Here is a 72,089-nt window from a genome sequence, read left to right as displayed (position 1 = left end):
TTTTTTCTATTGTCACGATCATGTATTTCACTCCCACCTCTGCTGCAATGATCTTCCAGCCCAGACTAACCTGTCATGATTAGATATTTAGCGACCCCATCTACCACAATGTTTTCCTGTCCCAAGCTGATTAGATATTTAATGTCTTTTTTTCTGCTACAAGGGTTTCAAGCAGACTGACTCTACTAACTATCAATTAAATACTTAAAGTCAAGTCCTAAAGATTTATTGTCACGAATTGTCCCAACCTGCAATGATGATATTTAGCTGGCAAGGCTGACGGTAATAATTGCTGTTATCTCAGCCTGTCACAGTAACCATTCACCCCCAGTCTGACTCTGCTCATTGGTGGAGGAGCTTTCCACTATGCTTATCCCATCCAGCCACAGTGGCCCCATCCTCCCTCCGTGACCTTTTGACTCATGTCGCATTCCACAGACCCCTTGTTACAGATCGACAGTCGTCTCTATGCTTTTACCCTTCCCAGGCTGTCATGCTCGGTATTTGCCGTACGGTGTTCGGATCTTTGATCAGATATCTGTTTGTCTTCGCCCCACTTTCCAGGACCTGGTCCTTATCCATGTGTGCTCCAGCTTCTCAAGTATTCGGCTAAATACTCTTGAAGTGTTTTGATTACTCAAAGCTTTACGACACGTTCAAACAGTGAGTTCCAATTATACAACACTCTCAGAATGACAATGTTCTTCCTATATCTCCTCTGATTATCCTCCCCCTTGCGTTTAACGTAGATCTATGGTTGTAAACACTTCTCTTAAGAAATTTATTCCTATAACACATATCTATCCCCTTATTGTACACCTTAAACTCTTCCCCACTCATTCTTCTCCGCTCTCAGATAAAGAGCCTGAGCTGAACTAATTTATTTTCGCCATGACGAGGTTGTCGTGCTGGAAAAGTACAGCCGATCAGGCAGCATCCGAGGAGCAGGAGGACCGACGCTTCTGGCATAAGCCTTTCATCACGGATGAGACGCATGGATGGGGCCGGAGAGATATATGAGCGGCAGTTGGGGTTGGGTGGAAGGGAGCTGGAAAAATGCTAATTGGTTGGAGGCGGGGGAGAAAGTGATAAGTCAGAGGGGGAAAGATTAATAGGTCCGAAGGTGGTGCCGAGTTGGATGCTTCGGACTGTGATAATGTGGGGGCAGGAGAATTGAGGGAGATGTTGAAATCCAATTTATCCCGTATAGGTGCAGGGTCCCAAGGCAGAATATGAGGCCTTCCTCTTCCAGGTAGCGAGTGGTAACGGTTTGGCTGTGGCTAATGCCCGAAAAGTCGATTGTCCTGTTCTGCAAACCACATTTCAGGGAGATGTTGAAATACCAAAGACTAAAAAAAGGACAAAAACTTTTAGAATCAGAGTTAATAGGATTAGACACAAAGCAGACAGAAACCATTTGGCCAATTGAGTCTCCTCTGTGCCGCCGAAGAGATTCACACTCCCTCACACTATTTTTCTAACCCCGCATTATTTATCCACCTACAAAAATAGAAATGAGTTCAAAAGCTCAGCAGGTCAGGTAGCATCGGTGGAGAGAAATCAGAGTTTAACATTGCAAATCAAAAACTGTTCCAATAAATGATCTGTTGTTCCCAAATGGTTATTCTGTTTTCCCTGAGCTGCAATTCCTACTTTTGTCTTTGATTTTGTCTTTGATTATACAGTCTATTCAGATTTTGTTTGCAATCTACCTGAAGTGCACATCTTTGGACAGTGAGAAGGAATCGGAGCAGCCAGAGGAAACCCACAAGGAAGAGAGAGAAAAGGAGCGTGCCAATTCCACACAGTCAGTCACATACGTCTGGAATTGAATGCGGGTTTCTGGCCTCTTAGCCCTCCCAAGCTGCAAGCGCCCGTCCACATTGCTAATTGAACCCAATCACTCGCAGTGCTAGGCAGTGGTATTGCCCTGGAGTTCAATGCAAAAAGAAGCCTATGTATCAGTACTGGAAATCAATAATCGATTAACTATCCAAACTCTTTTTTTTTAAATCACTTGACCGATAGCCTTGTAAGTCTTGTCATCAAAAATTCACATCTGAATACTTCTGAAAGTCATGAGGATTTCTGCCTCTCCAACCTTTGCATGCACTGAGTTCCAGATTTCAACCACCCGCCATTTCAAAACGTTTGTCTGCGCATTCACTCAAGTGTTTCCTCCTCTGTTCTTAAATCTATTACCCCGTGAGCAATCTCTCCGTTATAGGGAAACGTTTATTTCAGCCCTACGCCATTCGTATCCCTGATTATTTTGTATATCTCAATCATGTCTCCTCTCGATCTCTTCTGCTCTAAGTCTATCCAGACTATCAAATATCTCTTCATAACAGAAACTCTTCCACCCAGACAATATCCTGGTAAATCACCCCTCCATCATTTCCAGTGCTAATGTGATTGCAGAACTGCACACAATGGTGTAGATGGAGCCGAATGAGCAAGTGAAATAAATTATGTGGAAGTCTGCAGAAAGAGGTCTTTTTGAAAAAAAAAGTTCCTTTTCCTCAGTGCTGCCCTGTGTTCTTTTTCTGAGCCTGAAGTTCGAATAATATCTGATCCATGTCATTAAAAGCTGCTTTTGACCATTGATCTCAAAACCATAGTATCGAAATGGATTGACTGGTCTGAAGGTCGCAATGGTATGATTGCGGCACCTTCACCCAGCAACAGTGTGCGCAGCAGCACAGACTGAACAGGGTTCAATGTGAAAATGATTGTAAGGGAAATGGCAGGGGGAACTTAGAGGAGGTCAGTGATTGTGGGAGGGAGAGAAGTCTCCAAGAATGGGTGAGTCTGAATTCTGTTATTTATCTCACAGAGATGTGTGAGAGAGGGGTTTGATGAAAAAAATCATAATGTCAGAGAAAGTTTTCATGTAAAATCAATTAATTCATTTCTGTGGTTCGTTGGCATGTACCACAAGGAGTTAAAAAAGGAGAGAACATTACATTCCGTAACTCGGATTCAAACGAGGTTACTGCGGCCACAACGCACAACACTGAACATTATACGATCCCTGGGCCATGCAGAGATACGAGTTTGAAAAGAGCAGTAACTACAGTGTCATAGGACATGTTAGGAAGAATGCAGAGACACAACAGGACTATTTGGCGAGCAATAATACACATGTGGGAACTCAGAATTGGCTGTATATTCTAATTGGATGTTTCATGAGGCTGAGGAAGTTCCATCGAGTACGGCATGAAGACTGAAGGTGATAGATTTTTACAAAACATCAAATTCTCAAGGGATCCTGAAGGATATTGTTGAAATGTATGTTTCAACAGCAATGTGGTTTCACATTTGTTGCCTCACGAGCTTCCAGACACAAGTAAGTATCCATTTCTGCAGTGGATCACATAATCCCAGTTCCCATAATCAATGGTGCAGTTGCAAAGGTCAAACTGGAATTTGGGACGGAAATGAGCACGTGACGCTACTTTGTCGCACCAGTGGTGCGATCGCTGAGCACATGGTCCTTCCTCGGATTTTACAGAGTGCATGAAATTCCGAGGCTGGGAGTTCTGCTGGTCAAATGCGGGGAGGAAGGGCATATTTGTCTCCAGTTATTAGATTATTAAGGTACAACTGCAACATTAACCCGGACTGCAGATTGGCTCAGTGGAAGCGTGCTGCAGCCTTAAGGGAGAGGTCGATGTATTGCAAGCATTCAGTGCAATTTTACTTAACAATACACTGTTTTGTTATTTTGACAGTAAGAACTGTTTATAGACCACATCATCCTCTTGCGCCCAGCAAACACTCCAGTACACCGTACATCAGGTTCATTCCAACACAGCCACCTGTCATATTCTCACTCCCTCTGAGATGTCTGGAATTGGCAATGTCATTCTCTGAGATGGAGCAACGTAGGATTGAGATGGTAGTGTAGTGAACAAAGAAGAACAAAGAACACAGAACAGTTATAGCCCAGGAACAGGCCCTATGGACCTCCAAGCCTGGGCTGAACCAAATCAACTCTCTAAACCTATCACCCAATTCCTCAGCATCTGTTTCCATCTGCTCCCCACTTACTAACGCATCTATCAAGGCGCACCTTAAATGAAACGACGGTGCCTGCCTCTACTACCTCTGCTAGCAACGTGTTCCAGGCACCTACCACCCTCTGTGCAAAATACTTTCTACATCTAACCTCTTTCAACGTTTCACCTCTCAACATTAATGCATGACCTCTCATTATTGAATCCCTCACCTGGGGAAAAAAAAACATCTCTATACACCCGGTCTGTACCCTTCAAGATTTTGTAGACCTCAATCAAGACCCCTCAATCTCGTTTTTGCTACTGAAAACAATCATAAACTTCTTAAACTCTCCTCACAGCAAGAATGAACTCCATCTGCCACTTTTCCGCTCAACTCTCCTGTCTATCTATATTCTTCTTCATTCTTTCAGTGATCCCTATGATTTCTGCTACTCACCAACCTTCGTGACAAATGCAAATGTAGTCGTGATATACTGGGCTAGCAACCCTTGGAGATTGGAACATGGCAGCTGCTGGTATTTAAATCGATGAATAAAATCTGGAATATTAATCCCGATCAGAGGAACAGAGGCAAAATGTTTTAATTTGCTGAAAACCGTTTCATTCTTGTCCCTTTGAAAGGGGAGTTTGCCATCCTTAACGAGACCTGATAACATATGACTCCAGACTTCCAACAGTGCGGATCACCCACAGAATCCCTCTGACTCAGTTCAAGGTGAATTAAGAATGAACAAAAAATAAAGCTCAGACCATAGCTGTCACACTCCATGGAGAATAAAGAAGAATTTTAAAAAAGCATGGATGACGGGGAAAATTGGGACTCTGCGTGGACTCAAATTCAACTGATTATCCAAGCTAAATAGACACATGGATACACACACCGCTAAGAAGTCAGGTCCATAGGGCGACTTCAGGAAAGGATTCAATTACCCGCTGAAGTGTAAACCTACGTACCCAGGCACAATGTGGACAGGGCATTCACCACTCCCACAGATGAGAAGGGATCACTCATAAGGCCAACTGGCAGAGTCACCAGCATGTTTACAAATGACATCAAGGGTCAGATTGTGCTGTTATTGCAGGTGTTCATCACATCCAGCAATGAACCATGTTTGGATGCCTGTTTCCAGTGGAGTTCTACTGTTTCCTGATTCAACGATTCAGACTTAATTGTAGGACCATGATTTAGAAGTTTGCAGAGGATGCAACAATTGGTCGTGTATTTGACTATGATGAATAATGTCAGGGCCTGCAGAGATGTATCAGTCAGGTGGAAAATAAAAACGGTGAATGGAATTGAATCCAGACAAATAAGTGGCAACGAATTTGGGGAGTTGAAACAATAACAGTGAAGATTCTGAGTGTGAACAGAATAAACAGGAACCAAGAGATCTTGGAGTGGATATTCACAGATCACTGAAGATTTGTGGACAGGGAGCTCAGTTGGTCGACAGTATTTTTGGATATTTTCTGTTGTTGTCCTCAGCCTGTGGATGATATTCGATCTTTAGCAACCGCCAGTTTAGGAAACAACTAAAAGAATGAGCACAAGTCTGGTCCATGCAATAATCAACATTTTTTAAAAATTGTAAGATAAAGGATGGAAGGCTGATGTATACCACTTTAACCATCAAGACCGCTTCATCACGCAATGAATTTACTACTGATACATGTCCAAGTCATGCCGGTATGTGCCTTGGAGGATAACTTGCAAATGGTAGCGCTTCAGTGCATGTTCAACTTTGTCCTCATAGTCGGTACAGATTTTGAGCTTTGAATGTTCTGTCAACACAGCCTGGATGACTTACTCCACCGCATCTTGTAGGTGGTGCACTCTACTGCAATTGTGCATTAGCAGTGAGGGTAATAAACATTCAGGTATTGACCGTGGTACAGTTAAGTGACTGCATTGTCTTGGAGTATGCCCAGTTCCTTGAGTGGTATTGGAGCTACACGCAACAAGGCAAATGGAGAGAGTTGTGTTACACATCAAATTTGTGCCTTACAGATGATGCAGGCTTCACGGAGACATGAGTTGTGTTAATTATCAAACAAAGTCGACTGACGGACATTTTGTTTGTAGTCAACTTCTTTGTATGGGCCGTCAGGTTCCATTTCTCCTAAATATTAGCTCCGAGGACGATTACACGGAGGACTTCAGTGACAACGAAGCCATTGATTGTCAATAGAATAAGATTAGATTCTCATTTGTTAAAGTTGTCATTACTGCATTTGGTCCATGTGTAGACTAATCCGATTCCAATCGCTATCTGATTTGAAGTTCCAGTTCCCGTGCTGTAAGGGACAGCAGAGATTTACGAGGATGTTGTCAACTTTGGATGAAATGGAGCTTCGTGGAATGATTGGTCAGGCTTGGATTGTTCTTCTTGAAACAAAATCGTGGGATCTTGATAGGGTAGATATAGGCAGGTGGTTTGGCCTATTCTCTGATGAGAGCACAAGAGGACATAATCTCAGAATGAGATATCGCCCATTTAATTCAGAAATGAAGAGTAATTTCCACGCTCAGGGAATCTGTGGCTTTTTCTTTTTGGCAACCGAAGTAGAGGCGAAGTTGTTGGGTATTTTCAAACGGTGTCAGGTATTTAATCAGAAAGATGATGAAGTTTGTCGAGGTAAGTGAGCAGAATGGAGTTGAAGATTATCAGATCAACCATGAGTTGGTTGTATGGTGGGGCAGACTCGATGGGCTAAATGGCATGCATCCATTTTGTTAACATTTGATCTAACGCCAAATTTTATTCCTAAGTTGAGAATTGTGAGTGGATGGGATGAAGTGATAGAAAAGGTTTATCAAACAGATCAGGAACGAAGCTCATAAGCTCATGAAGAAGAAATGTGCTGTGACCTGGGGGCAACAAATGACACTCTGCACAGCACAGGTGGATGTTTACAGAAGCTGTGATTGCTGAAGAAAATTGGTCGACCTTGTACAGTTAGCAAGTCAGTCATCACGCTGCATGTGAAAGAATGCAAGGTTAGTTTCATTGGAGCAGTTTGTTGCGGTTCCAATTCCGAGTGACTGCTGAAATACTGATCAAATCATTGTGTGGACTGTTCGTTTAAATAATCATGAGCAATCCCATTGGATAAACTTGTGCTCCCGATCACTTGTTAGTTATTTCTCTTCCTGTCGATGTAAATTCATAGAAAGACAAGATGGAAAGAGGGGCATAAAGAAAAAAATGTGTTCCTTCTAATTACACCAATCTAATTTACAACCGAATAGAACATCTGGTCTCATTTTTTATTTCAACTTTAATGTGGTGTTGATTATTCGTGAATCTCCCGTGCAGTGAAGCGGAAGAACAAAATTCTCGATCCAGTGTATACCAGAGGTGTGAGATGCAATGTAAAATTGCAGCAGTGGTTTGTGGAATTAGCAACCAAAATGTGACTCGAACCGTGAATGTGGAGCACGGTGGTATAATAATCCATCACCGTAATCTCTCGGTCTCCTCAGCACGTTTTGGAAATGGGTGACATGTGACCTCATCAAGGTAACATGTGGTGAAAGTCGTGGTTGAGAAATGTCTTGAGCTAAATTGATTCCAAACCATTGTGTTTCTGCTTTCACCAGAATTACAATAACAGCAAAATCCAAGAAATAGCCATGCTCAGAATGAAACAGTGAACAATAATTCCCCGTCATATTCACACCCACATTTTGCATTCACTCATAATTTCTTCAGTGACGTTCTCTCTCACAGGAAGACGTAGCTATGGCGAGTGATATAAATGCGATGTTGTGTTTCAATAGCCGTTCTCAGATGGCAATACTGAATTACGTTAAACCACAAGAAAAGCTTTATTGTTCGTTTCATTTTATTAAGTGAACTGAAAGTCACACTGTTCATAGTAATAATCGGAAGTGCAATAGATTTATCTCATTGAAACGATTAATGATATAAGCAAATTTGTTCCGAATTTATTTCAGCTGAAAGAAAATACTGCCATTTATGCTGATCAACTCCAACAGTTTGTTAAAATGCTGTTTCGATCCCCGCTATATTGATGTTTAAAACAAAACTGCGGTGTGGGAATGTGCTGAATATTTAAAGTGTCTGTCCTGTCATGATCATGTTCTCCTCCCGCGCAGAAAATCGCAAGCAGCTCGAATGTTGCTTTGTTTTCCAGGCAAGCTGATTTTTTACTGGAACGGAATGGAGACTTTTATTTCATCGCAGTTGTGAAACAAAGTCCTGCGGTGACTCGATTCGTCGTTGTTTGGTTTTCTGGCCAATGGGAAAATCGTTCCCAAGAATTTCGATGTCATATGTTATTGCGTTTCTCCCATTTTCTTCATTTCCGTCCAGGAGACATGGGAAGGTAAAGGTAATCTAATCGAGACTGTGATTGGTGAAATTCACTTTTTATGGCCCATTCTTATTATGTTCTTTCTTTCTCTCTTTTCAGCTTTGTCTGGGAAGTGGTGGTGCACTAAGGCTGCAGTATGTTTGAAATAGTAGTTTGTAATTGCCCTCCTGTTCGTTGTGAGATTACTTTATGCCTCATGCCCTCGGCATTTCTCACATTTAACATTCATGCTTCGCTGTGTCTGAACATGCATTTGGTTTGCCAGTTTTGTTTGTGTTCCTTGTTAAATGTTTTCTGTTTTGCGATTCGCTCAGTATATTACGAATTAACAGGCTTTCTGAAGTAATTTCCAGCTGCCAAAATCTTCAATTGAGGATCTGGAAAAATTTCACGGAATATTGCCAGTCAGAGCAAAAGTAAGAAAGTCGTTCGTTTCGGCAGTGTTTCACAATCCTACCTTTCCCGTGAGCAGTCGAACAGACTGAAAGATTGTGCCATAGTCTGCGATGCTAAAAAGTGATCCTTTAAAGCAGGTGTAATAAGCAACACAACGTTATTGGTTTACACCGCGTGGGAACAGATACTTCAGTTGTATCACGTCCATGCTCACCACAGAACCAAAATTAAACACGTCCCATTCTCCAGCATTTGGCCTAAATCCCTCTAAACCCATTCTATCCAGAAACTCCTCCGGTTACCTTTGCAATTTTCTGAGCGTAATAGCCTCGTCCACATCCGCGGGTAGCTCAATCCATACACGCACAACCTTCTGTGTGGGAAATGTGCCTCAGGTACTTTGTCAATTTCAGCCAAATCACCTTAAACCAATGCTCTCGAGTTTTCAACTCGCCCCAGCTGAGGGAAAACACGAATGTACTCAGTTTACAACCCTTCCATCAGATCATGTCGCAGCCGTTACGCTGCAGGGAAACTTGTCCCAGCCTATTCCACCTCGCCCAACGGTCCAAGCATTAACGACATCCTTGTCTTTATTTTGACATCAATTTCTCGTGTCTTTTTTAAAAGTTTTCAAAATGTCAATTACGCTGGACAACAACGAGCTGTTGGAAACTGAAAGATAAAACGTAGAATGGCTTCAACTTTTAGTGCCGGACCCACTGAGCTGCTGCATGGGTGGCCGCGGCTTGTTTCTGTGGTGTAATGGTCATCACATTTCCCTTACACGCGGAAGGTCTCCTGTTCGAAACTGGGCAGAAACTAATTTGTTCTTCAATTGCAGCACTTTACATGGACAAAAATGGAGCTTTCTTGCTTGCTTTCCCATCAACAAACCTGCCTTCGAATTTGTTTTAACAAATCTGCTCTCGTAGTGAAATGTAATGGAACACAATTCCATTTAATTACTGCGCAAAGCATTGTAAAGTTTCTCTCCAACCTGGTTCTGATCATAAGTCATTCTGTTTGAGAGTATAGTTACCGCGTTCTGATCCTTGCAGTACCGCATTTGCATTCCTTGCGTAGGTGACCGTTTCAAAGACAGGGAAGAAGCTGATGCGCTGGTGTCACAGTGCACCACGGATTCCTGAACTAGTCTGTCTGTCAAATGTAGCCCAAAGTCGTCTCTGAAAGATCTCATTTGGAAGCTTCTGACGTTATACCATGTGCGAGAATTGGCACCAGAGATCCTGAATCATGGTTTGAATCAGTTCGCACGTTAGTGGCTCATTCAATCAGCAACAGCAATGAAAGAAATTATACTCTCCGAGGAACCTCTTGGACCTGTGCTTTCATAGTACCGCTAGTATTAAGGTGAGACACGAGATCTAAGCCATGTTGGGGCTGAAACGACAGAGAGGATGCAGAATGACATCGCACTCATTCGGTTTTCTTTAAATCACTGATGAGCAGGAAAATGTAAACGGGGAGTGCGAGTGGGAAAGTGAGGCAGTTGCAGCTCTGGTGAAATTCCTTCTTTGTGAGTCACTCAGCAAGAAGAGACGTGAAGGTGACTCAGCCGTGAGAGCTCTTCACATCGAGAACAAAAGGCACTCAAGGGCAGTTAGCACCTCTCCCGGAGTGGGGGTGTGGTGAGGTGCTAACAGAACCTCTTGACTTCTGTACCTCCGGTTTTAGCGTGGTGAACATTCTTTGGGACTATTATTCTGAGAAACAGACACAGTGACTGAAACTATGCTGCACGGTATGATGTGGAACACGGCCTGCTCAGCTTTGTGCATTTTCCCTGTAGTCCCGTGTGTTTCATGTTCCGTGTAAACGTGAAAGTTGTCCTGTTTCGAGCAATGGGTGAAAACATTTGGCAAAGTAAGATTCGAAATTGCAGTAATGTCAAGCAGCTCATGATTATTTGAACAATCCTTAACCTAACATATGCTCACACACTCACAGATGCATTTGTAGCGGAAAGAGTCTGAGAAGATACACTAAGGTTACCATTGATTTCTTTTTTTCTGGATTGATGGGCTATCATTATCTGCTGCGAAATTGATATTGTGGCTGGACACATGCCAGTAGCTGTGCGAGTCGGAGAGGGATCATGGAACCCTTTTCATGTGACTTTGCATCTGTTGGTTTGAATCCCGCCACTGCCATTTATGCCCATCAACTCCAACAGCTTGTTAAAATGCTGTTTCGATCCCCGCTATATTGATGTTCAAAACAAAACTGCGGTGTGGGAATGTGCTGAATATTTAAAGTGTCTGTCCTGTCATGATCATGTTCTCCTCCCGCGCAGAAAATCGCAAGCAGCTCGAATGTTGCTTTGTTTTCCAGGCAAGTTGAGTTTTACTGTAACGGAATGGAGACTTTTATTTCATCGCTGTTGTGAAACAAAGTCCTGCGGTGACTCGATTCGTCGTTGTTTGGTTTTCTGGCCAATGGGAAAATCGTTCCCAAGAATTTCGATGTCATATGTTATTGCGTTTCTCCCATTTCCTTCATTTCCGTCCAGGAGACATGGGAAGGTAAAGGTAATCTAATCGAGACTGTGATTGGTGAAATTCACTTTTTATGGCCCATTTTTATTATGTTCTTTCTTTCTCTCTTTTCAGCTTTGTCTGGGAAGTGGTGGTGCACTAAGGCTGCAGGATGTTTGAAATAGTAGTTTGTAATTGCCCTCCTGTTCGTTGTGAGATTACTTTATGCCTCTTGACTTCGGACTCTCTCACATTTAACATTCATGCTTCGCTGTGTCTGAACATGCATTTGGTTTGCCCGTTTTGTTTGTGTTCCTTGTTAAATGTTTTCTGTTTTGCGATTCGCTCAGTATATTACGAATTAACAGGCTTTCTGAAGTAATTTCCAGCTGCCAAAATCTTCAATTGAGGATCTGGAAAAATTTCACGGAATATTGCCAGTCAGAGCAAAAGTAAGAAAGTCGTTCATTTCGGCAGTGTTTCACAATCCTACCTTTCCCGTGAGCAGTCGAACAGACTGAAAGATTGTGCCACAGTCTACGATGCTACAAAGTGATTCTTTAAAACAGGTGTAATAAGCAACACAACGTTATTGGGTTACACCGCGTGGGAACAGATACTTCAGTTGTATCACGTCCATGCTCACCACAGAACCAAAATTAAACACGTCCCATTCTCCAGCATTTGGCCTAAATCCCTCTAAACCCATTCTATCCAGAAACTCATCCAGTTACTTTTGCAATTTTCTGAGCGTAATAGCCTCATCCACATCCGCGGGTAGCTCATTCCATACACGCACAACCTTCTGTGTGGGAAATGTGCCTCAGGTACATAGAACATAGAACATAGAAAGATACAGCGCAGTACAGGCCCTTCGGCCCTCGATGTTGCGCCGACCGAATCCTACCTAACCTACACTAGCCCAATAACTTCCAAATGCCTATCCAATGCCCGCTTAAATGACCATGAAGAAGGAGAGTTCACCACTGCTACTGGCAGGGCATTCCATGAACTCACAACCCGCTGTGTAAAGAATCTACCCCTAACATCTGTCCTATACCTACCACCCCTTAATTTAAAGCTGTGTCCCCTAGTAACACCTGACTCCATTAGCGGTAAAATGTTCTCAGTGTCGACCCTATCTAAACCCCTAATCATCTTATACACCTCTATCAAATCTCCCCTAAACCTTCTCTTCTCCAATGAGAACAGCCCCAAGTGCCTCAGCCTTTCCTCATAAGATTTTCCTACCATTCCAGGCAACATCCTGGTAAACCTCCTCTGCACTCGTTCCAATGCCTCCACATCCTTCCTATAGTATGGCGACCAAAACTGCACACAATACTCCAGATGAGGCCGCACCAGAGTCTTATACAGTTGCAACATGACCTCAGGACTCCGGAACTCAATTCCTCTACCAATAAAGCCCAGTACACCATATGCCTTCCTCACAGCACTATTTACCTGGGTGGCAACTTTCAGAGATCTGTGTACATGGACACCAAGATCCCTCTGCTCATCCACACTACCAAGTAGCCTACCATTTGCCCAGTAATCCATCATCTTGTTATTCCTACCAAAGTGAATGACTTCACACTTAGCTACATTGAATTCCATTTGCCACATTTCTGCCCAGCTCTGCAACTTATCTATATCCCGCTGTAACCTACCACTTCCTTCCTCACTATCCACAACTCCACCGACTTTTGTGTCATCCGCAAACTTGCTTACCCAGCTTTCAAGTCCTTCCTCTAGGTACTTTGTCAATTTCAGCCAAATCACCTTAAACCAATGCTCTCGAGTTTTCAACTCGCCCCAGCTGAGGGAAAACACGAATGTACTCAGTTTACAACCCTTCCATCAGATCATGTCGCAGCCGTTACGCTGCAGGGAAACTTGTCCCAGCCTATTCCAACTCGCCCAACGGTCCAAGCATTAACGACATCCTTGTCTTTACTTTGACATCAATTTCTCGTGTCTTTTTAAAAAGTTTTCAAAATGTCAATTACGCTGGACAACAACGAGCTGTTGGAAACTGAAAGATAAAACGTAGAATGGCTTCAACTTTTAGTGCTGGACCCGCTGAGTCGTTGCAGGGGTGGCCGCGGTTTGTTTCTGTGGTGTAGTGGTCGTCGCATTCCCCTTACACGCGAAGGGTCCCCAGTTCGAAACTAGGCAGAAACAACTTTGTTCTTCAATTGCAGCACTTTACATGGACAAAAATGGAGCTTTCTTGCTTGCTTTCCCATCAACAAACCTGCCTTCGAATTTGTTTTAACAAATCTGCTCTCGTATGAAATGTAATGGAACACAATTCCATTTAATTACTGCGCAAAGCATTGTAAAGTTTCTCTCCAACCTGGTTCTGATCATAAGTCATTCTGTTTGAGAGTATAGTTACCGCGTTCTGATCCTTGCTGTACCGCATTTGCATTCCTTGCGTAGGTGACCGTTTCAAAGACAGGGAAGAAGCTGATGCGCTGGTGTCACAGTGCACCACGGATTCCTGAACTAGTCTGTCTGTCAAATGTAGCCCAAAGTCGTCTATGAAAGATCTCATTTGGAAGCTTCTGACGTTATACAATGTGCGAGAATTGGCACCAGAGATCCTGAATCATGGTTTAAACCAGTTCGCACGTTAGTGGCTCATTCAATCAGCAACAGCAATGAAAGAAATTATACTCTCCGAGGAACCTCTTGGATCTGTGCTTTCATAGTACCGCTAGTATTAAGGTGAGACACGAGATCTGAGCCATGCTGGGGCTGAAACGACAGAGAGGATGCAGAATGACATCGCACTCATTTGGTTTTCTTTAAATCACTGATGAGCAGGAAAATGTAAACGGGGAGTGCGAGTGGGAAAGTGAGGCAGTTGCAGCTCTGGTGAAATTCCTTCTTTGTGAGTCACTCAGCAAGAAGAGACGTGAAGGTGACTCAGCCGTGAGAGCTCTTCACATCGAGAACAAAAGGCACTCAAGGGCAGTTAGTACCTCTCCCGGAGTGGGGGTGTGGTGAGGTGCTAACAGAACCTCTTGACTTCTGTACCTCCGGTTTTAGCGTGGTGAACATTCTTTGGGACTATTATTCTGAGAAACAGACACAGTGACTGAAACTATGCTGCACGGTATGATGTGGAACACGGCCTGCTCAGCTTTGTGCATTTTCCCTGTAGTCCCGTGTGTTTCATGTTCCGTGTAAACGTGAAAGTTGTCCTGTTTCGAGCAATGGGTGAAAACATTTGGCAAAGTAAGATTCGAAATTGCAGTAATGTCAAGCAGCTCATGATTATTTGAACAATCCTTAACCTAACATATGCTCACACACTCACAGATACATTTGTAGCGGAAAGAGTCTGAGAAGATACACTAAGGTTACCATTGATTTCTTTTTTTCTGGATTGATGGGCTATCATTATCTGCTGCGAAATTGATATTGTGGCTGGGCACATGCCAGTAGCTGTGCGAGTCGGAGAGGGATCATGGAACCCTTTTCATGTGACTTTGCATCTGTTGGTTTGAATCCCGCCACTGCCATTTATGCCGATCAACTCCAACAGCTTGTTAAATTGCTGTTTCGATCCCCGCTATATTGATGTTCAAAACAAAACTGCGGTGTGGGAATGTGCTGAATATTTAAAGTGTCTGTGCTGTCATGATCATGTTCTCCTCCCGCGCAGATAATCGCAAGCAGCTCGAATGTTGCTTTGTTTTCCAGGCAAGTTGAGTTTTTACTGTAACGGAATGGAGACTTTTATTTCATCGCTGTTGTGAAACAAAGTCCTGTGGTGACTCGATTCGTCGTTGTTTGGTTTTCTGGCCAATGGGAAAATCGTTCCCAAGAATTTCGATGTCATATGTTATTGCATTTCTCCCATTTCCTTCATTTCCGTCCAAGAGACATCGGAAGGTAAACGTAATCTAATCGAGACTGTGATTGGTGAAATTCACTTTTTATGACAATTCTTATTATGTTCTTTCATTCTCTCTTTTCAGCATTGTCTGGGTAGTGGTGGTGCACTAAGGCTGCAGTATGTTTGAAAGAGTAGTTTGGAATTGCCCTCTTGTTAGTTGTGAGATTACTTTATGCCTCATGCCCTCGGACTGTCTCACATTTAGCATTCATGCTTCGCTGTGTCTGAACATGCATTTGGTTTGCCAGTTTTGTTTGTGTTCCTTGTTAAATGTTTTCTGTTTTGCGATTCGCTCAGTATATTACGAATTAACAGGCTTTCTGAAGTAATTTCCAGTTGCCAAAATCTTAAATTGAGGATCTGGAAAAATTTCACGGAATATTGCCAGTCAGAGCAAAAGTAAGAAAGTCGGTCGTTTCGGCAGTGTTTCACAATCCTACCTTTCCCGTGAGCAGTCGAGCAGACTGAAAGATTGTGCCATAGTCTGCGATGCTAAAAAGTGATCCTTTAAAGCAGGTGTAATAAGCAACACAACGTTATTGGGTTACACCGCGTGGGAACAGATACTTCAGTGTATCACGTCCATGCTCACCACAGAACCAAAATTAAACACGTCCCATTCTCCAGCATTTGGCCTAAATCCCTCTAAACCCATTCTATCCAGAAACTCATCCGGTTACCTTTGCAATTTTCTGAGCGTAATAGCCTCGTCCACATCCGCGGGTAGCTCATTCCATACACGCACAACCTTCTCTGTGCGAAATGCGTTTCAGGTGCTTTGTCAATTTCAGCCAAATCACCTTAAACCAATGCTCTCGAGTTTTCAACTCGCCCCAGCTGAGGGAAAACACGAATGTACTCAGTTTACAAACCTTCCATCAGATCATGTCGCACCCGTTACGCTGCAGGGAAACTTGTCTCAGCCTATTCCACCTCGCCCAACGGTCCAAGCATTAACGACATCCTTGTCTTTATTTTGTCATCAATTTCTTATGTCTTTTTTTAAAGGTTTCAAAATGTCAGTAACGCTGGACAAGAACGAGCTGTTGGAAACTGAAAGATAAAACGTAGAATGGCTTCAACTTTCAGTGCAGGACACCACGGAGCCTCTGCACGCCCGGCCGCGGCTTGTTTCTGTGGTGTAGTGGACATCACATTCCCCTTACATACGAAAGGTCCCCTGTTCGAAACTGAGCAGAAACTACTTTGTTCTTCAATTGCAGCACTTTACATGGACAAAAATGGAGCTTTCTTGCTTGCTTTCCCATCAACAAACCTGCCTTCGAATTGGTTTTAACAAATCTGCTCTCGTAGTGAAATGTAATGTAACACAATTCCATTTAATTACTGCGCAAAGCATTGTAAAGTTTTTCTCCAACCTGGTTCTGATCATAAGTCATTCTGTTTGAGAGTGTAGTTTCTGCGTTCTGATCCATCCATAAAAAGCAGTACCGCATTTGCATTCCTTGCGCAAGCGACCGGTTCAAAGACAGGGAAGAAGCTGATGTGCTGGTGTCACAGTGCACCACGGATTCCTGAACTAGTCTGTCTGTCAAATGTAGCCCAAAGTCGTCTCTTAAAGATCTCATTTGGAAGCTTCTGACGTTATACAAAGTGGGAGAATTGGCACCAGAGATCCTGAATCATGGTTTGGAGCAGTTCGCACGATAGTGGCTCATTCAATCAGCAACAGCAATGAAAGAAATTATACTCTCCGTGGAACCACTGGACCTGTGCTTTCATAGCACCGCTAGTATTAAGGTGAGACCCCAGATCTAAGCCATGTTGGAACTGAAACGGCGGAAACGACAGAGAGGATGCAGAATGACATCGCACTCATTTGGTTTTCTTTAAATCACTGATGAGCAGGAAAATATAAACGGGGAGAGCGAGTGGGAAAGTGAGGCAGTTGCAGCTCTGGTGAAAGTCCTTCTTTGTGAGTCACACAGCAACGAGAGACTTGAAGGTGACTCAGCCGTGAGAGCTCTTCACATCGAGAACAAAAGGCACTCAAGGGCAGTTAGCACCTCTCCCGGAGTGGGGGTGTGGTGAGGTGCTAACAGAATCTTTTGACTTCTGTACCTCCGGTTTTAGCGTGGAGAACGTTCTTTGGGACTATTATTCTGAGAAACAGACACAGTGACTGAAACTATGCTGCACGATAAGATGTGGAAAATGTCCTGCTCAGCTTTGTGCATTTTCCCTGTAGTCCCGTGTGTTTCATATTCCATGTAAACGTGACAGTTGTCCTGTTTCGAGCAATGGGTGAAAACATTTAGCAAAGCAAGATTCGAAATTGAAGTAAAGTCAAGCAGCTCATGGTTATTTAAACAATCCTTAACCTAACATATACTGACGCACTCACAGATACATTTGTAGCAGAAAGAGTCTGAGAAGATACACTAAAGTTACCATTGATTTTTTTGTCTGGATTGATGGGCTATCATTATCTGCTGCGAAATTGATATTGTAGCCATGCACATGCCAGAAGCTGTGCGAGTCGGAGAGGGGCCATGGAACCCTTTTCATGTGACTTTGCATCTGTTGGTTTGAATTCCGCCACTGCCATTTATGCCCAACAACTCCAACAGTTTGTTAAAATGCTGTTTCGATCCCCGCTATATTGATGTTCAAAAGAAAACTGCGGTGTGGGAATGTGCTGAATATTTAAAGTGTCTGTGCTGTCATGATCATGTTCTCCTCCCGGGCAGATAATCGCAAGCAGCTCGAATGTTGCTTTGTTTTCCAGGCAAGTTGTGTTTTCACTGGAACGGAATGGAGACTTTTATTTCATCGCTGTTTTGAAACAAAGTCCCGCGGTGACTCGATTCGTCGTTGTTTGGTTTTCTGGCCAATGGGAAAATCGTTCCCAAGAATTTCGATGTCATATGTTATTGCATTTCTCCCATTTCCTTCATTTCCGTCCAGGAGACATCGGAAGGTAAACGTAATCTAATCGAGACTGTGATTGATGAAATTCACTTTTTATGGCCCATTCTTATTATGTTCTTTCTTTCTCTCTTTTCAGCATTTTCTGGGAAGTGGTGGTGCACTAAGGCTGCAGGATGTTTGAAAGAGTAGTTTGGAATTGCCCTCTTGTTAGTTGTGAGATTACTTTATGCCTCTTGACTTCGGACTCTCTCACATTTAGCATTCATGCTTCGCTGTGTCTGAACATGCATTCGGTATGCCATTTTTGATTGTGTTCCGTGTTAAATGCTTTCTGTTTGCGATTGGCTCAATACGTTACGAGTTAACAGGAGTTCTGAGGTAACTTCCAGAGGCAAAAATCCTCAACTGAGGATCTGGGAAAATTTCACCAAGTATGGTCAGTCGGAGCAAAAGTAAGGAAGTCGTTCGTTTCTGCAGTGTTTTCAAGATGTCAATTACCCTGGATAACAACGAGCTATTGGAAAAAGAAAGGTGAAACGTAGAATGGCTTCAACTTTCAGTGCTGGGTGCCACAGAGCCACCGAGATGACAGATGCGGCTTGTTTCTGTAGTGTAGTGGTCATCACGTTCGCCTAACACGCGAATGGTCCCCAGTTCAGAACTGTGCAGAAACTGCTTCGGTCTTCACGCGCAGCCTTTGACACGTTCAAGAACGGAGCTTTCTTGCTTGCTTTCCCATCTGCAAACCTGCCTTCGAAATTGCACGAATAAATCTGTGTGAAAAATAATGCAATTCCATTTAATTAGTGTGCACAGCATTGTAAAGGTTTTCTCCAACCTGGTTCTGATCATATGCCATTCTGTTTGAGAGTGCATTTACCGTGTTCTGATCCCTTCCACGAAAAACAGTACCGTATTTGCATTCCATGCGCATGCGAACCGGTTCCAAGACAGGGAAGAAGCTGATGCGCTGGGGTCACAACGCACCACGGAGTCCTGAAATAGTCTGTCTGTCAAATGTACCCCAATGTCGTCTCTGCAAGGCCTCAATTGGAAGCTGTCTGTCGATATTCAACGTTCGAGAATTGGCAGCAGAGGTGCTGAATCATGGTTTGGATCAGTTCGCACGTTAGTGGCTCATTCACTCAGCAACAGCAATGAAAGAAATCCCCCCCACCCCCCCCACCCCCCCACCAGAGGAACTTCTGGACTTGTGCTTTCATAGCGTCGCTCGTATTAAGGTAAGCCCCGAGATCTAAGCCATGTTGGGACTGAAACGGAGGAATTCACAGAGAGGCTACAGAATGACATCGCATTCTTTGGGTTTTCTTTAATTCACTGACGAGCAGGAAAATGTAAACGGGGAAGGCGAGTGGGAAAGTGAGGCAGTTGCAACTCTGGTGAAACTCCTTCTTTGTGAGTCACACAGCAACAAGAGACGTGAAGGTGACTCATGCCTGAGAGCTCTTCACATCGAGAACAAAAAGCAGTTAGCACCTCTTTCGGAGTGGGGGTTGAGTGAATAGTAACTTCTGTTACTATGTTCAGAAACTGCCTTTAAATTGACGTGAACAGAAACTGCATTTCTAATAAGCAACATGGAACTTAGCAAAATTTATTGAGTCGCTTCTCGTCGATTCGCACACAGGTTTCCTACTCAGTTGGTATCCATGTGGATCATGTCCAGTTATGAACATCTCTGCAGCAACTTGCACGGTTAAGGTAAAAGGCAAGGAAAGTGGCATCTCGAACTGCCCCCCAGGTCAGAGCATCCTATTAATGTGATCTGTCGTTCTCGGATTGTAATACTACCTCTGCTTTTAGGTTGGAGAACATTCTTTGGGACTCTTATCCTGCAAAACAGACACATTGACTGAAACTATAGTGAACAGTATGATGTGGAACACGGCCTGTTCAGCTTTGTGCATTTTCCCTTTAGTCCGGTGTGTTTCATGTTCCGTGTAAATTTGAAAACTGTGCTGTTTCGAGCAACGGGTGCAATAATTTCCCAAGGCAACAATCGAAATCCCAGTCATGTCACACAGCTCTTGGTTTCTTTGTTGAATCAGAATCGAATTTCCATTCTCTCACACAGACCTCAGATTTGGAGCTCAAACGAGTCACTGAAGGTAGATCAGCTTCCCATTGGTTTTTGTGTGGATTGATGGATTATCATTATCTGCTGCAAAATTGATATTGTAGCTGGGCAGATCCCAGCAGCAGTGCGAGCAGGACAGGGATCTGGAACTCTTTCCCCGGGAGTGTGATGCTGTTGTTTTGCAGGCGCACCATTGAAAGTGTAAGAAAATTCCCGATTCCGGTGGCTTGTCTTGTGGCTAAGAGGTCGGAGTTGCTGTGATGCGTTTCCTCCCCTAATGAGGGTTGTGTTCGGATCCCACCATTTGTGTGTTTGCCTGCAGTGTGTTAATGTTCAGTGTTTAAATTCCAACACGACCAGCTTACTTTGCTTATAGCAAATGTATCTCTGATTTGAGAGAATGCACCCTCGCCAATGTGCCAGTGCCCATGCTGTAGTGATCGCATTCGCCTCCCACAGGAAAAGCCCGGACCTCAAGCGGTACCATTGCTGCATCACCTTCCTGGCAAGTTGTGTTGTTCACTATTTCCACTGAAACCGAACGGAGATTGGGATTTCATCGCTGGTGTGAAACAAAATCCTGCAGTGACTTTACTGTTCATTATTTGTTGTTCTAGTGAATGGAAAATAATTGCAGTTAATTGCAATGTCATATGGTCTTAAATTTCTCTAATTTCCTTCACTTCTGTCCTGGAAACGGGAGCTGCAGGCACTGCCGCATTGTTGATCGGATGAGCAAACTAATGTAATTGAGACTGTGTTTGGGAATCTTCACTTTTCATGGGTTTGTTTATGTTCGGTTCTTTGTTTTCTGTCATTTCAGAGTTTTTTGGGAGGTGGCCGTGCACTAAGTTTCCAATATATGTTGCGAGCGCAGTTTGGAATTGTTCTGCTGAAGGATCTGGGAACCGTTTATGGCTGATTGCCCCGGACTGCCCCCAGAACAGTATTTATGCTTCGAAATCTCTGGAAATGCATTTTAAACAAACTCCCATTTCCCAGCATCTGGCCCCTATCCCACTAAACCCTTCCTATCCAGAAACTCATCCGGTTGCCTTTGAAATTTTCTGAGTGTACGAACCTCCTCCACTTCCTCTGGTCGCTGATTCCATACCACATAACCTTCAGTGTGGGAAAGGTGCCTCAATCCCTTTTATATTTTACTCATCTCACCTTAAATCTATGCTCTCCAGTTTTCAACTCACCCCACATTGCCGAAGACAAAAACTGAAGTATTCAGTTTACAAACCTTCCTTAATGTAATGCCCACGTTCAGACTTGCCCTACATTCCAAACTGTGCACCCCTGACAACATCCTTATCTATATTTTGTGAGCAATTTCACATGATTTTCTTAATTTTTCAATGATGCCAATTACGCTGGATAACAACCAGCTCCTGGAAACGGAAAGGTGAAGCGTTGATGTATGTAAATTTTAGTGCTGGCTGACTCTGAACACCAGCTGTTCACGGAGATGTTTCCTGTATTGTAGTGTGGATTGGAGTCACCTCATACACGAAAACTCGCGGCTTCAAAATCCCCGCTTCAAAATCCGACAATAACAGCCATTATTCCCGATGGCAGCCTTTCAGACTGTCGTGAGCAGAGCTTTCTAACTTGCTGTTCATGTCAGCAAACTTGACTTTGAATTTGCTCGCTCATACATGCTCGTGTGGTGAAAAGGAATGCAATCCCATTTGATTACTATGTGAAACATTGTCACGGTTTTCTCCAACCTGGTTCTAAATAAGCACAGATTTGTACAGCACTGATGGCCATTCTGCTTCAGAGTGGGGTTACCGTGGTCTGATCCTTCCACTAAAAACAATACAGCATTTGCTTTCCTTGGGCAGGCGGCCCGGTTCAAAGCCAAGGAGCAAAGGTTCCCAGCAAAAATCCTCAACTGAGGACCTGGGCACGTTTCATGGGGAACGGTCAGTGGGAGTAACGTTGTGGAAGTCCTCGATTCTGCAGTGTTTCTAAACACTAAACCGAAGCGCGATTGGATTTTAGTATTCTGAGCACAATTTAAATTGATTGGTAAAATTGGAATTGTTTCTTAATTAGCAAACAAAACTGGCTTGTTTCACAGCCAACCGTTACATCTTTCCAATTTTCCAGTACACCCTGAGATTGCGAGCTGATCAACACAGGTATTTTTCAGCGCTCAGTTCCGAACAGCATTCACTCTCATTTAAAGGTGGAGCGCACGTCTTCAACTTCATAACACTGTTCTCATCACAAAATCCCGCAGTTTCTAATCTTGGGGACAGGTGTTGGATTGCAACCGTTACCGTATTAAATGGAAAGATTTTCACACGGTAAGTGCCGTTCATGAGGAGAGAGTTTCTGTAAGCTGTGTCCCAGGGCTGTGCAGGGAGCTGCAGTGGCCACTGTCTGTTGACAGCGGGGGTCTGGAGAGAACAATATTTGTCCCCATCTTACTTCGTGTGGGGTCAGGGAACACAGAATCATCAATGGTTTGGACTGCAATTCAGCTGCAAATGTGTTGCTGGTCAAAGCACCGCAGGTTAGGCAGCATCTCAGGAATAGAGAATTCGACGTTTCGAGCATAAGCCCTTCATCAACCTTGCCATGGATTTTCCGGTTTAAATGGAGCTAGGGTGGTATTCCCATCGTCTGATCGAGAACAACCAAGGTCTCAAACTACTAGCCATTATTCTGCAGCTTCCTGCTGCCCATTTGAGCCACACAGCCTGTCACCAACCAGGCGTGCCGATTTCCCTAAAGCAGGAAGGTTAGCGGGAATCTGAAGGGCGGTGGAACAGCTGGAGCTCTCACTGTTTGCATAGTCTGTCTCCAATTTTCCTGCTTTCATCACCGAGAGCGTCAGAGAACTTGATGGGTCTGCAATCACCCAGAGGGAAAGGAACCATCACAAACTGGAAGTTACCCAGGCCCTTATTGTGACTTCCTGAGCTACATCAGTATGACTCTGGTACTGGGATAATTCAAGCCCACGGCTTGACAGAACCTGGAATTTAAATACAGAACTACAGGCTGTTCAGTCCAAATGCAATCCATTAAGATACAGTGGGTAGTGAATCTATTCCATAGAACCACTTCATCAAATCCTCCCTGTCAATCTATCCACAATCTTAATTTTTGTATTTCTTAGTCCATTTCGCCAGCTAATGTGAACATCTTGTTTTCATCTTCCTTATCTATACCAATTATAAGCCAATAAGCTCTGAAGCATCTTGCTTCAACTCCAGTTGCTCCATTGCATCCGAAATCACTCCTGAAACTTTCTGGTAAATAAATGAGTCCATGCCCTCTCTGGACCTCTCATCCTTCACAATGTATGATGATCTCTGTTGTGAGTATACTGATTTCCCTCGACCTGGAGGAGGGAAATTGTGAGTTTCTGAAATTATAGAGATGGTGCAGGAGGAACCCAATAGGACTGGCACCTTTTGGGAGAGAGAAATAATGTTCATGTTTAGAGACAATTTCTTACTTTATTTTGATTATTCTTTTCTCTCTGCCCTAATAGTGATGGATCTTTAAGCTTCTTTCTCTGAGGATTTCAAGGAAGGATATATACGCAAAAGTATCAAACAAAGGAAATTATTTGTCTGTCTGATTTCTCACCTGGACTGACACTGCCTTTATTAAACTTCTTTGAATATTTGAAGAAGATTCACAGACAGGAAACGCCAAAGAAGCAATTAATCAAAATCTGACATGATCAATCGATTCATCAGAAACTGGAAATAATTGGCGTTTGAGTGATGCATCCTCAGTCAATACCAACCACTGCATATAATTTCGCCATCATATCCTCCCTGACGATCTGTACCAAAGTCTTAGGTGATAGTTGATGTATCCCATACCTGGGAGAGGTAGAGGATGTTGGGAGCTGACAGGATGAACTAGGTTGGGGAGGAGATGGTGTTTGGGTGATAGACTCTGGGAGTATTCGAAACTAGCTCAGTCAGCCATTGCCCTCACGCCATGCAGGCTGACTGGGGGAGTATTGACCTGTCACTGTCTCCGTCTGTCTGTGACAGAGTGTGGGCTGGGTGTCACTTGTTCCCTTTTTGCCTTTTCTATCTCTCTCACTCTCGTCCTCTCTTTCTCTTCTCTCTCCTCTCTCGTTTTCTCTCTCACATTCTCATTCTTCTGCTCTCTCCACCTCTTCTTCACATCTCTTCTTCTCCCTCTCTCTTCTCTCTCCCATCTCTCTTCTCTCTCCCATCTCTCTTTCCTCGCACTTCTCTCCCATTCTCTCTCCCCCACTCTCTCTTCATCTCTCTCTCTCTCTTGTTAGGGTCTTACGGTGACTCAGTGGTTACCACTGCTGCCTCACAGTGCCAGGGACCATGTTCAGATCGTGCCCAAGGTGACCGTTTGTGTGGAGTCTGCACATTCTCCCCAGTGTCTGCGTGGGTTTCCTCACCCGGTCCAATAGTGTGCAGGTCAGGGTGGACTGGTCATGAGGGAGTTGCCCAGTGGGTTAGGTGAACTGTTCAGACACAGAAAGGTCTGGGTCGGTTACTCTCCTACCCATCTTCCCACCCTTCTCTTTCCCCCAATCTCCTACTCCTCTCTCCTCTGCCAGCCTGCCCTCACCCGTCTTCACGATTCTCTCCTCTCTTTCCTCCCCCACTTTCACCGTCCTACCCATTTGCACTTCTGTCTTTCACCCAATCTCCTCCTCCCCACCTCCAACCGCTCTGTCCTCCTAAACTCTCCTCGCCACCTCCTTCTGCTCCCACGCCTCCTGCTGCCTATTCCCTCTCTCTCCACGCCACCACCTCCTCCCCCTCACCTCTTCTCTCCCTGCTAACATCCCCCCGCTCTCCCCCTCCTCGACCCCAAACCTCACCCGTTCTCCCCCTCAACCTCTCTGAAACCTTTCTTTGCCCCTGCTGCTCGCTGCTTCATTCTCCCTGCCCCTCTTTCCTCCACCTCTCTCTGCTCTCCCTCTCTCTCTTCCACCCCTCTTTTCTGCACCCTCTCTCCTCCCGCTTTCCATCCTCCCACTCTCCTCCCCTCTCTCTCCTCCCCTTCTCTGTCCTACCACTCACTCCTCCCACTCCTTCCCCTCCCCTCCCTGTCGTCTCCCTCTCTCTCATTCCCCCCTCTCTCCTCGCCCCTCACTCTCCTACCACCTCTCTTCTCCCCTCTTTGTCCTCCCCCTAATTTCCCCCTCTCTATCCTTCCCCCTCCATCCTCCCCCTCTCTTCACACTCTCTCTCCTCTCCTTTCTCTCCTCCCCCTCTCCTCTCTCTCCGCCCCATCTCTCTCATCCCACTCTCTCCTCCCCATGCTCTCCCCTCCCATCTCTCGTCTCCCCTCTCTCTTCTCACCCTCCCCTCTCTCTTATCCCCTCCCCTCTCTCCTCACCCCCCCCCCTCCTCCTCCTTCTTTCCTCTCTCCTCTCCCCTCTTCCCTCTCTCCTCTCCACTCTCCCTCTCCTCTAACTCCTCACTACTCTCTCCTCACCACTGTCTCCTCTCCCCTCTTCCCTCTCTCCTCTCCACTCTCCCTCTCCTCTAACTCCTCATTACTCTCTCCTCACCACTGTCTCCTCTCCCCCTTCCCTCTCTCCTTTCTCCTGTCCCCTCTCTGCTCCCCCTCACCTCTCCCTTCTCCTCTTTCTCCCCTCTCCCGCTCACCTCTCCACTCTCCCCTCTCTCGTCTCTCCTCATCCCCTCTCCTCACCCCTTCTCTTCTTCCACCCTTTCCTTTCTTAACCTCCCCTCCACTCCTCTCCTCATTCCCCGCCCTGTCGTCCCTCTCTTCTCCACACTCACTTCTTCCCCTCTCCCGTCCCACTCTTCTTCACCCTCTCTCCTGAAATCCTTCCCTATCCAATCGTATCCTCTCCTCCCACCTGTCCTCACCTCTATTCTCCCACCTCTTCTGCCCCCTCCTCCCTGGCTCTCCTCCCTGTCTCTGCTGCATCTCCGTGCTCACCTTCGCCCTCCTTCTCCAATTTCCGCCTCTCCTCCCCACTCTCTCCTCCCCTTCACCACCCATCGTCCTCCCCTTCTCCTCATCTTCAACTCTTTCCTCCCCAATCCTCCACACATCCTCCAATCCCTCATGTCCCTCTCTCCTTCACCTCCCACCCCCTTCTCCACCCTCTCTCTCCTTTTCCACCCCAAACCCCCCCTCACCTCACACCCCAAACTCCCCCTACGTCCTCGCTTCCTCCTCTCTCTCCTTCCCCTGGCCCCTAACCCCTCTCCTCCCCTCTTCCTCATCACTCATCCCCCCACTTCATTCGCTGTCTCCTCCCCGTCCTCCACCTTCCACTTGCTCCCCACCTCTACTCCTCTCTTTCATTCCTCTCCTTCTCTACTACAACCCCCTTCCCATGCACCCTCCACCCCTCTACTCCCCCTCACGGCATCCTCGCTCCTCACCCCCTGTCCTCCTGTTCCCTCTCCTATCCAAATCCTCCTACCCTCTCCTCCCATCTCTCCTCCTACTCTCGACCACCGTTCCCAGCTCGCTCCTACACCCTCTCTCCTACCGCCCTCTCTCCAACCCTTCTTTTCTCTGCTCTGCCTCTTTCCCCAATCCACTTATCCCCCACCTCCCCCTCCTCCACCCTCTCTTCTCCCCTTCCCTCCTCGCCTCTCCCTCCCGTCCCCTCCCCACTCTCCCTCCTCATCTCTCACATTGAAAGATGAGGCATACAAAGTGGTCAAAAGCAGCAGGAAACTGGAAGGTTGGGAAAGCGTGGAAGATCAAAAGAAAGCCACAAAAAGAGTGATAAAGAACTGTAGGAAAGAACAGGAGAGAAAAGATGTACAACAGAATTTAAAAACAGATGGCAGTAGTTTCTATGAAAACTTTAAATGAAAAATAGTGGCTAAGGTAAATGTTGGTCCTTCAGGGGATGAGAAGGGAGATTTCGTTATGGGGTATGATGAAATGGCTGAGGCACTGAACAGGTATTTTGTATCGGCCTTCACAGTGGAGGGCACTAATACCATGCCAGAGATTGACAAAGAGATGGAGTCAGTGAGGACCTGGAAACAAACATTATTACAGAATGCTATTGTTGGGCAAGCTAATGGAGCTAAGGACAGATAAGTCTCCTGTCCTGGTGTAATGCATCCCAGGGTGCTAAATGGGACAGTGGGGTATAGAACACGTGCACTGTTAGTAATTTTCCTAATTTGCTGGACTCTGAGGCAGTTCCAGCAGATTGGAATACAATGGCGCCGCTGTTTAAAAAGGAAGGTACACAAAAGATGGGGAAGTATAGATCAGTTAGTGTAACATCTGTAGTGGGGGAAATGCTTGAGTCTCTTATCAAGGAAGAAAGAGCAAGGCATTGCTGGATACCCGGCTGAATACCTTCCCACACATGGAACAGCTGAACGACTTCTCCCCAATGTGAATAGGGTGATGTTAAATAAAGACCATTGAATTTAAGACCTTTACAGATCTTAAAGTTTTTTTTCCCCACAGTCAGGGGAAAGCCCTCTTGTCAGTGTAAAGCCACTGGTGTGACATGAAGCTGGATGGCACAATAAATCTGTTCACACAGAATGTCTGTGTCAATGAGTCTCCAGTTGGTCTGGGAATTTGCAATTCTTCTCACAATCCAGATATTTCCATGGTGCTGATCTCTTCACATGTCGCCAAGTTGGATAATCTGGTGAATCCTTTCCCATAAACACAACATATTTATGGCTTCTCTGTCTGTGAATGTTTTTATGTTGTTAACTGGATAATGTTAAATAATTTCTGCAGTCAGTTCACTGGAATACTCACGTTCTTAGATGTGTGTGTGTGTCTGTATTGGTGCTTGACCACACACATTGTTGTTTGAAACCTTTGTTCACTAACATACAAGATAATCATGTTCCCTTTATATCCAAATGAATATTGTGACTCTGTTGGATCTTTATATCATGTTTGATTTGTCTCACTTCTTGCGAGAGGTGCAAGTGGAGTTCAATGCAGCTAAATGTGAGATGAGGCACTTTGGGAACAATAAAAGGAAGGCAGAATATTGGGTTCTTTGTGGTCGCGTGGATGTGCAGAGGGATCTTGGAGTCCATGTACATAGATCCCTGAAAGTTGCCACCCAGATGGATAGTCCTGTTAAGACGTCATCTGGACTGTTAGGTTTCATTGGTAGAGGGATTGAGTTCTGGAACCGCAATATCATGCTGCAACTATACAAAATGCTGGTGTGGTCTCAGTTGGAATATTGTGTACAGTTCTGGTCGCCCCATTATAAAAAGGATGTGGAAGCTTTGGAAAAGGTGCAGAGGAGATTTATCAGGATGGTGTCTGGTCTGGAGGGAAGGTCTTATGAGGAAAGGCTGAGAGACTTGGATCTGTTCTCATTGGAAAAAAGGCGGCTAAGGGGGGATTTGACAGAGACGTATAAGATAATCAGAGGATTAGATAGGGTTGACAGTGAAAGTCTTTTTACTAGGCTGATGACGTCAGCGTGTACGAGAGGGCACAACTACAAATTGAGGGGTGATAGATTTTAAAACATGTCAGAGGCAAATGCTTTACACAGGGAGAGTGGTAAGTGTGTGGAATGCCCTCCCTGCTAAGGTAGTCAACTCAGCCACATTAGGGAGATTTAAATAATCCTTAGATAAGCTCATGGATTTTGGGATAGTGGAGGGGGACGAGTTGAGAAAATTCCACAGGTCGGCGTAACATTGAGGGCTGAAGGGCCTGTTCTGCGCTTTACTGTTCTATAATCTGAATCTTTTTCCAAGGTAAAAATGACAAATTCTAGAGGCCACAGATTTCAGGGGCCTGGGGGAAATTAAAAGAAAATAAAAACCGAAACAACAGAAGATGTGGTAAATGAGAAACAAAAACAGAAGTTTCTGGAAATACTCAACAAGTCTGGAAGCATCTGTGAAGAGAAAACAGAGCTCACGTTTCTGATAAAGGACCCGAAACATGAAGGGATTTTTATTTTCTCAGATACTGCAAGACCTGCTGAGCACTTCCAACAACACGTGAAAGTTTAAAGGGAGTTATGTCAGGCAAGTTTCTAATGCAAAAGGTGGTAGATGACTAGAATGTACTCTCCTGGGAGGTGGTAAAAGCAGAAACAATCACGATGCTTAAGAGGCATTTGGGCAGGCACATAAGCCGACAGGGGTTGGCAGGGATATGGATCATATCCAGGCAGGTGGAATTAGTTTGGAAAGGCATCATGGTCTGCACAGATATGATGGGCCGATTATTCCGGTGCTGTACTGTTCTGTTTTCCAGGGGGTAGATTGTGTGGAGCGAGAGTTACAATTTTTGGAACACACAGTTGTTGGTACATTTTGAGACAGGAAATATATATTTGGATGGCACAGACACAAAGAGTAGAGACTGAGGGAAGGGGGGAGGGGGTGGGACAATGTGTACAATTCTTTAAAGGATATGGGACATAATCAAAGTGTTGTGATAAAAACATCTGGAACCCTGGGTTTCATTAAACAATTTCATTGACGGGTTCGGTCACAGTCAATCATTGTATCCAATTCAGGTCAACAGATTCCTGCTCAGGAAGGATCTGAGTATTTTCAGGGTGTGGAGTATAGACTTACTGGTGTGGTGAACCGATGAAGAAAATGCAGTCACTGAATTGATTTGGAAAAAAAATTGCTATTTTCATTGAAGAAATCAAGTTGAATATATCTTGATAGATTAAAATGGATAAGATTATAACACATCCAGATAGAGCAGACAATAAAATAAATTGCACTTGATAGGTCATGGCTCAAAATTTAAGATTAGATATAACGTTTTGAGAAAGTGGGAGATGAGCAAGTGTTCCCGCTGACTGTATTGGCTGGAAATATGCAGAACATGCTGCCTATTATGGTGGTGCAAGTAGAGATGATCAATGATTAACAAATACGATTATATCAGATCTGAGGGAAATAAACTTTCTGGGTTTTGGGGCCAGTTGGAGAATGAGAATAAGGGATTCTGCTACAGAGAGCCAGCTTGGATTTGATGAGTCCCTTTCTATGCCATAACACATTTTTTTGTTCTTGCTTTACTTGTTCTGGTTATTTGTCTTCGGGGTTAAATTATCATTAAGGTAAATCTGCTCTCTGTGTTCATGCTCAGACCAACACAGGTTGTCCTTCCACAGCAGGAGATAATGTTCACTGCTTTATACATGGTTGTGGGGGAGTCCCCAGGTAGGATACACAGAACTGAAAATCTGCTCTAGGGTGTTTTCACCAGGATTGTGAATATCTTGGAACATCTAGTGCCACGCCAATACCTGAAATGCTTTCTGACTGACTGACGAAATGAAAAATGTTCCTTCCACAGCATGTTGCTAGCTGGAGTTCTGTGGCCAGTGTTGTTTCACAAGGATCCGAAATGCAATATCTATTGTCTGTAACATATATCAATGATTAGCATGGAAATGTAAACGATTTAATTAGCAAGTTTCCAGATGGTACAAATTGATGAAGTTGTGAATCGTGAAGAATGCTATCAAAGGATACAGCAAGAAAGAGATCAGTTGGAAAACCCATACAAAAATAGATTTTAATCTAGACAAGTGTGAGGTGATGTATTTTGGGAGACTCATTGCAAGAGGAATGTATTCACTAAGCCAAAGGGCTCTCAGAAGCATTGATGTACACAGGGAGCTTCAGGTACAAGTTCACAGCTCCCTGAAAGTGATGAAGGTGGTGGATGGCAGACTTGCCTTTTTCTGTCAGGGAACTGAATATTAAACTGCCATTAGGCCAGCTTTGGAGTATTGTGTGCTGTTTTGATCACCACATAAAAGGAGGATGTGGAGGCTTTGGACAGTGTGAGAAAAGGTTTACCAGGATGTTGCCTGGATAAAAGGACATGGATGTAACTGAGATTCTGGAACATACAGGGCTGCGGACTAAAGTCTGCAGAATGGGATCATCGTGATTTATTTAACATTTTTCCAGAATATTAAACTTAAGTCCAATTTGAGAATTTATGAACATCATCCGACCTGAATTCCAAATGTCACAATAAATTGATCAGAAAGTTACAGCACAGATCGAGGCCACTTGGCCTATCCTGCATGTCTTGGCTGTAATAGAATGATCCAGGCTTTACAGCGTTCTGTACTCACCAATGCCAGCAACAATTTCAGACTGCGTACTCTGCCCTCTATGTTGTTATAATCTGTTTTTTCAATGGATTTCTTAGACAGCTGCTCACCTTGTTTCCTGGTTTCTTTCCCAGCCCTAACTCCATTCCTCATTGCCTTGAGGGACTACCATTTCTGCAATTTAATCTCTCCTGCCTTCCCCTGTGTGACACTGTCTTTTTGTCCTTGTCTCACCCCCGCCTTGCTCACAACCTGTTACATTTCTGATGGTTCCCTGACCTCTGTGACTTCACTGCACCCCCTGGGTCAGTGGCATGAGTTTTCAATTCTCTTCCTCATGAGATAATCGGAAATCTTTCTGGCTGCAGTGTTCCTAACTTGTGAGGGGTTTCAGTTGGAGTATTTATATTTACACATTCATTCCCACCCTCACATACAGTGTGAAATTGATGGAAACCAGAAGTAAAGGATTGAGTGAGCACCGACAGAAACACCAAGGCAGCATGTGTACTTGAGCTGAATGAACCTGGCCTTAGGAAAATGTGACAACAATCACAACTAGTTAGAATTACAGAATCCCTGAGGTGCACAAAGAGACTATTCAGTCCATCGAGTGTGCAATGACTTGCTGTCTCAACCTACTTACATAAACCAACCCACCTAACCTACACACTACAGGCCATGTTAGCACGGCCAATCCATCAAACCTGCACGACTGTGGGAGGGTCACATGTTATGTCTAAGTGCTCAGGATTGTGAATGAAGGCTCACAAATACTTGACTCTGATGCAAATCCTCTTTTTTTTCAAATAAAATCTGGGGGAAACTGCAGCCAGAAAGATTTCCGATTATCTCATGAGGAAGAGAATTGAAAACACATGCCACTGACCCAGGGGGTGCAGTGAAGTCACAGAGGTCCGGGAACCATCAGAAATGTAACAGGTTGTGAGCAAGGCGGGGGTGAGACAAGGACAAAAAGACAGTGTCACACAGGGGAAGGCAGGAGAGATTAAATTGCAGAAATGGTAGTCCCTCAAGGCAATGAGGAATGGAGTTAGGGCTGGGAAAGAAACCAGGAAACAAGATGAGCAGCTGTCTAAGAAATCCATTGAAAAAACAGATTATAACAACATAGAGGGCAGAGTACGCAGTCTGAAATTGTTGCTGGCATTGGTGAGTACAGAACGCTGTAAAGCCTGGATCATTCTATTACAGCCAAGACATGCAGGATAGGCCAAGTGGCCTCGATCTGTGCTGTAACTTTCTGATCAATTTATTGTGACATTTGGAATTCAGGTCGGATGATGTTCATAAATTCTCAAATTGGACTTAAGTTTAATATTCTGGAAAAATGTTAAATAAATCACGATGATCCCATTCTGCAGACTTTAGTCCGCAGCCCTGTATGTTCCAGAATCTCAGTTACATCCATGTCCTTTTATCCAGGCAACATCCTGGTAAACCTTTTCTCACACTGTCCAAAGCCTCCACATCCTCCTTTTATGTGGTGATCAAAACAGCACACAATACTCCAAAGCTGGCCTAATGGCAGTTTAATATTCAGTCCCCTGACAGAAAAAGGCAAGTCTGCCATCCACAACCTTCATCACTTTCAGGGAGCTGTGAACTTGTACCTGAAGCTCCCTGTGTACATCAATGCTTCTGAGAGCCCTTTGGCTTAGTGAATACATTCCTCTTGCAATGAGTCTCCCAAAATACATCACCTCACACTTGTCTAGATTAAAATCTATTTTTGTATGGGTTTTCCAACTGATCTCTTTCTTGCTGTATCCTTTGATAGCATTCTTCACGATTCACAACTCCATCAATTTGTACCATCTGGAAACTTGCTAATTAAATTGTTTACATTTCCATGCTAATCATTGATATATGTTACAGACAATAGATATTGCATTTCGGATCCTTGTGAAACAACACTGGCCACAGAACTCCAGCTAACAACATGCTGTGGAAGGAACATTTTTCATTTCGTCAGTCAGTCAGAAAGCATTTCAGGTATTGGTGTGGCACTAGATGTTCCAAGATATTCACAATCCTGGTGAAAACACCCTAGAGCAGATTTTCAGTTCTGTGTATCCTACCTGGGGACTCCCCCACAACCATGTATAAAGCAGTGAACATTATCTCCTGCTGTGGAAGGACAACCTGTGTTGGTCTGAGCATGAACACAGAGAGCAGATTTACCTTAATGATAATTTAACCCCGAAGACAAATAACCAGAACAAGTAAAGCAAGAACAAAAAAATGTGTTATGGCATAGAAAGGGACTCATCAAATCCAAGCTGGCTCTCTGTAGCAGAATCCCTTATTCTCATTCTCTAACTGGCCCCAAAACCCAGAAAGTTTATTTCCCTCAGATCTGATATAATCGTATTTGTTAATCATTGATCATCTCTACTTGCACCACCATAATAGGCAGCATGTTCTGCATATTTCCAGCCAATACAGTCAGCGGGAACACTTGCTCATCTCCCACTTTCTCAAAACGTTATATCTAATCTTAAATTTTGAGCCATGACCTATCAAGTGCAATTTATTTTATTGTCTGCTCTATCTGGATGTGTTATAATCTTATCCATTTTAATCTATCAAGATATATTCAACTTGATTTCTTCAATGAAAATAGCATTTTTTTTTCCAAATCAATTCAGTGACTGCATTTTCTTCATCGGTTCACCACACCAGTAAGTCTGTACTCCACACCCTGAAGAATACTCAGATCCTTCCTGAGCAGGAATCTGTTGACCTGAATTGGATACAATGATTGACTGTGACCGAACCCGTCAATGAAATTGTTTAATGAAACCCAGGGTTCCATATGTTTTTATCACAACACTTTGATTATGTCCCATATCCTTTAAAGAATTGTACACATTGTCCCACCCCCTCCCCCTTCCCTCAGTCTCTACTCTTTGTGCCTGTGCCATCCAAATATATATTTCCTGACTCAAAATGTACCAACAACTGTGTGTTCCAAAAAATAGTAACTCTCGCTCCACACAATCTACCCCCTGGAAAACAGAACAGTACAGCACCGGAATAATCGGCCCATCATATCTGTGCAGACCATGATGCCATTCCAAACTAATTCCACCTGCCTGGATATGATCCATATCCCTGCCAACCCCTGTCGGCTTATGTGCCTGCCCAAATGCCTCTTAAGCATCGTGATTGTTTCTGCTTTTACCACCTCCCAGGAGAGTACATTCTAGTCATCTATCACTTTTTGCATTAGAAACTTGCCTGACAAAACTCCCTTTAAACTTTCACGTGTTGTTGGAAGTGCTCAGCAGGTCTTGCAGTATCTGAGAAAATAAAAATCCCTTCATGTTTCGGGTCCTTTATCAGAAACGTGAGCTCTGTTTTCTCTTCACAGATGCTTCCAGACTTGTTGAGTATTTCCAGAAACTTCTGTTTTTGTTTCTCATTTACCACATCTTCTGTTGTTTCGGTTTTTATTTTCTTTTAATTTCCCCCAGGCCCCTGAAATCTGTGGCCTCTAGAATTTGTCATTTTTACCTTGGAAAAAGATTCAGATTATAGAACATAAAACAGTAAAGCGCAGAACAGGCCCTTCAGCCCTCAATGTTACGCCGACCTGTGGAATTTTCTCATCTCGTCCCCCTACACTATCCCAAAATCATCCATGAGCTTATCTAAGGATTATTTAAATCTCCCTAATGTGGCTGAGTTGATTACCTTAGCAGGGAGGGCATTCCACACACTTACCACTCTCTCTGTGTAAAGCATTTGCCTCTAACATCTTTCGTAAATCTATCACCCCTCAATTTGTAGTTGTGCCCTCTCGTACATGCCTACGTCATCATCCTAGGAAAAAGACTTTCACTGTCAACCCTATCTAATCCTCTGATTCATAGAAACTACTGCCATCTGTTTTTAAATTCTGTGGTACATCTTTTCTCTCCTGTTCTTTCCTACAATTCTTTATCACTCTTTTTGTGGCTTTCTTTTGATCTTCCATGCTTTCCCAACCTTCCAGTTTCCTGCTGCTTTTGACCACTTTGTATGCCTCATCTTTCAATGTGAGAGATGGGGAGGGAGAGTGGGGAGGGGAAGGGAGGGAGAGGCGAGGAGGGAAGGGGAGAAGAGAGGGTGGAGGAGGGGGAGGTGGGGCTTAAGTGGATTGGGGAAAGAGGCAGAGCAGAGAAAAGAAGGGTTGGAGAGAGGGCGGTAGGAGAGAGGGTGTAGGAGCGAGCTGGGAACGGTGGTCGAGAGTAGGAGGAGAGATGGGAGGAGAGGGTAGGAGGATTTGGATAGGAGAGGGAACAGGAGGACAGGGGGTGAGGAGCGAGGATGCCGTGATGGGGAGTAGAGGGGTGGAGGGTGTATGGGAAGGGGGTTGTAGTAGAGAAGGAGAGGAATGAAAGAGAGGAGTAGAGGTGGGGTGCAAGTGGAAGGTGGAAGACGGGGAGGAGACAGCGAATGAAGTGGGGGGATGAGTGATGAGGAAGAGAGGAGGAGAGGGGTTAGGAGCCAGGGGAAGGAGAGAGAGGAGGAAGCGAGGACGTAGGGGGAGTTTGGGGTGTGAGGTGAGGCGGGGTTTGGGGTGGAAAAGGAGAGAGAGGGTGGAGAAGGGGGTGGGAGGTGAAGGAGAGAGGGACATGAGGGATTGGAGGATGTGTGGAGGATTGGGGAGGAAAGAGTTGAAGATGAGGAGAAGGGGAGGACGATGGGTGGTGAAGGGGAGGAGAGAGTGGGGAGGAGAGGCGGAAGTTGGAGAAGGAGGGCGAAGGTGAGCACGGAGATGCAGCAGAGACAGGGAGGAGAGCCAGGGAGGAGGGGGCAGAAGAGGTGGGAGAATAGAGGTGAGGACAGGTGGGAGGAGAGGATACGATTGGATAGGGAAGGATTTCAGGAGAGAGGGTGAAGAAGAGTGGGACGAGAGAGGGGAAGAAGTGAGTGTGGAGAAGAGAGGGACGACAGGGCGGGGAATGGGGAGAGGAGTGGAGGGGAGGTTAAGAAAGGAGAGTGTTGAAGAAGAGAAGGGGTGAAGAGAGGGGATGAGGAGAGACGAGAGAGGGGAGAGTGGAGAGGTGAGCGGGAGAGGGGAGAAAGAGGAGAAGGGAGAGGTGAGGGGGAGCAGAGAGGGGACAGGAGAAAGGAGAGAGGGAAGGGGAGAGGAGACAGTGGTGAGGAGAGAATAGTGAGGAGTTAGAGGAGAGGGAGAGTGGAGAGGAGAGAGGGAAGAGGGGAGAGGAGACAGTGGTGAGGAGAGAGTAGTGAGAAGTTAGAGGGGAGGGAGAGTGGAGAGGAGAGAGGGAAGAGGGGAGAGGAGAGAGGAAAGAAGGAGGAGGAGGGGGAGGGGGATGAGGAGAGAGGGGAGGGGATAAGAGAGAGGGGAGGGTGAGAAGAGAGAGGGGAGACGAGAGATGGGAGGGGAGAGCATGGGGAGGAGAGAGTGGGATGAGAGAGATGGGGCAGAGAGAGAGGAGAGGGGGGAGGAGAGAAAGGAGAGGAGAGAGAGTGTGAAGAGAGGGGGAGGATGGAGGGGGAAGGAGAGAGAGGGGGAAATTAGGGGAGGACAAAGAGGGTAGGAGAGTGGTGGCAGGAGAGTGAGGGGCGAGGAGAGAGAGGGGGATGAGAGAGAGGGAGACGACAGGGAGGGGAGGGGATGGAGTGGGAGGAGTGAGGGGTAGGACAGAGAGGGGGAGGAGAGAGGGGGAGGAGAGTGGGAGGATGGAAAGCGGGAGGAGAGAGCGTGCAGAAAAGAGGGGTGGAAGAGAGAGAGGGAGAGCAGAGAGAGGTGGAGGAGAGAGGGGCAGGGAGAATGAAGCAGAGAGCAGCAGCGGCAAAGGAAGGTTTCAGAGAGGTTGAGGGGGAGAATGGGTGAGGTTTGGGGTCAAGGAGGGGGAGAGCGGGGGGATGTTAGCAGGGAGAGAAGAGGTGAGGGGGAGGAGGTGGTGGCGTGGAGAGAGAGGGAATAGGCAGCAGGAGGCGTGGGAGCAGAAGGAGGTGGCGAGGAGAGTTTAGGAGGACAGAGCGGTTGGAGGTGGGGAGGAGGAGATTGGGTGAAAGACAGAAGTGCAAATGGGTAGGACGGTGAAAGTGGGGGAGGAAGGAGAGGAGAGAATCGTGAAGACGGGTGAGGGCAGGCTGGCCGAGGAGAGAGGAGTAGGAGATTGGGGGAAAGAGAAGGGTGGGAAGATGGGTAGGAGAGTAACCGACCCAGACCTTTCTGTGTCTGAACAGTTCACCTAACCCACTGGGCAACTCCCTCATGACCAGTCCACCCTGACCTGCACACTATTGGACCGGGTGAGGAAACCCACGCAGACACTGGGGAGAATGTGCAGACTCCACACAAACGGTCACCTTGGGCACGATCTGAACATGGTCCCTGGCACTGTGAGGCAGCAGTGGTAACCACTGAGTCACCGTAAGACCCTAACAAGAGAGAGAGAGAGATGAAGAGAGAGTGGGGGAGAGAGAATGGGAGAGAAGTGCGAGGAAAGAGAGATGGGAGAGAGAAGAGAGATGGGAGAGAGAAGAGAGAGGGAGAAGAAGAGATGTGAAGAAGAGGTGGAGAGAGCAGAAGAATGAGAATGTGAGAGAGAAAACGAGAGAGGAGAGAGAAGAGAAAGAGAGGACGAGAGTGAGAGAGATAGAAAAGGCAAAAAGGGAACAAGTGACACCCAGCCCACACTCTGTCACAGACAGACGGAGACAGTGACAGGTCAATACTCCCCCAGTCAGCCTGCATGGCGTGAGGGCAATGGCTGACTGAGCTAGTTTCGAATACTCCCAGAGTCTATCACCCAAACACCATCTCCTCCCCAACCTAGTTCATCCTGTCAGCTCCCAACATCCTCTACCTCTCCCAGGTATGGGATACATCAACTATCACCTAAGACTTTGGTACAGATCGTCAGGGAGGATATGATGGCGAAATTATATGCAGTGGTTGGTATTGACTGAGGATGCATCACTCAAACGCCAATTATTTCCAGTTTCTGATGAATCGATTGATCATGTCAGATTTTGATTAATTGCTTCTTTGGCGTTTCCTGTCTGTGAATCTTCTTCAAATATTCAAAGAAGTTTAATAAAGGCAGTGTCAGTCCAGGTGAGAAATCAGACAGACAAATAATTTCCTTTGTTTGATACTTTTGCGTATATATCCTTCCTTGAAATCCTCAGAGAAAGAAGCTTAAAGATCCATCACTATTAGGGCAGAGAGAAAAGAATAATCAAAATAAAGTAAGAAATTGTCTCTAAACATGAACATTATTTCTCTCTCCCAAAAGGTGCCAGTCCTATTGGGTTCCTCCTGCACCATCTCTATAATTTCAGAAACTCACAATTTCCCTCCTCCAGGTCGAGGGAAATCAGTATACTCACAACAGAGATCATCATACATTGTGAAGGATGAGAGGTCCAGAGAGGGCATGGACTCATTTATTTACCAGAAAGTTTCAGGAGTGATTTCGGATGCAATGGAGCAACTGGAGTTGAAGCAAGATGCTTCAGAGCTTATTGGCTTATAATTGGTATAGATAAGGAAGATGAAAACAAGATGTTCACATTAGCTGGCGAAATGGACTAAGAAATACAAAAATTAAGATTGTGGATAGATTGACAGGGAGGATTTGATGAAGTGGTTCTATGGAATAGATTCACTACCCACTGTATCTTAATGGATTGCATTTGGACTGAACAGCCTGTAGTTCTGTATTTAAATTCCAGGTTCTGTCAAGCCGTGGGCTTGAATTATCCCAGTACCAGAGTCATACTGATGTAGCTCAGGAAGTCACAATAAGGGCCTGGGTAACTTCCAGTTTGTGATGGTTCCTTTCCCTCTGGGTGATTGCAGACCCATCAAGTTCTCTGACGCTCTCGGTGATGAAAGCAGGAAAATTGGAGACAGACTATGCAAACAGTGAGAGCTCCAGCTGTTCCACCGCCCTTCAGATTCCCGCTAACCTTCCTGCTTTAGGGAAATCGGCACGCCTGGTTGGTGACAGGCTGTGTGGCTCAAATGGGCAGCAGGAAGCTGCAGAATAATGGCTAGTAGTTTGAGACCTTGGTTGTTCTCGATCAGACGATGGGAATACCACCCTAGCTCCATTTAAACCGGAAAATCCATGGCAAGGTTGATGAAGGGCTTATGCTCGAAACGTCGAATTCTCTATTCCTGAGATGCTGCCTAACCTGCGGTGCTTTGACCAGCAACACATTTGCAGCTGAATTGCAGTCCAAACCATTGATGATTCTGTGTTCCCTGACCCCACACGAAGTAAGATGGGGACAAATATTGTTCTCTCCAGACCCCCGCTGTCAACAGACAGTGGCCACTGCAGCTCCCTGCACAGCCCTGGGACACAGCTTACAGAAACTCTCTCCTCATGAACGGCACTTACCGTGTGAAAATCTTTCCATTTAATACGGTAACGGTTGCAATCCAACACCTGTCCCCAAGATTAGAAACTGCGGGATTTTGTGATGAGAACAGTGTTATGAAGTTGAAGACGTGCGCTCCACCTTTAAATGAGAGTGAATGCTGTTCGGAACTGAGCGCTGAAAAATACCTGTGATGATCAGCTCGCAATCTCAGGGTGTACTGGAAAATTGGAAAGATGTAACGGTTGGCTGTGAAACAAGCCAGTTTTGTTTGCTAATTAAGAAACAATTCCAATTTTTCCAATCAATTTAAATTGTGCTCAGAATACTAAAATCCAATCGCGCTTCGATTTAGTGTTTAGAAACACTGCAGAATCGAGGAATTCCACAACGTTACTCCCACTGACCGTTCCCCATGAAACGTGCCCAGGTCCTCAGTTGAGGATTTTTGCTGGGAACCTTTGCTCCTTGGCTTTGAACCGGGCCGCCTGCCCAAGGAAAGCAAATGCTGTATTGTTTTTAGTGGAAGGATCAGACCACGGTAACCCCACTCTGAAGCAGAATGGCCATCAGTGCTGTACAAATCTGTGCTTATTTAGAACCAGGTTGGAGAAAACCGTGACAATGTTTCACATAGTAATCAAATGGATTGCATTCCTTTTCACCACACGAGCATGTATGAGCGAGCAAATTCAAAGTCAAGTTTGCTGACATGAACAGCAAGTTAGAAAGCTCTGCTCACGACAGTCTGAAAGGCTGCCATCGGGAATAATGGCTGTTATTGTCGGATTTTGAAGCGGGGATTTTGAAGCCGCGAGTTTTCGTGTATGAGGTGACTCCAATCCACACTACAATACAGGAAACATCTCCGTGAACAGCTGGTGTTCAGAGTCAGCCAGCACTAAAATTTACATACATCAACGCTTCACCTTTCCGTTTCCAGGAGCTGGTTGTTATCCAGCGTAATTGGCATCATTGAAAAATTAAGAAAATCATGTGAAATTGCTCACAAAATATAGATAAGGATGTTGTCAGGGGTGCACAGTTTGGAATGTAGGGCAAGTCTGAACGTGGGCATTACATTAAGGAAGGTTTGTAAACTGAATACTTCAGTTTTTGTCTTCGGCAATGTGGGGTGAGTTGAAAACTGGAGAGCATAGATTTAAGGTGAGATGAGTAAAATATAAAAGGGATTGAGGCACCTTTCCCACACTGAAGGTTATGTGGTATGGAATCAGCGACCAGAGGAAGTGGAGGAGGTTCGTACACTCAGAAAATTTCAAAGGCAACCGGATGAATTTCTGGATAGGAAGGGTTTAGTGGGATAGGGGCCAGATGCTGGGAAATGGGAGTTTGTTTAAACTGCATTTCCAGAGATTTCGAAGCATAAATACTGTTCTGGGGGCAGTCCGGGGCAATCAGCCATAAACGGTTCCCAGATCCTTCAGCAGAACAATTCCAAACTGCGCTCGCAACATATATTGGAAACTTAGTGCACGGCCACCTCCCAAAAAACTCAGAAATGACGGAAAATAAAGAACCAAACATGAACAAACCCATGAAAAGTGAAGATTCCCAAACACAGTCTCGATTACATTAGTTTGCTCATCCGATCAACAATGCGGCAGCGCCTGCAGCTCACGTTTCCAGGACAGAAGTGAAGGAAATTAGAGAAATTTAAGACCATATGACATTGCAATTAACTGCAATTATTTTTCCATTCACGAGAACAACAAATAATGAACAGTAAAGTCACTGCAGGATTTTGTTTCACACCAGCGATGAAATCCCAATCTCCGTTCGGTTTCAGTGGAAATAGTGAACAACACAACTTGGCCGGAACGTGATGCAGCAATGGAACCGCTTGAGGTCCGGGCTTTTCCTGTGGGAGGCGAATGCGATCACTACAGCATGGGCACTGGCACATTGGCGAGGGTGCATTCTCTCAAATCAGAGATACATTTGCTATAAGCAAAGTAAGCTGGTCGTGTTGGAATTTAAACACTGAACATTAACACACTGCAGGCAAACACACAAATGGTGGGATCCGAACACAACCCTCATTAGGGGAGGAAACGCATCACAGCAACTCCGACCTCTTAGCCACAAGACAAGCCACCGGAATCGGGAATTTTCTTACACTTTCAATGGTGCGCCTGCAAAACAACAGCATCACACTCCCGGGGAAAGAGTTCCAGATCCCTGTCCTGCTCGCACTGCTGCTGGGATCTGCCCAGCTACAATATCAATTTTGCAGCAGATAATGATAATCCATCAATCCACACAAAAACCAATGGGAAGCTGATCTACCTTCAGTGACTCGTTTGAGCTACAAATCTGAGGACTGTGTGAGAGAATGGAAATTCGATTCTGATTCAACAAAGAAACCAAGAGCTGTGTGTCATGACTGGGATTTCGATTGTTGCCTTGGGAAATTATTGCACCCGTTGCTCGAAACAGCACAGTTTTCAAGTTTACACGGAACATGAAACACACCAGACTAAAGGGAAAATGCACAAAGCTGAACAGGCCGTGTTCCACATCATACTGTTCACTATAGTTTCAGTCACTGTGTCTGTTTTGCAGGACAAGAGTCCCAAAGAATGTTCTCCAACCTAAAAGCAGAGGAAGCATTACAATCCGAGAACGACAGATCACATTGTGAGGATGCTCTAACTTCGGGGCCAGTTCGAGATGCCACTCTCCTTGCCTTTTACCTTAACCGTGCAAGTTGCTGCAGAGATGTTCATAACTGGACATGATCCACATGGATACCAACTGAGGAGGAAACCTGTGTGCGAATCGACGAGAAGCGACTCAATAAATTTTGCTAAATTCAATCTTGCTTATTAGAAATGCAGTTTCTGTTCACGTCAATTTAAAAGGCAGTTTCTGAACATAGAAACAGACGTTACTACTCACCCAACCCCCACTCCGAAAGAGGTGCTAACTGCCTTTTGTTCTCGATGTGAAGAGCTCTCAGGCATGAGTCACCTTCACGTCTCTTGTTGCTGAGTGACTCACAAAGAAGGAGTTTCACCAGAGCTGCAACTGCCTCACTTTCCCACTCGCCTTCCGCGTTTACATTTTCCTGCTCGTCAGTGAATTAAAGAAAACCAAAAGGATGCGATGTCATTCTGTAGCCTCTCTGTCAATTCCTCCGTTTCAATCCCAACATGGCTTAGATCTCATGGCTTACCTTAATACGAGCGACGCTATGAAAGCACAAGTCCAGAGGTTCCTCTGAGAGTGTAATTTCTTTCATTGCTGTTGCTGATTGAATGAATCACTAACGTGCGAACTGATCCAAAACATGATTCAGCACCTCTGCTGCCAATTCTCGAACGTTGAATAACGACAGACAGCTTCCAATTGAGGCCTTGCAGAGACGACATTGGGGTACATTTGACAGACAGACTATTTCAGGACTCCGTGGTGCGTTGTGACACCAGCGCATCAGCTTCTTCCCTGTCTTTGAACCGGTTCGCATGCGCATGGAATGCAAATACGGTACTGTTTTTCGTGGAAGGGATCAGAACACGGTAGTTACACTCTCAAACAGAATGGCATATGATCAGAACCAGGTTGGAGAAAACCTTTACAATGCTATGCACACTAATTAAATGGAATTGCATTATTTTTCAAACAGATTTATTCGTGCAATTTCGAAGGCAGGTTTGCAGATGGGAAAGCAAGCAAGAAAGCTCCGTTCTTGTCCGTGTAAAAGGACACATTTGGAGAACGAAGCAGTTTCTGCCCAGTTTCGAACTGGGGACTTTTCGCGTGTTAGGCGAACGTGATGACCACTACACTACAGAAACAAGCCACAGCCACGCCCTCGGTGGCTCTGTGGCACCCAGCACTGAAAGGTGAAGACATTCTACGTTTCACCTTTCTTTTTCCAATAGCTCGTTGTTATCCAGGGTAATTGACATCTTGAAAACACTGCAGAAACGAACGACTTCCTTACTTTTGCTCCGACTGACCATACTTGGTGAAATTTTCCCAGATCCTCAGTTGAGAATTTTTGCCTCTGGAAGTTACCTCAGAAACCCTGTTAACTCGTAACGTATTGAGCGAATCGCAAACCGAAAGCTATTAACACGGAACACAATCAAAACTGGCATACCTAATGCATGTTCAGACACAGCGAAGCATGAATGCTAAATGTGAGAGAGTCCGAGGTCAAGAGGCATAAAGTAATCTCACAACTAACAAGAGGGCAATTCCAAACTACTCTTTCAAACATCCTGCAGCCTTAGTGCACCACCACTTCCCAGACAATGCTGAAAAGAGAAAAAGAACGAATATTATAAGTATGGGCCATAAAAAAAGTGAATTTCACCAATCACAGTCTCGATTAGATTACCTTTCCCTTCCGATGTCTCCAGGACGGAAATGAAGGAAATGGGAGAAATTCAATAACATATTCATTGGAACGATTTTCTCATTCGCCAGAAAGCCAAATAAAGATGAATCGACTCACCGCAGGACTTTGTTTCACAACAGCGATGAAATAACAGTCTGCATTTGGTTCCAGTAACAATACAACTTTCCTGCAACGTAAAGCAAGAGCCGAAGCGATTTTCCGCAAGGGAGATGAACACCATCAACACGGCAGAGAAACATTACAATATGCAGCACGTTTCCTCACCACAGTTAAATCCCTTGGACATCCATGCAGCGGGGATCGAAGCAGCATTTTAACAAGTTGATGACCTAAAATGGCAGTGGCGGGATTCAAACCCACGCCCTTTTCCGGACTGGAACCTGGATGCAGCGACTTAGACCGCTCGGCCACACTACCAGTCTGCCCGCGCCTCCATTTTCTTGCATTTCGAATTGTGCTCCTGCATAACCACACATGGCGTGAGACGACATTGGGGTACATTTGACAGACAGACTATTTAAGGCTCAGTGGTGCGTTGTGACACCAGCGCATCAGCTTCTTCCTTGTCTTTGAACCGGTCCGCCTGCGCATGGAATGCAAATACGGTACTGTTTTTCGTGGAAGGGATCAGAACACGGTAAATACACTCTCAAACAGAATGGCATATGATCAGAAATAGGTTGGAGAAAACCTTTACAATGCTGTGCACACTAATTAAATGGAATTGCATTATTTGTCACACAGATTTATTCGTGCAATTTCGAAGGCAGGTTTGCAGATGGGAAAGCAAGCAAGAAAGCTCCGTTCTTGTCCGTGTAAAAGGCTGCGCTTGAAGACCAAAGCAGTTTCTGCCCAGTTTCGAACTGGGGACGTTTCACGTGATAGGCGAATGTGATGACCACTACACTACAGAAACAAGCTACAGCTGTGCCCTCGGCGATTCTGTGCCACCCAGCACTGAAAGTTGAAACCATTCTACGTTTCACCTTTCTTTTTCCAATAGCTCGTTTTTATCCAGGGTAATTGACATGTTGAAAAAGTTAAAAAAAAAAGACGTGAAATTGGTGACAGAATATAGACAAGGATGTCGTCAATGTTTGGACTGTAGAGTGAGGTGGAATAGGCTGGGACAACTTTCCCGGCTGCATAATGGCTGCGAGATGATTTTATGGAAGGGTTGTACACTGAGTATTTACTTGTTTTACCCAAGCTGGGCTGAGTTGGAAACTCGACAGCATAGGTTTAAGGTGAGTGGTCTGAAATTGACAAAGGACCCCGAGGCACATTTCCCACACACAATGTTGCGAGTGTGAGGAACGAGCTACCAGAGGGAGTGGAGGAGGCTATTGCACTCAGAAAATTGCAATGGTAATGGGATGAGTTTCTGGATAGAATGGGTTTAGAGGGATTGAGGCCAAATTCTGTGGAACGGGACTTGTTTAATTTTGGTTATGTGGTGAGCATGAGATACACCGAAGTATCTGTTTCCACGCGGTGTACCCCAATAAGCTTGTGTTGTTTACACCAGTTTTAAAGAATTACTTTTCAGCGGAGCTTGCCATTGCAGTCTGTAGCACCATCATTTAGTCTGTTCGACTGCTCACGGGGAAGGTAGTATTGTGAAACACTGCAGAAACTAACGACTTCCTTACTTTTGCTCCGACTGACCATACTTGGTGAAATTTTCCCAGATCCTCAGTTGAGGATTTTTGCTGCTGGAAGTTACCTCAGAACTCCTGTTGACTCGTAACGTATTGAGCGAATCGCAAACAGAAAGCATTTAACACGGGACACAATCAAAACTGGCATACCTAATGCATGTTCAGACACAGCGAAGCATGAATGCTAAATGTGAGAGAGTCCGAGGTCAAGAGGCATAAAGTAATCTCACAACTAACAACAGGGCAATTCCAAACTACTCTTTCAATCATACTGCAGCGTTAGTGCACCACCACTTCCCAGGCAAAGCTGAAAAGAGAGAAAGAAAGAACATAATAAGAATGGGCCATTAAAAGTGAATTTCACCAATCACAGCCTCGATTAGATTACCTTTACCTTCCGAGGTCTCCTGGTCGGAAATGAAGGAAATGGGAGAAATGCAATAACATATGACATCGAAATTCTTGGGAACGATTTTCCCATTGGCCAGAAAACCAAACAACGACGAATCGAGTCACCCTGGGACTTTGTTTCAAAACAGCGATGAAATAACAGTCTCCATTCCGTTCCAGTGAAAACACAACTTGCCTGGAAAACAAAGCAACATTCGAGCTGCTTGCGATTATCTGCGCGGGAGGAGAACATGATCATGACAGCACAGACACTTTAAATATTCAGCACATTCCCACACCGGTTTTGTCTTGAACATCAATATAGCGGGGATCGAAACAGCATTTTAACAAACTGTTGGAGTTGTTCAGCATAAATGGCAGTGGCGGGATTCAAACCAACAGATGCAAAGTCACATGAAAAGGGTTCCATGGCCCCTCTCCGACTCGCACAGCTTCTGGCATGTGCATGGCTACAATATCAATTTCGCAGCAGATAATGATAGCCCATCAATCCAGACAAAAAAAATCAATGGTAACTTTAGTGTATCTTCTCAGACTCTTTTCGCTACAAATGTATCTGTGAGTGCGTCAGTATATGTTAGGTTAAGGATTGTTCAAATAACCATGAGCTGCTTGACTTTACTTCAATTTCGAATCTTGCTTTGCTAAATGTTTTCACCCATTGTTCGAAACAGGACAACTGTCACGTTTACACGGAACATGAAACACACGGGACTACAGGGAAAATGCACAAAGCTGAGCAGGACATGTTCAACATTATATCGTGCAGCATAGTTTCAGTCACTGTGTCTGTTTCTCAGAATAATAGTCCCAAAGAACGTTCTCCACACTAAAACCGGAGGTACAGAAGTCAAAAGATTCTGTTAGCACCTCACCACACCCCCACTCCGGGAGAGGTGCTAACTGCCCTTGAGTGCCTTTTGTTCTCGATGTAAAGAGCTCTCACGGCTGAGTCACATTCAAGTCTCTCGTTGCTGTGTGACTCACAAAGAAGGACTTTCACCAGAGCTGCAACTGCCTCACTTTCCCACTCGCTCTCCCCGTTTATATTTTCCTGCTCATCAGTGATTTAAAGAAAACCAAATAAGTGCGATGTCATTCTGCATCCTCTCTGTCGTTTCCGCCGTTTCAGTTCCAACATGGCTTAGATCTGGGGTCTCACCTTAATACTAGCGGTGCTATGAAAGCACAGGTCCAGAGGTTCCTCGGAGAGTATAATTTCTTTCATTGCTGTTGCTGATTGAATGAGCCACTAACGTGCGAACTGCTCCAAACCATGATTCAGGATCTCTGGTGCCAATTCTCCCACATTGTATAACGTCAGAAGCTTCCAAATGAGATCTTTAAGAGACGACTTTGGGCTACATTTGACAGACAGACTAGTTCAGGAATCCGTGGTGCACTGTGACACCAGCGCATCAGCTTCTTCCCTGTCTTTGAACTGGTCGCTTGCGCAAGGAATGCAAATGCGGTACTGCTTTTTATGGATGGATCAGTACGCAGAAACTACACTCTCAAACAGAATGACTTATGATCAGAACCAGGTTGGAGAAAAACTTTACAATGCTTTGCGCAGTAATTAAATGGAATTGTGTTACATTGCATTTCACTACGAGAGCAGATTTGTTAAAACCAATTCGAAGGCAGGTTTGTTGATGGGAAAGCAAGCAAGAAAGCTCCATTTTTGTCCATGTAAAGTGCTGCAATTGAAGAACAAAGTAGTTTCTGCTCAGTTTCGAACAGAGGACCTTTCGCATGTAAGGGGAATGTGATGACCACTACACCACCGAAACAAACCGCGGCCGCCCATGCAGCGGCTCAGTGGTGTCGAGCACTGAATGTTGAAGCCATTCTACGTTTTATCTTTCAGTTTCCAACAGCTCGTTGTTGTCCAGCGTAATTGACATTTTGAAACCTTTAAAAAAAGACATAAGAAATTGATGACAAAATAAAGACAAGGATGTCATTAATGCTTGGACCGTTGGGCGAGGTGGAATAGGCTGAGACAAGTTTCCCTGCAGCGTAACGTATCCGACATGATCTGATGGAAGGGCTGTAAACTGAGTACATTCGTGTTTTCCCTCAGCTGGGGCGAGTTGAAAACTCGAGAGCATTGGTTTAAGGTGATTTGGCTGAAATTGACAAAGTACCTGAGGCACATTTCCCACACAGAAGGTTGTGCGTGTATGGAATGAGCTACCCGCGAATGTGGACGAGGCTATTACGCTCAGAAAATTGCAAAGGTAACCGGATGATTTTCTGGATAGAATGGGTTTAGAGGGATTTAGGCCAAATGCTGGAGAATGGGACGTGTTTAATTTTGGCTATGTGGTGAGCATGGACGTGATACACTGAAGTATCTGTTCCCACGCGGTGTAACCCAATAACGTTGTGTTGCTTATTAAACCTGCTTTAAAGGATCACTTTTTAGCATCGCAGACTATGGCACAATCTTTCAGTCTGTTCGACTGCTCACGGGAAAGGTAGGATTGTGAAACACTGCCGAAACGAACGACTTTCTTACTTTTGCTCTGACTGGCAATATTCCGTGAAATTTTTCCAGATCCTCAATTGAAGATTTTGGCAGCTGGAAATTACTTCAGAAAGCCTGTTAATTCGTAATATACTGAGCGAATCGCAAAACAGAAAACATTTAACAAGGAACACAAGCAAAACTGGCAAACCAAATGCATGTTCAGACACAGCGAAGCATGAATGCTAAATGTGAGAAATGCCGAGGGCATGAGGCATAAAGTAACCTCACAACTAACAAGAGGGCAATTCCAAACTACTCTTTCAAACATACTGCAGCCTTAGTGCACCACCACTTCCCAGAAAATGCTGAAAAGAGAGAATGAAAGAACATAATAAGAATTGTCATAAAAAGTGAATTTCACCAATCACAGTCTCTATTAGATTACGTTTACCTTCCCATGTCTCTTGGACGGAAATGAAGGAAATGGGAGAAATGCAATAACATATGACATCGAAATTCTTGGGAACGATTTTCCCATTGGCCAGAAAACCAAACAACGAGGAATCGAGTCACCACAGGACTTTGTTTCACAACAGCGATGAAATAAAAGTCTCCATTCCGTTACAGTAAAAACTCAACTTGCCTGGAAAACAAAGCAACATTCGAGCTGCTTGCGATTATCTGCGCGGGAGGAGAACATGATCATGACAGCACAGACACTTTAAATATTCAGCACATTCCCACACCGCAGTTTTGTTTTGAACATCAATATAGCGGGGATCGAAACAGCATTTTAACAAGCTGTTGGAGTTGATCGGCATAAATGGCAGTGGCGGGATTCAAACCAACAGATGCAAAGTCACATGAAAAGGGTTCCATGATCCCTCTCCGACTCGCACAGCTACTGGCATGTGTCCAGCCATAATATCAGTTTCGCAGCAGATAATGATAGCCCATCAATCCAGACAAAAAAAAATCAATGGTAACCTTAGTGTATCTTCTCAGACTCTTTCCGCTACAAATGTATCTGTGAGTGTGTGAGCATATGTTAGGTTAAGGATTGTTCAAATAACCATGAGCTGCTTGACATTACTGCAATTTCGAATCTTGCTTTGCTAAATGTTTTCAATCATTGGCCAGAAAACCAAACAACGAGGAATCGAGTCACCGCAGGACTTTGTTTCACAACTGCGATGAAAGAAAAGTCTCCATTCCGTTCCAGTAAAAACTCAACTTGCCTGGAAAACAAAGCAACATTCGAGCTGCTTGCGATTTTTTTGCGCGGGAGGAGAACATGATCATGACAGGACAGACACTTTAAATATTCAGCACATTCCCACACCACAGTTGTGTTTTGAACATCAATATAGCGAAGATCGAAACAGTATTTTAACAAAATGTTTGAGTTGATCAGCATAAATGGCAGTATTTTCTTTCAGCTGAAATGAATTCGGAACAAATTTGCATATATCATGAATCGGTCCAATGACATAAATCTAATGCACCTCCGATTATTACAATGAACAGTGTGACTTTCAGTTCACTTAATAAAATGAACCGAACAAAAAAGCTTTTCTAGTGGTTTAACGTAATTCAGTTCATCCATATGAAAACAGCTATTGAACCACAACATCGCATTTATATCACTCGCCATATCTACTTCTTCATGTGAGAGAGAACGTCACTGAAGAAATTATATGTGAAGGCAAAATGTGGGTGTGAATATGACGGGGAATTATTGTTCACTGTTTCATTCTGAGCGTGGCTATTTCTTGGATTTTGCTGTTATTGTAATTCTGGTGAAAGCAGAAACACAATGGTTTGGATTCAATTTAGCTCAAGACATTTCTCAACCACGACTTTCACCATATGTTACCTTGATGAGGTCACATGTCACCCATTTCGAAAACATGCTGAGGAGACCGAGAGATTACGGTGATGGATTATTATACCACCGTGCTCCGCATTCACGGTTTCGAGTCACGTTTTGGTTGCTAATTCCACAAACCACTGCTGCATTTTGACATTGCATCTCACACCTCTGGTATACACTGGATCGAGAATTTTGTTCTTGCGCTTCACCGTACGGGAGATTCACGAATAATCAACACCACATAAAAGTTGAAATAAAAAATGAGAGCAGATGTTCTATTCGGTTGTAAATTAAATTGGTGTAATTAGAGGGAACACATTTTTTTGTTTATGCACCTCTTTCCATCTTGTCTTTCTATGAATTTACATCGACAGAAAGAGAAATAACTAACAAGTGATCTGGAGCACAAGTTTATCCAATGGGATTGCTCATGATCATTTTAACCTAACAGTCCACACAATGATTTGATCAGTATTTCAAACAGTCACTCGGAATTGGAACCGCAGCGAACCGCTCCAATGAAACTAACCTTTCTTTCTTCCACATGCAGCGTGATGACTGACTTGCTAACTGTACAAGGTCGGCCAAGTTTCTTCAGCAATCACAGCTTCTGTGAACAGCCACCTTTGCTGTGCAGAGTGTCATTTGTTGCCCCCAGGTCACAGTACATTTCTTCTTCATGAGCTTATGAGCTTCGTTCCTGATCTGTTTGATAAACCTTTTCTATCACTTCATCCCATCCACTCACAATTCTCAACTTATGAATAAAATTTAGCGTTAGATCAAAAGTTAAACAAAATGAATGCATGCCATTCAGCCCCACCATACAACGAACTCATGGTTGATCTGATAATCTTCAACTCCATTCTGCTCACTTACCTCGACAAACTTCATCATCTTTCTGATTAAATACCTGACACAGTTTGAAAATACCCAACAACTTCGCCTCTACTTCGGTTGCCAAAATGAAAAAGCCACAGATTCTCTGAGCATGGAAATTACTCTTCATTTCTGAATTAAATGGGCGATATCTCATTCTGAGATTATGTCCTCTGTTGCTCTCATCAGAGCATAGGCCAATCCACCTGCCTATACCTACCCTGTCAAGATCCCACGATTTTGTTTCAAGGAGAATAATCCAAACCTGACCAATCATTCCATGAAGCTCCATTTTATCCAAAGTTGACAACGTCCTCGTAAATCTTTGCTGTCCCTTACAGCACGGGAACTGGAACTTGAAATCAGATAGCGATTGGAATCGGATTAGTCCACACATGGACTAAAAGCAATAATGATATCTTTGACAAATGAGAATCTAATCATATTCTATTCACAGTCAATGACTTCGTTGTAACTGAAGTCCTCCGTGTCATCGCCCTCGGAGCTAATATTTAGGAGAAATGTTACCTGACCGCCCAAATAAAGAAGTTGACTACAAACAATATGTCCGTCAGTCGACTTTGTTTGATTATTAACACAACTCATGTCTCCGTGAAGCCTGCATCATTTGTTAGGCACAAATTAGATGTGTAACAGAACTCGCTTCATTTGCCTGGATGTGTGAAGCTTCAATACCATTGAAGGAACTGGACATCCTCCACGACAATGCAGTCACTTAACTGTACCACGTTCAACACCTGAATGTTTATTACGCTCACTGCTAAGGCACGATTGCAGTAGAGTGCACCACCTCCAAGATGCGGTGGAGTAAGTCATCCAGGCTGTGTTGACAGAACATTCAAAGCTCAAAAACTGTGCTGACTATAAGGACAAGGTTGAAGATGCACTGAAGCGCGACCATTTGCAAGTTACCCTCCAAGGCACATACCGGCATGACTTGAAGATGTATCAGTGGTAAATCCATTGAGTGATGAAGCTGTCTTGATCGTCAAAGTGGTATACTTCAGCCTTCCATCCTTTATCTTACAAATTTTAAAATGTTAATTATTGCATTGACCAGTCTTGTGCTCATTCTTTTAGTTGTTTCCTAAACTGGCGGTTGCTAAATATTGAATATCACCCACAACCGAGGGTCAACAACAGAAAATATCCAAAAATACTCTCGACCATCTGAGCTCCCTGTGCAAAAATCTTCAGTGATCTGTGAATATCCACTCCAAGATCCCTTTGTTCCTGTTTGTTCTGTTCACCACTCAGAATCCTCACTGTTTTTGTTTCAACTCCCCAAATCCGTTACCACTTATTGGTCTGGATTCAATTCCATTCGCCGGTGTTATTTTCCACCTGATTGATACATGTCTGCAGGCCCTGACATTATTCATCATAGTCAAATACACGACCAATTGTTGCATCCTCTGCAAACTTCTAAATCATGACTCCTACAACTAAGTCTGTATCGTTGATCTACGTCACGAAACAATGGAACTCCACTGGAAACAAGCGTCCAAACATGGTTCATTGCTGGATGTGATGAACACCTGCAATAACAGCACAATCAGACCCCTGATGTCATTTGTATACTTGCTGGTGACTCTGTCAGTTGGCCTCCTGAGTGATCACTTCTCACGTCTGGGAGTGGTGAATGACCTGTCCACATTGTGCCTGGGCACGTAGGTTTACACTTCAACGGGTAATTGAATCCTTTCTCGAAGTCCCACTATGGACCTGATATCTTGGCGATGTGTGTATCAATGTGTCTATTTAGCTTGGATAATCTGTTGAATTTGAGTTCACGCAGAGATGACTCCCAATTTTCCCCGTCATCCATGTATTTTTTTTTATTCTTCTTTATTCTCCCACGGAGTGTGGCCATCATGTATTGAACATTATTTGTTGTTCATTCTTAATTCACCTTGAACTGAGTCAGAGGGATTCTATCGCTGAACCGCACGGTTGTGAATCTGGAGTCATATGTTGGCAGTTCTCGTCAAGGATGGCAAATTTCCCTTTCTGAGGGACAAGACAGAATGGGCTTTCAGCAAATTAAAACTTTTTGCCTCTGTTCCTCTGATCCAGTTATTATTCCACATTTTATTCATCGATTTAAATACCAGCAGATGCCATGTTCCAGTGTCCAAGAGTTGCTAGCCCAATATATCGCCACTACATTTGCATTTGACACGAAGATTTGTGAGTAGCAGAAAGCATAGGGGTCAGTCAAAGAATGAAGAAGAATATAGATAGACGGGAGAGTTGAGCAGAGAATATGGCAGACGGAGTTCAATCGACGCAAATGTGAAGTGATGCATTTTGGGAAGCCTAATTCTAGAACCAACTACACAGTAAACAGAAAAGCCTTGGAGAAATTTGATGAGCGGAGAGATCTGGGAGTTCAGGTCCTTTGTAGCATGACGATGGTGGCACAGGTCGACAGAGCGATCAAGAAAGCAAATGGCATGCTTGTCGTCAGAGGACTGGGCTTTGAATGTAAGAGCTGGCAGGTCATGCAAAAATTGCACAAGATTTTGGTTCGGCCGCGTTTAGGAATACTGTGCACAGTTGTGGTCGTCAAGTTACCCAATTGAAGTGGACGTTTACGAAAGTGTGCAGGTAAGGTTTACGAGGATGTTGCTGGTATGGAAGATGCTTGCTGTGAAGAGAGGTAAAGAAGTTTAAAATTGTTTTCAGTGAAAAAAAAGAGATTGAGGGGTCCTGATTGAGGTCTACAAAATCTTGAAGGGTACAGACCGGGTGTATAGAGATGCTTTTTCCCCAGGTAAGGGATTCAATAATGAGAGGTCTCACATTCAAGTTGAGAGGTGAAACTTTTAAGGAGGATAGATGTAGAAAGTATTTAGCACAGAGGGTGGTAGGTGCCTGGAACGCGTTTCTAGCAGAGGTAGTAGAGGCAGGCACGGTCGTTTCATGCAAGGTGCGCCTTGATAGATGCGTGAGTAAATGGGGAGCAGATGGAAACAGGTGCTTAGGAATTGGGTGATAGGTTTAGACAGTTGATTTTGTTCAGCCCAGGCTTGGAGGTTCAAAAGGCCTGTTCCTGGGCTATAAATGTTCTGTGTTCTTTGTTCTTCTTTGTTCACTACACTACCATCTCAATGCTACGTTGCTCCATCTCTGAGAATGACATTGGCAATTCCAATCATCTCAGAGGGAGTGAGAATATGACATGTGGCTGTGTTGGAATGAAACTGATGTACGCTGTACTGGAGTGTTTGCTGGAAGCAAGAGGATGATGTGATCAAAATAACAAAACAGTGCATTGTTAAGAAATATTGCACTGAATGCTTGCAATACATTGACCTCTCGCTTAAGGCTGCAGTACGCTTTCACTGAGACAATCGGCAGTTCGGGTTAATGCTGCTGTTGTACCTTAATAATCTAATAACCGGAGACAAATATGCCCTTCCTCCCCGCCTTTGACCAGGAGAACTCCCAGCCTCGGAATTTCATGCGCCTCTGTACCATCATAGAAGGACCAAGTGGTCACCGATCGCATCACTGGTGTGACACAGTGGCTTCACGTGCTCATTTCCATCCCAATTGCCAGTTTGATCTTCGCAACTGCACCATTGATTCTGGGTGGAGGAATTGGGATTATGTGATCCACTGCAGCAATGGGTACTTCCTTGTGTGGGGAAGCTCCTGTGGCAACAAACGTGATACCTCATTACTGTTGAAACATACATTTCAACAATATCCTGCAGTATCCCTGGAGAATTTGATGTTTTGTAAAAATCTATCACCCTCAGTCTTCAACATGCAGTACTCGATGGAACTTACTCAGCCTCTTGAAATATCCAGTTTGAATATACAACCAATTCTGAGTTCCCACATGTGTATTATTGCTCGCCAAATAGTCCTGTTGTGTCTCTGCATTCTTCCTAACATGCCCTATGTCACTGCAGTTACTGCTCTTTTCAAACACGCATCTCAGCATGGCACAGGGATTGTATAATGTTCAGTGTTGTGCGTTGTGGCTGCAGGAACCACGTTTGAATCTGAGTTACGGCATGTAACGTTTTCCACTTTTTAATTCCTTGTGGTACATGCCGAAGAAACACAGAAATGAATTAACTGATTTTTACATGAAAACTTTTTCTGACATTATGGTTTTTTCATCAAACCCCTCTCACACATCTTTCTGAGATGAATGTCAGAATTCAGACTCACCCATTCTTGAGAGATTTCTCTCCCTCTCACAATCATTGACCTCCTTTAAGTTTCCCCTCCCATTTTCCTTACAATCATTTTCACATTGAACCCTGTTTAGTCTGTGCTGCTGCGCTCACTGTTGTTGGGTGAACGTGTCGAAATCATGCCATTGCGACCTTCAAAGCAGTCAATCCATTTCGATACCGTGGTTTTGAGATCAATGTTCAAGTAGCACCTTTTACTGACGTGGATCAGATATTTTTGGAACTTCAGACTCAGGAAAGGAACACAGGGCAGCACTGAGGAAAAGAACTTTATTTTCAAAAAGACCTCTTTCTGCGGATTCCCACATCATTTATTTCACTTGCTCATTCGGCTCTATGTAGACTATGGTGTGCAGTTCTACAATCACATTAGCACTGGAAATGATGCAGGGTTGATTTACCAGGACATAGTCTGAGTAGAAGAGCTCCTGTTATGAAGAGAGATTGGATAGACTGATTAGACTTAGAACAGAAGAGATCAAGAGTAGGCATGATTGAGATATTCAAAATAATCAGGGTTACAGATAGCGTAGACTGAAACTAAAGTTTCCCTATAATGGAGCGATCACTCACGGGATAATAGATTTAAGAACAGAGGAGCAAAGATTTGAGTGAATGCTCAGACAAACGTTTTGAAACGGCGGGTGGTTGAAATCTGGAACTCAGTGCATGCAAAGGTTGGAGAGGCAGAAATCCTCATAACTTTCAGAAGTATTCAGATATGAAGTTTTGACGACAAGACGTAAAAGGCTATCGGTCAAGTGACTTAAAAAAAAGAGTTTGGATCGTTAATCGATTATTGATTTCCAGTACGGATACATAGGCTTCTTTTTGCGTTGAACTCCAGGGCAATACCATGTCTGTCACTGCGTGAGATTCGATTCAATTCGCATCCTGGACGGGAACTTACAGCTTGGGACGGCTAACAGACCAGAAACCTGCTTTCGATCCCAGACTTATGTGACTGACTGTGTGGAATTTGCACGCTCTTTTTCTCTCTCTTCCGTGTGGATTTCTTCTGGCTGCTCCAATTCCTTCTCACTGTCCAAAGATGTGCACTTCAGGGAGATGGCAAATAAAACCTGAATCGACTGTATAATCAAAGACAAAATCAAAGGCAAAAGTCGGAAACGCAGTTCAGGGAAACAGAATGACCATTTGGGGTCAACAGATCATTCCTTGGAACAGTTTTTGATTCGCAATGTTAACTCTGATTTCTCTCCGACGATGTTGCCTGACCCGCTGAGCTTTTGAACTCATTTCTATTTTTGTAGGTGGATCAATAATGCGGGTTTAGAAAGATAGGGTGAGGGAGTGTGAATCTCTTCGGCGGCACAGAGCAGACTCATTTGGCCAAATGGTTTCTGTCTGCATTGCGTCTAATTCCATTAACTCTGATTCTATAAGTTTTTTTGTCCTTTTTTGTCTTTGGTATTTCACATCTCCCCTGAAATCTGGTTTGCAGAACAGGACAATCGACGTTTCGGGCATAAGCCACCGCCAAACCGTTACCACCCGCTGCTTGGAAGAAGAACACCCCATACTCTGCCTTGGGACCCTGCAACCATACGGGATAAGTGTGGATTTCAACATCTTCCTCAATTCTGCTCCCTTCACATTATCACATTCCGAATCATCCAACTCAGCACAACCCTCCGGACCTATTAATCTTTTCCCTCTCTGACTTATCACTTTCTCCCTCCATCCAATTAGCGCTTTTCCAGCTACCTTCCACCCAACCCCAACTGCCGCCCATTTATCTCTCCGCTCCCACCTACACATCTCATTCCTGTTGAAAGGCTTATGCCAGAAGCGTCGGTTCTCCTGCTCCTCGGATGCTGCCTGATCGGCTGTACTTTTCCAGCACGACAATCTCCTCCTGGTGAAGATAAATTAGCTTAGCTCAGGCTCTTTATCTGAGAGAGGAGAAGAGTGATTGAGGAAGAGATGAAGGTGTACAGTAAGGGGATAGATGCGGGTTATAGGAATAAATTTCTTATGGGAAGTGTTTACCACCATAGATCTACGTTACACGCAAGGGGAGGATAATCAGAGGGGATATAGGAAGAACATTTTCATTCTGAGAGTGTTGTATAATTGGAACTCACTGAACGTGTGGTAAAGCTATGAGTCATCAAAACACTTTAGGAGTACTTAGCCGAAAACTTGAGAAGCTGGAGCACACATGGATAAGGACCAGGTCCTGGAAAGTGGGGCGAAGACAAACAGATATCTGATCAAATGTCAGATGCTGAGCATGAAAGCATGGGAAGGGTAAAAGCATGGATACTACTGTCGATCTGTTGCAAAAGGTCTGTGGAATGCTACATGAGTCAAAAGGTCACTGTGGCAAGATGGGACCACTGTGGCTGGATGGAATAAGCATAGTGGAATGCTCCTCCACCAATGAGCAGAGTCAGACTGGGGGTGAATGGTTACTGTGACAGGCTGAGATAACAGCAATTATTACCGTCAGCCTTGCCAGCTAAATATCATCATTGCAGGTTGGGACAATTCGTGACAATAAATCTTTAGGACTTGACTTTAAGTATTTAATTGATAGTTAGTAGAGTCAGTCTGCTTCAAACCCTTGGAGCAGAAATAAATACATTAAATATCTAATCAGCTTGGGGCAGGAAAACATTGTGGTAGATGAGGTAGCTAAAAATCTAATCATGACAGGTTAGTCTGGGCTGTAAGATCATTGCAGCAGAGGTGGCAGTAAAACACATAATCATGACAATAGAAAAATCATATTGGCAGAAGTAGAGCGATAGTGGTTTATTGTATACCTGGAGTGAAATAATTCTGACTAATACAGTTGGGCATCCTGATAAGCTAACAAAGATATATTTAAAGAAAGGGTATAAAGAGCCACGGATCCTGAGTTTCGGGGTCGTTCAATAATTTGCTTAATGAGTGTCAAGGTTTTTTTGTCTGCAAATAAAAGATCTCATTGAAGAACTCCCCTGGAGATTTCTTATATGTTCTCGATGACAACCACAACTTTGAGTACAGTAAAACTGTGGCTAGCGCGGCTCGGTGGTGCAATGAAAAGCGCGTTAGATTTCTACAGCATTGTTAACATTGCGATAGAAAGTTTGTTGTTTTGAGTTCCACCAGAATCGGAGTTCAGATTTCAGCTGAATCAATTAATATTCTGGTGATTCATCGTTAATTCCCGTCGTCTGGGGTTCTCAAAATTGCTGTTTAACACAGAAAATTCCTTACCTCCTTGTTGTTGAGTTTTGACGTATCATATCATTTTAAGCATGATCAGACCAGAATCAACTGCTAACCCACGACATCTACAAACTTCGTGCAGAAACCCACTGTCTCTAAACGCATTCCCCTCCAATAGTTGCACAGGCATTATCGATTGCTTAAATGTCTTTTTCCCTTTGGGCAACAGGCTGTTGTGGATGGACCGGGGAAAGATATTGATGTATTTGGTCAGTCATGACGATGTCAATTAGCGGAGTAGGACTGGTGTTTAGAATAGCGTCCTCCTGTTACTCTCTGTCAGTGCTGTTTCTGACAGAGCGTTTTCAACAATAACATGTTGAAGTGTGAATCTACACCACGGAATATCAAGGTCCTCCCATTTACCCCACCGCTCTCAAAGCCAGAATGGTGAGCTCCTATTGCAGCTTTAGATCACATAATCGAGGATTCTCCCAGGCGCTCTGTCAGACTGCATGCTCCTTCACACAGATTTCCAATTGAACACATTGAGCAAGCAAACGTGGGCGTTCAGGGACAGATTGCCCCTCTGTTTGGCTGCAGTCCTGGACAGGGAAACGTACATGAAATTCTGACATTCTGAGTCTTACAGTTCATTCTTCCTACTTACAATTTAAACTGGAATTGAATTTATTCTTGTATCACACTCTTACATCTTCAGTATTCATGGAAACCGTGCAACGTGTTCATGGATGTAGTAATGGTGAAGATTATTAATGAATGCAGTATGCTACATGTTACCAGTGAGAACTTTCAGAAGTTTTATTGAGTCGAATTGAAGCCGATCTAAGGAAAGGCCTGGTGACAACGGTACAGTAACATTGTCTGTAAACAACAGAGGAACCAACAGAAACCCATTTTTCAAGAATTCTATTTTGCATATTTTTGTGTGTCCCTTTCCTGAACCTGATGCTTTAATAATCACAGGTCAATGTCAGTTTCACCTCGTCTGCGTTAGCTTTAATTTCAGAAACACAGCAAAATTAGAGCAGTTGAGTTAAAGTTCCTAAGGTATGAGTACGGCATGTGACCAGCTTGCTGTCTGCGGCTTTAGTGGCGCAATTGTTTAGTGTCTGCATAAAATGTCATGGTTGTAAGTTCAATGCTTATCGAAAAATGCTGTTACTGTCATTGACAAGGGATTATTAGCGCATCATACTAAAACGCAGTTGAAATCAATGTTGAGTAAAGTAGCATTTAATTGAAAACTCCAGTTTCACATTGCTGTCAATTATTATCTGAAAAGCTGCAAATATTCCCCACGTGAATTTGCATCTGTGAGTAGGGAAACAGAGATGAAATTTTAGCTTAATGACTTTTCTCAGATCGCTCACCCTGTACAGGATTACATTCTGGGAAAGTCTGTTTAACTAATTTCATGTCATTCCATTTCCTGCAAACACACACAGCTCATTATCCAATCAAAAGTATTAGATTTATCTCTTTGGGGAGTTTGAATGATGTCAGTAAATCTGGCAAAGGCATAACAAGTAGTTTTGCTGTTGGGACGAGCAGAGTGTGAAAACTGGGATAAGGTCGAGTCTTGTCACAGGATTTTTCAAGCGGAGATCAGTGAGTATTAAATGGACTCACTCTCCTTTCGAGTGATTGTGACCAAATGTTCAAGGCAACAGATGGCAATGACAATGATGTTTTACATCTACAGGCCAAACCTTACACACTGGAGGAGGCACCATAGTATTACAGATCGGGACAGCGAGGTAGTTGATGATCCTTATGCAAACCTGAGACAGTGAGAAAATTAATCCCATGCTGTTGGTCTCACTTTTCTCATAACTAGTTAGTCAGTGGACTGAACTAACCGACTTCCATTCAATGTAGAGCTGAACCAAACAGCTCAGTGTATTTACAATATATAATATTTCATGTAGAATGAGCTGCAACACCTATCAACACCAGCAGCTCTTCTCATACTTAAAATTTTCAGTTGCAGGTATTATGCAATTTCTTTCTGATGAATGTTATCCACTTCGAGAGAATGCCACTTTTGCCTCGCCATCCAGGCAGTCCAGAATCTCTGTCGCTGTTAAATTCACTCCCTTATGAAATATAATGGAATCAGCTCCTAAAAATGTTTTTATTTCTGAAAATTCATCTCCGATTTCAATAATTCTCAGAATAAAAATAAATCTGCTCCAAACTTCTTCATCATTCCCCGTTGGTTTTGAAACTCCAACCTCGAGTTTCAATTCACCGAAACGAAGGAAGTTCTCTCAGATTTACTCTTACCAACGTCACATCAGCTGGATAACCTCCATTCAGACACAACTAAGTCTTTCCTGATTTCTCCCGCATGATTCTTTATCTTTCCCAATATCCCATTAAATCTGCTCTTTCCTTTTCAAGTGATGTAATCTCAAAGTAACCGTCATGTCTGTCTTTTTTTATCGACTTTGTATCAAGTGAACTCTGACCGTGTCATTCCTAACGTCTTTTTATTCCAGTAAACACCACCGTGTCTTTCACCATGCCGTTATATCCCAGTAAAGTACAAACTGAGAAAGAATGCTGGGTCCAATTCAACGCATGAAAACTCACGACGAAGCTATGCAATCTTATTACCGACACGGGAAAGGTGGAAGCAATTTTAATTACAACTGAATCGATTGGCTACAGCAGCAACGGGTCAAATCCCAGTCACATACGCGACTGTTGTTCTTATATTTATTTCTTCTCTACGCGTGCTGAAGTAACACAGTGAGGGATCAATAACTGTTGTCAGACGTACTTACAGGGGCGTATTAAATACTGAAGTTGTGAGATCCGACCAGTTTTTATTAATATAGACCATTCACTGTTCGAATCTCAGGCTCAGGAATTGACAGAGAGCGAATTTGAGCGAAAGTTGAGCCGGGGAGTTTACCCCATTACGTATCACGAGTTTCTGCGGTTGCTTTGTTGTTCACCTCATTTGTGTGTTTTGCATCATTGAGGATTTTGAAGTTGTCCCCTTTCTACAAAAGGCCCGTGCTTTTGCAACATTCTACAATAGATGCAGTCCAATAACAGCCGATGCTGATTCACTCTACTTATCCAGATATTGACCCCTGGGAACAGCACGGTGCACGCTACTCGATTCTGGAAAAGAACTTCCTCACAGATAATGTTACATTCCCGCTCTCATGGCTCTTTTTATTCTATCGGCTTCTGCTTTGCACGGAATCTGATTCAATAGATCTTGTCACTGTGTCATTTCTTTCCATGTGGTCAGATCTTGTGAACATAATATCACAGTGGGATTGTAAATGCAGGAACCAGTTGAGACTGTCCGCTCTCCCACATCCAATCCATGCCCAGGTTGTGTTCAGATCATTGTCTGAATCGTTTCCTTCGCTTCCCTGTCACTCTGGGATGATGTGAGCTGTGGAATCTATGAACTGAACTGCAGGAAACATAGAAAACTGTACACACATCAACTGCGTGTGCGATGGGACTTGCTGCGGTAACATCCCATGCTGATCAATCAATCAAAGCACAGTCATTTCCTCATTGCGTGGAGCCAGCAGAGCGAAGGTGGGCTGCATGGCCTCAGTCTGCTGTGTGACACATTTTCTGATTCTGATTGAAATTGCAATTAAAACAGCAGAATCTGGGAAGTTACAGGGTGAATATATTGACACAGCCGGGGCACATCTGTGCCACAGTATATCACACATTAACAGTGAAGATCTTTTGACATCATCCTCGAAGGTACATGCTACAAAAACCTGAAGACTGCGGTAAACTGCTGTGGTCAGCGATAACAGAGCGGCCCAGAGGGATAGTGTTAGGCGCATAATCCATAAAATTAATGAATGAAAAGCATCCTCTGCTCGATGACAATTCCAGCTTTCAGTGTGTGCACTGCCACTGCCGGAATTTCGGTATAACAGTGCTACGTTCTTCGCATTACATATTGATGAATCTTCTGCGTCCTTACACTCAATGGTATCTGAAATAGATACACCCGCCACATTTGTACATTTGAGGAAACACAAGTTTGAAGTTATGGAGGCATTTTTTGCCGTTCTCTGTCGGTCTCTTATGACCTGATTCGCAAAGTCACTTGCCTGAGCTGGGAATACACTGGCGAAAGTGAGAGAAATCAGTTGTGGGGTGTACCATGCCCATGACGCCTTGCAGTTATTCGCCACCTGTGTCACACAGCAGGGTCCTCCGGTGAAACGAACAGCCGTGAATGACATGTGGATCAGGATGTTGGAGACAGCATTTCGACACAGACACAGTTTCCTATTATGAGAACAAGCACCATGAATGATGAATAACCTCAGAGAGAAGCAAGCGATAAAGATTTGCCGTGGACTCGGTGGGCTGAACGGCTTTTGTAGGCAAGTGAATGACGTCACACGTCTCTGCCGTCCCTCTCCCTGTATCTGTGACAGAGTGATTGAGGGATAAAAATAATGGCTCTCTTTTAATCCTCCCTTCCACTTTGGACTACCTGCAGCCCCGCACCTTCTGGCTGTGGGGCTGGTTCTCAGCGAGTGAGGGCTTCATTCGGAGTTACTTCATCTGGGAGTTGGGACTCAGATGTTAACTGATGCCCGATTGCAGCAAAGAAGCCGACGCCTCTGAAACAAAAGCCTTTCAGCAGGGTTGTTCACGGAAGATTGATTCTGAACATCAAATGGGTAGCACAACAATGCACGTATTTGAATTTTACTGAGGGAAGAGGGTCCACAGCCCATTTCTTTCTTTCCCACCAGCTCAGCATCTTTCTTTCTCTCTCTCAAATAAATAATATTTGGAGGAAGTTCGCAATCAAAGTTGCTGAGTTCCAGCGGTGCTCTTACACCTGGCTGTGCCCGGGAGAGGAACTTCAGAGCATATCCGTACTTACATCCTCTCATAATGCCGATGTCAATCAACTGTATTGAAGTACATTTCACTGGATTTCAATTGCAGTGTGATTATGATATTGGGGCATGGCTGCTGAGACTGGAGGGAGGGAACATGATATTTCGCAGCCATCTGTATTGGAATTTTATCCTTCATAAATCATATGGAGATCAAATTCCAGGATACATCTCCGATGAGGAATGAGGAAAGCCAATATTAACAATACAACCAGAAGACATTGGAGCAGAAACTTGGCCATTAGGCCCATTGAGCCTTCTCCACCATTCCATGATGGCTGTTAAGCTTCTCTACCCCATTCTCCCGCTTTCTACCTGTAACCCTTGATCCCCTTTAAAGTCAAGAACCTATCTGTCTCACTCCTAAATGTACTAAATGACCTGGACTCGACAGCCCTCTGTGGCAGTGAATTCCATAGTTTCACCGTCCTCTGGCTGAAGAGGATTCTCCTTATCTTTGTTTGACAAGGTCTTCTCTTTACACTGTCCCCTCAGGTACTAGTCTCTCCTACCATTGGATATATCTTCCCATATTCCTCTCTGTCCACGGTCACTTAGTATGCTGTAAAGTTCAGTTGACTTCCTAACATCCTTCTGAATTCTACCAAATACAGACCCAGAGCTCTCAATATTTCCTGGCACCATTCTCGTGAATCTCTTTGGAAAACGCTCCAGGACCAGTGAATCCTTACTGAAATATGGGACCCAAAACTGCGCACAATAATCCAAATGTGGTATGATCAAAGCTTTGTAGAACCTTAGGAGTACATCCCTGCTTTTATATCCAAGCTCTCTTGAAGTAAATACCATCTTTGTATTTGCCTTCCTAACTACTGACAACCTACAAGTTTACCTTTCAAGACTTCTGGACTGGAACCCCCTAGTCTTTTGGCACTTCAGATTTCTGAATTTGCTTGCTATTTAGAAAATAGTCCATGCCTGTATTCATCCTGGCAAAATGCTTTCCCACACTCTCCCGCATTGTACTCCATCTGCCACTTCTTTGCTCACTCTCCAAACCTGTGAAAATCCTTCAGCAGGTGAAAGTGAGGATCGCAAATGCTGGAGATCAGAGTCAAAAAGTGTAGTTATAGAAAAGCACAGCCAGTTAGGCAGTATCCGAGGAGCAGGAGATTCGAAGTTTCAGGCATAAAGCCTTCATCAGGAATGTGGGGTGGGCGGAAGTGGGCAGAGAAATAAATGGGAGGGGCTGGCGCTGGGAGGAAGGTAGCTTGGAAGGCGACAGCTAGATGGAGGTAGATGGTGATAGTGATAGGTCTGAATGGAAGGTGGAGTGGATAGATGGGAAGGAAGATGGACAAGTAGGACAGTTCAAGAGAGCGGTACTCAGTTGGAGTGTTTGATCTGGGATAATGCGGAGGGAGGGGAACGAGGAAACTGGTGAAATTGTCCTTGGTACAGTGATCCCCCTCGCTGAGATTCTCTCGCCCTGTCTCTCACACAATGTCTAGAGGGACTACAAGTTCCTGTTGGCCCAGAATATTTAAATTAATTCACCTTCTCCCTGGAACCAATCTATTCTTCTTTTGGATCCTGCTCAGCCGTCAGCATCCCGGCTCAGTGATAGTATTGGTGATAAATGATCTGGGATGATAGCATTGTGCTCACTGGGTACGGCACCAGACAAAGGGCTTGCAGTCTGTGGGAATTTCTAAATAAAATTCCTGTGTATTTCTCCTCATGCTGTCTTCTGATCTCAATTCACACTCATCTGACACCCCTTGTTCTCACTCACTCTGTCACTCCGTTTTCTCTCCATTCCTTTTATCTCTCTTCACTCCCCTTTTCTCTGTTATTTTTTTCTCTCTCTCACGCACACGCACACAGACACACACACTCTGCTCTCTCTGTTTTCAAATTATAATGTTGTAGAGCTCGTCGGTGTACAATGATCTAAATGGCCTCCTTCAGTTCTCTATTAATTTTGAAGCTCTCTGACCAACAATAAAGACTTTAGGTTCCTTGGGAGACAAGCTGGTCCTGCTAAGGACACAGTGAAGAATCATGCTTTATCTCTTCCTGTTGTCTGATATGCAGCAGCCTTGAAATATCTGTTCAAACAAAATAGATTGAAATTCGAGCAGTCGGGAGGACGTTCACCAGATAATTTTGCTGTCAGGATTTAACAAGTAGTTCCCACATACAAAATTTGGATTTGCTTGAAAGCAGCTCTTCCCTGTTGTGGTTCCGTGCACCGATCTGGGAATTTGTGTTGCAGACGTTTCGTCCCCTGTTTAGGTGACATCCTCAGTGCTTGGGAGCCTCCTGTGAAGCGTTTCTGTGATGTTTCCTCCGGCATTTATAGTGATTTGTATTTGCCGCTTCCAGTTGTCAGTTCCAGCTGTCCGCTGCAGTGGCTGGTAAATTGTGTCCAGGTCAATGTGCTCATTGATTGAATCCGTGGATAAGTGCCATGCCTCTTGGAATTCCCTGTTTGTTCTCTGTTTGGCTTGTCCTTTAATGGTAGTGTTGTCCCAGTCGAACTCATGTTGCTTGTCATTTCAGTGTGTGGCTACTAAAGATAGCTGGTCATGTCGTTTTCTGGCTAATTGGTGTTCATGGATGCAGATCTTCTTATTTCCTGTTTGTCCTATGTAGTGTTGTGTGCAGTCCTAGCATGGAATTTTGTACACTACGTTGGTTTTGCTCATGTTGGGTATCGGGTCCTTCGTCCTGGTGAGTTGTTGTCTGAGAGTGGTTGTTGGTTCATGTATTGTTATGAGTCCTAGTGGTTGCATTAGTCTGGCTGTCGGTTCAGAAGTATTCTTGATGTATGGTAGTCCTTTAGGTTGTGGCATGTCCTCATTCCGTTGTATTTCCCTTCGGCATCTGTTGATGAAATTGCGTGGGTATCCGTTTTTGGCGAATACATTGTATGGGTGTTCTTCTTCCTCTTTTTGCAGTTCTGGTGTACTGCAGTGTGTTCTGGCCCTTTTGAATAATGTCCTGATGCAACTTCGTTTGTGTGTGTTGGGATGGTTGCTTTCGTCGTTGAGGACTTAGTCTGTGTGTGTGGCATTCCTGTATACCTTTGTGGTGAATTCTCCGTTCGGTGTTCTCTGTACTGTCACGACTAGGAATGGGAGCTGGTTGTCCTTTTCTTTCTCTCTAGTGAATCGGATTCCTGTGTGTGTGACGATGGTGGTCTGGTGTGTTTTAATGATTACAAAGGTGTCATCCAGATATCTGACACAGAGTTTGGATTGAATTTGCGGTAAGATTGTTTGTTCGAATCTTTGCATTACCTGTTCTGCTGTGTTTCCAGAGATGGATGAGCCCATGGGTGTGCCGCTGATTTGTTCATTTATTTGGTTGTTGAATGTGAAGTGTGTTGTGAGGCACAGGTCCAGTAGTTTGAGTATGCCGTCTTTGTTGATAAGTTCCCCATCTTGTTGTCTGTTCTGAATGTCCAGCAGGTCGGCTATTGTTTACCTGGCTCGGGTTTTGTCGATAGAGGTGAACAGTGCCGTTACGTCGAATGAGACCATAGTTTCTTCCTTGTCGATGTGTATATCTCTGATGATGTCCAAGAATTCCTGTGTTGACTGTATAGAGTGTCTGGATCCGCTGATCCAGTGTTTCAGTTTCAGCTGTAGTTCTTTAGCCAGTTTGTCTGATGGTGTCCCTGGTAGTGATACTATGGGTCTGAGTGTGATGTCTGGTTTGTGCACTTTAGGTAGTGCATAGAATCTGGGGGTGTTGCTTTCAGATTTCATTCTCTGTAGGTGAAGCCTGAATATCAGTCAGTTTTTTCGTATGTTCCTCAGTATGTTGTTTATCCTATTGGTGAGCTGTCGGGTGGGGAGGATCTTCCTCTTTTGATAGGTGTTGGTATCTGCAAGTAGCTGTTGCACTTTGTGAACGTACTCTGCTTTTTCCAGGATGTCCGTCATTCTGCTTTTATCTGCTGGTAGTATGATCATAATCGTATCGTTTCTTAGTGATTTTAGTGCTTCCCTCTCTTTGTTCTTGAGGTTATGTGTTTGCCTTTTCCATGTTATCAGGGGTACGATACTTTCTCTCACTGTTTGTTGTGTCACTTCTGTCAGTCCATTGTTTCTGAGTGTGCATTCTCGTGCTGCTAGGAAGTCTGCTGTGTTGGTGTCCCTGTGGTTGTAGTTGAGTCCCTTGGTCAGTATTGTTCTTTGTGGTGTCCTCTATGTTGTGTGTTAGTTTGGCCATTTGTTTTCTTTTAGTGCCTTTTTTTTGCGGTGTGTGGTTCTGTTCTGCCCTATGGTGACGGTCTGTTCCATGATCCGGGTCAATTCCTGATTGGTGGTTTTTAAAATTAACGATTTTTGGCGCTCAATTTCTTGTCTGTACTTGTGTAGTCTGTTGTGTGCGTCTGAGAATACACACCGGATTATTAACGCCACACTCAAAGGAATCGGATTCACGAGAGAGGAAGAAAAGGAAACCAACTCCCATTCCTAGATGCGATGGTCCAGAGTACACCGAAGTGAGAATTCACCCCAAAGGTATACAGGAAAGCCACGCACACAGACCAAGTCCTAAACTACGAAAGCAACCACCCCAACAAACACAAAATAAGTTGTATCAAGACACTGTTCCAAACGGCCTCAAAACACTGCAGTACACCAGAACTGCAAAAAGAGGAAGAAGAACACCTATACAATGTATTCGCCAAAAACGGATACCCCCACAATTTCATCAACAGATGCCTAAGGGAAATACAACGGGATGAGGACAAGACACATCCTAAAGGACTAGCCACACTACCATAGATCAAAACATTTCTGAACTGACAGCTGACTACTGCGACTACTTAACTCATAACAGCACACAAACCACAGCCACTTTCAGACAAGTCACCAGGACGAAGGACCTGATACCCAGCATGAGCAAAACAAGTGTAGTTTACAAAATTCCATGCAAGGACTGCACAAAACACTCCATAGGACAAACAGAAGACAGCTAACGGTCTGCAGCCATGAACACCAACTAGCCAGGAAACGACATGACCAGCTACACACTCAGATGAAAAGCAACATGAGTTCAACTGGGACAACACTACTATTATAGGACAAGCCAAACAGAGAACAGCCAGGGACTTCCAAGAGGCATGACATTCATCCACAGATTCAATCAATAAACACATCGACATGGACCCAATATACTGACCACTGCAGCGGACAGCCTGAACTGAAAACCAGAAGCGGCAGATAAAAGTCACTATAAATGCCGGAGGAAACATCACAGAAGCACTTCACAGGAGGCTCCCAAGCACTGAGGATGTCACCTAGAGAGCGGACGAAACGTCTGCAACACAAATTCCCAGCTCGGCGAACAGAACCACAACACCAAGACAATACAACAGGCGGGTGAGCCTGGTAGCTCTTGTTGAGGGGAAGCATTGCTGATGGCAGGGTAAGGCAAGGCAATAATTCTGTGAGCGTTCAAGTCAGGTCAAAGTGAGTGCGTACAAACACGGAGTGAGCAGACCAAAGGGACAGTCCATGTGCTGGGTGTGTGTCCCTGAGCACGGTGTCCTTGTAGCAGCATTGTAATGAGAGTTATCAGTGCACCCTGAGCTGCAGCATTGAAGTAAAGAAGTGTTCTGTGAATGGTTCGGAGATGTGCTGGAATGGCATGATGAGGCTGGCATGTGACAGATGCCAGCATAGGTGGGTGTGGAGTGCATGCAGCTTCTGTCTGTGCAGTGTCCCCCAAGACGCGGGTGTCCAAGATAGAGTGCCATAGGTGCGAGGGGCGAGATGGAGTCACCAGTTACCAGCTCTGACTTCCACGTCCAATTCTCCATATTGAGTTTCCCTGCTATGGGAGGGAGGGTATGAAGCTGCAAGTTGATGAGGAGAGAGTCACTGAATGTGGTTGTTGATCATCAGTCATAGTTCAGTCAACATCTTGCCACTCCTGCACTCAAATCTTGTTGATAAGAACAATCCAGCACAGGAACAGGCCCTTCAGCCCAGCAAGCCCACACTGACACATGATGCCATCCTAAAGTTAAAACGAAAGTTTTTGCGCCGACACCCTCTACGTCATTCTGTTCCCTGCTCACTCATATTTGTGTCAAGATCCCTCTTAAGCCTTGCTATATTAGCTCCTTCTCCTATATCAGTGCATTCCAGGCACATGTATGTTCTGTCTGGAAAAGCAAAAAAAATCTTGCCGATCATATCTCCTGAACTTTCTCCCTTTTACCTAAAACCTACAGTCATGAGTAATCGATATTTCGAATTTGCAAAAGAAGCTTCTAACTGTCCTTCTATCTATGCCTCTGATAATTTTGTAAATATCTATCAGGTAGCCCTATAGCCAATGATGCCCAGGTGCACACAAACCATGTTTGTTCAATTTCTCCTTCTGGCTAATACCCTCCAAACAAGGCAACATCCTGGTGAAACATTTCCATACCCTCTCTAACACTTCCACGTCATTGGGCCGGTGTGGCAACCAGTCATGTACACAATATTCTATATGTGCCCGAACTAAGTTTCTCTACAGCTGCAATATGACCTGCTAATTTTCATACTGTATGCTCTGATGCATGTCTTCAAGTTTGCCATTTCTTTTCTTAATCACCCTATCCACCCGTGTTGCCACTTTCCTGGAACTGTGGAGCTGTACACCAAGATCCCTTCAGATGTCAATGCAGCCAGTAGTTTTTCCATCCACTTTACACTTATCTCCTACATTAGACCTTCTAAATCGCATCACGTTGCAACTGTCCAGATAAAGTTACATCTGCGTTTTCTCTGTTCAAGTCTGCAGCTGACTTACATCTTGCTGTATTCTCTAGCAATCATCCTCACAATCTGCAACTCTGCCAATCTATTTACACATCTCCAGTCAGAAAAACGCTGTTCTACCACTACTCTTTCTTCTTTGACCAAGCAGTTCTCTATCCATCTTAGTAACTGATCGCTGATCCCATTTCACTTCACCTTCTGTATGAGTCTGCCATAAGGAACCATATCAAAGGCCTTCCTAAGTTCCAAATGGTCAACGTCTAACCTCATGCCCTCATCAATCAATTTTGTCCACTCCTCAAAACAATCAATCAAGTTTGTGAGACAGGATATTCCTCACACAACTGTGTTACCTGTTGCTAGTAAGTCAATATTAGAGTACAGTTGGAGCTGTAAACATTCAGACAAGTTATTATTCCATCATATTCCAGATTTCAACCTTGGAGGTTAGATAAGATTTCATACGTTGTGGAAACAGGCCCTTCAGCCCAAAAAGTCCACATTGGGAGTTATGTCAGGCCGTGATGGTTACTGTACATATGGAGGTATGTCGGATTGTGCTGGTTAATGTACAGTGGAAGGTGCGTCGGTCCAGAACGTTGCAGACTCCATGCGTTGTACAGAATATGATTCTGCTGCTGCCGATGGGCCATTGTACCTCGTGGATACATCGTCATTAGTTATTTAATCTGTTTAAAGTCTGTACCATTCAGTACATGTCATGGTGAGGAAGGTCTGCAAAATTTGAAGTTAGCCCTTGCTCCCCATAAGGACTGTGCCGTAACCATTCTTACCGATATAGGAAATGGAGGGGTATATCTGCAGCAGGCAGGTCGGTGATGATGTGGTCAATCATATGGTTCCCTTTTATCGGTTACCCATAACCTGTTACAGAGCAGTCTAGCTGCCACAGGATCCAGCATCAATTAAGATTAGATTAGATTCCCCACAGGATGGGAACAGGCCCTTCGGCCCAACCCGTTCACACCAACCTCCGAAGAGCAACCCACTACCATGGCCAATTCACCAGAGCTGCATTTCTACAGACTGTGGGAGAAAACCCACGCAGACACAGGGAGAATGTACAAACTCCACACAGGCAGTGGCCCAAGGCTGGAATCAAATTTGCGTCCCTGGTGCTGTGGGGCAGCAGTGCTAACCACTGAGCCAACATGCCGCCCTATATGGACTATATGCCAAGGAGCTGCCCTCTTCTGCCTGGCTGTGCCCTTTCAGTGGGACAGAACCTACCAGAGAGGATGGTGATGTTGCCTGGGACATAGTCCTGTTCACAGAATCCCGCTTTCCGGATAATATCTGATAGTTGCTTGATTAGTCTGTGGGAAATATACAACAGGTCACTTTTACATTCTGTATAATGAAGAGTTAATATCACTTTGTTTCTTACATATTTTAAAATAACCCAAATCATTGTTTTTCAGTTGAATGCAATTGAAGTGAACAATAATTGAATTACCAGAGCGCACACCTAACTTTTACATTTCAGTGACTGTAGTAAACAGCCGATTCATGTTCAGATCAGTGAACACACCATCTTGCAGGCAGCAAAGCTGTTGGAAATGACATTGAGAATAAAACCTACATTCAGACACAGATTTACTGGCCCTCACCACGACCTCCAAAACACTGGTCATCTCCAAAATCTGTCCAGGGAGCTT

General features: G+C 44.3%; 2 non-coding genes across 2 annotated transcripts; both read right to left on the bottom strand.

Moving 5' to 3' along the window:
- Nucleotides 1-43,358: 43,358 nt before the first annotated feature.
- Nucleotides 43,359-43,431, bottom strand: trnav-aac (transfer RNA valine (anticodon AAC)). Its single transcript has one exon. It is a non-coding gene; the product is annotated as a tRNA-Val (tRNA).
- Nucleotides 43,432-44,843: 1,412 nt separating this feature from the next.
- Nucleotides 44,844-44,916, bottom strand: trnad-auc (transfer RNA aspartic acid (anticodon AUC)). Its single transcript has one exon. It is a non-coding gene; the product is annotated as a tRNA-Asp (tRNA).
- Nucleotides 44,917-72,089: the final 27,173 nt, after the last annotated feature.

This window comes from Hemiscyllium ocellatum, chromosome 14, assembly GCF_020745735.1.
Source record: "Hemiscyllium ocellatum isolate sHemOce1 chromosome 14, sHemOce1.pat.X.cur, whole genome shotgun sequence".
Taxonomy (NCBI): domain Eukaryota; kingdom Metazoa; phylum Chordata; class Chondrichthyes; order Orectolobiformes; family Hemiscylliidae; genus Hemiscyllium; species Hemiscyllium ocellatum.
This window is presented reverse-complemented; position numbering and strand designations above follow the sequence as displayed.